The following is a 69,747-nucleotide window of genomic DNA, read 5'->3' as shown; positions in this document are numbered from 1 at the left end:
TGGGAGCAGGGGGAGAGCGGGGAGAGGTGGAGAGGGGAGGGGTGAAGGTGGGAGCAGGTGGCGGGGGAGAAGGGGGAGGTGTGAAGGTGGGAGCAGGGGGAGAGCGGGGAGAGGTGGAGAGGTGAAGGTGGGAGCAAGTGACGGGGAGATGGGGGAGGTGTGAAGGTGGGAGCAGGGGGAGAGCGGGGAGGGGTGAAGGTGGGAGCAGGGGATTAGTGGGGAGAGGTGGAGGGGGAGGGGTGAAGGTGGGAGCAGGTGGCGGGGGAGAAGGGGGAGGGGTGAAGGTGGGAGCAGGGGGAGAGCGGGGAGAGGTGGAGGTGGGAGCAAGTGACGGGGAGATGGGGGAGGTGTGAAGGTGGGAGCAGGGGATGAGCGGGGAGAGGGGAGGGGTGAAGGTGGGAGCAAGTGGCAGGGAGATGGGGGAGGTGTGAAGGTGGGAGCAGGGGGCGAGCGGGGAGAGGTGGAGAGGGGAGGGGTAAAGGTCTGAGTGGGGGGCAGAGGTGGCAGGGGGACCAGGAGGTGAGGGGGGAGAGATGGCAAGGGGGGAGAGAAGGCCCTTGCTAGTACTGCTTTGTTTAAAACAGTTGAGGGTGACATTGTTTCCCCTTAGTAGCTGTGCCTGACAGGGGCTCTGAAACCCCGTTATTAAAGCTGTAGCAGAGCTACAGCGCTTTAATGTATCTGTCACTGCTCGAGTTTCTGTTTCAGACTTTGGGATTTCTCCCATGCAGAGAGTTTTAAGAGTTCTCCAGTGGCCACCATTGTGATCTCTGCCACACGTCACTTCTGAGACATTTTTAATCTTCCTCAGATGTTCACTCAAATCCAGGTGTTTATTCCCCCTGAAATTGGTCCTTCCCCCAAAGCAACAACTTCATCCTCCAGCTACTAGATTTATTAGCTTGGTTTTCTTCAGGCTACGTCAAGCCCCGTTATTCTGGGGAGGTAGGAGCCCTCAGTGGGCCCATGAGATACTGGATGCTAAATCCCTTTGCACGCATGTGTTGATCTCTGTTTACGTGACAAGCTTGGATGCTAAAATAAACCCAAGGGGCCAGCCTTGGCCCTGATGTAACTGAGGTATCATGGATCAAAGGGAGTGCTATGTCTCCTTAAACTGGGGCAATAATTTAGCATCTATGCTCTCTGTGGAATTGGCATTCTGTGGTCTCCCCCTGCTTATCTTGCCATGGGGCTGCTTGTGCCTCAGTTTCCTGATCTTTGTGATGTGGTATGTACCCCACACAGGCTATGAAGGGGTTAATGTGGGTTTGAGGGGCCAGTTAGGTTACCTGGCTGCATCTGGAGGGTGAGCCACATCTAACTGAACAAGAAGCCCAGTTGGCCAGGAGTATAGAGCCAGGAAGTTTGCAGCAGAAAGAGGCTGCAGGGACAGAATCTGCAGTTGCTCGCTGGGAGCAGGGAGGAGAGAAGGAGAAATCCAAAGGAGAATAAGCCCTGGGGTTCTAGGCCTGGAAGAAGGGTCAACCCCAAAGGAGTTGTGGCGAAAGAAAGCTTGAGAAAGCTATGTAGGAAGAAGCCTAGGGAAACAGCAGCAAGGGGTAGGACTGTGCAGATCTTGTCTGTTTGTTATAGGATCCCTGGGCTGGAACCCAGTGTAGAGGGTGGGCCTGGGTTCCCCAACCAGCCGCTGGGAAGTGGCACAGAAGTGTTGGAGGTGCCCACCACACATCTGGTCCAGAGATATTTTATTACCCTGGAGGGGGAGGACTCTATTGACCTGACTAGCGGGCTGAGTCAGAACGAGAAAACACCCTCAGTCATGACTCGAGAGCGAGGGATCACAGCTTGAGTAGCTGACGGAAGAGGGTGTCAGACTGGACGAGAGCTGATTCCCCAGAGCAGCTTCAAGGAGTTGCCACCCATAGTGAAAGAACCCTTCATTGCAGTTGTCCTCCTTGGATTCTCCTGGCACTTCTGGGACATGCAGGCCTCCGGCTCCCCCGACAGACGTTGGTGAACTGGGCTGTCCTCCCACAACCTTGTCAGGATCTGGATTGAGTAGGGTTGCCAACTTTCTAATCGCACAAAACCGAACACCGTAGCCCCGCCCCCTGCCCCGCGGCCCCATCCCTTCCCCAAGACCCTGCCCCCCCGTTCATTACATTCCCCTTCCCTCAGTGGCTCGCTCTCCCCCACTCTCGCTCACTTTCACTGGACTGGGGCAGGGGGTTGGGGTGTGGGCTCTAACTCGAGGTGTGGGCTCCAGGATGGGGCCAGAAATGGGCGGTTCAGGGTGCAGGAGGGGGCTCCAGGCTGGGGCAGGGGGTTGGGGTGCGGGAGGGGGTGAGGGCACCAGCTGGGTGTGTGGGCTCTGGGGTGGGGCCAGGGATGAGGGGTGCAAGAGGGTGCTCCAGGCTGGGGGGTGGGGCACAGGGGTTCAGGGTGTGGGAGGGGGCTCTGGGCTGGGGGGTGGGGTGCAAGGGTGTAAGGGCTCTGTCTGAAGGTGCAGGCTCTGGGGTGGGGCCAGGGATGAGGGGGCTCTGGGTTTGGAGGGGGCTCAGGGCTGGGTCAGGGGGCTGGGGCTCGGGTCACGGGCTTACCTCCGTCAGCTCCCAGTAAGCAGATGGGCACTGCGCTGCACCCCAGAAGCAGCCAGCAGGTCCGGCTCCTAGTCGGAGGCATGGCAGGTGGCTCTACATGCTGCTCTTGCCTGCAGGTGTAACACCGACAGACCCCGGTTGTCGGCAGGCGGGATCGAACCTGGGAACTTTGGAGCTAAATGCATGAGCCTCTACTGCATGAGGTAAAAGCCATATGGCTCTTAGCTAAGGCGTAGAGCAGACTCATTAATCTCTAAGTGGTCTCAGTGCCACTAGATGGGACAGAGCACCACACCCAGCAGGTGTGTGGGTTACACAGGCACTGCCCCTGCAGCTCCCATTGGCCATGGTTCCCAGCCAATGGGAGTGCGGAGCCAGTGCTCGGGGTGGGGGCAGCGCACAGAGCCGCGTGCCCCCCCCACCCCCCAGGAGCCAGACCTGCTGGGCACTTCTGGCGTGCAGCACGGAGCCAGGACAGGTAGAGACTAGCCTGCCTTAGCTCCACAGCACTGCCGACCGGACTTTTAATGGCTCGATCGGTGGTGCTGACCGGAGCCGCCAGGGTCCCTTCTCGATTGGGTGTTCTTGTCGAAAACCAGACACCTGGTCACCCTAGGATCGAGGTTCTTTGACCAATTGTCCTCATGTAGCAGATCAGCCACTTGTGCTTTGGATAACTTCTTAAAGTTTAACTCTCTCTCTCTCTCTGCACAGCTGTATAATCTGTTTAGGGAGCGGATAATATCTCCTCTTCCTTGTCAGTCCTTTCCTTCTCTCTACCCCAAAGAATGTAAACCACTTTCCCCCGGCTGTTCCCTTAACTGCGTTTTAGATGTTTTTTGGAAAGCACTGCTGCAGCAGTTAGTATTCTACTGCTAACCCCAATTGTCACACATCCACGGGGCATGCTATACCTCTGACCTTCATACAGTCTCTCTGGGAGTGTCTCCTTCTTAGTGCTAGGCCCTGAGCCTCCACCTTTTACAAGGGGAAGCCCTGTAGCTCTGCTATTCCAAGACAGTGTCTCTGGCTTCAGCACCTCTGTTTCTCAGCATGGCTCCTTTAGCAGGTCCCAATGAGCTTGCATCCCTTTGGAGACTTACCCTTCTTAGAGCTCTGCAACCAGCAGATGTTTCCAGAGACACAGGACAGCCTTTGCAAAATGACATCATTTATTAGTCAAGTGGAAGACAGGGACACTACCTTAGAAGAGAAGAGCAAACCCAACACACGTTTCTCCCCTAATTTGCTAGCTTCTGCGTAGTCAGTTAGGTTGTCCCTGCTTTGCCCTAGTCTGGGAACTAAACTGCATGCTGGCAGCATCACCTCTGCCTTGTCTAAATGTCCTGGATTGCCCCCCAGCTCCCACAGAGCAGGATCCTATTGCAGTCCCCCAGCACCTTTGTCTCCGGTTCCAATCATGCTGTTTTAACATGTCCTGTCAAGTTAATGATCTAGTCTTTGGTCTTACATTGTATTTCCAAGGTCGCTCCATTCACATGTTGACAGTTCTCTGTAGACTTACACCCAGTCATTTCATCGCTTATTCTTAGACTTGGCAGAATTTGTTGTTGGGTTTTTTTATAATTTTGATGGCTGATAGCAATGTTTATTTTTAAGCAATTTTTTAGATTTTTAGTCATTTTAAATGTTCACAAAAGCAGGAAGTGATGGGGGAGGGGTCAGACCATTATTTAACGACAGTAGACACTGAGATTCAAAAACGTAATGCTTTATAAACCATTAACACAAATGGTCAACATCACATGTCAAACTATGCAAAGGTCATATCCATAAATCAACAAATCATACCGTATTCATTTCTTAGTCCATCTGGAAGTCTAATTCACTGGATTTTGACTAAGTTCTCAAGCAGCATTCTTCTTACTTTGCCTATCTTTAAATTTTAATTATTATTGATGGAAATATTTTTTTGTTGGTTTGTGTGTGTACAGTGAAATTTATCCTCTGTCCCAGGAAAGAAATTAATCCCTTCACACTCAATGGGCAACACTACAAAAGTGAGTGGGGAAACTGAGTCATACATATATTTCGTAATGATAAGACAGAAATTTCCCATGTTCTCCATGGGGGTGACCCCCTTTAAGCAGCAGGCATTGGGCTTGCTTGCATTGGGACAGGTCACTAGGTCTCCCTCTGCCAGAAGGAGTCTGGAATTAGTGCTCTCTGGTTTGATGCTGAGGTTGGCACTGAACAGAGCATCTTGCTGAGCCCTGGGGTGAGCGCCAGCAAAGTGCTTTCTCACCACCTTTACTGCCTCACTGCTCAGGGGGTCAATGAGAGAGGAAAGGAGGCTGCTATAGAGCCAAATTATAGGTTCTGCTCTAGGGGAGTCAGTCAGTGCTGGCCCTAACTTTCCTGAGGTCCTGCACAAAGTATGATATGTGGGGCCTTGGGCAGACATCTGTAACCTCCCCCAGAACATCAGGGGATGGGACTGTGATGTTTTGGGGACCACCAGAGCGATAAGGGATTCTGTCACTACCCCTGTAGCACTGGGGGCCTTTATGCTGTGCTGCTGTGGTTCAATTCCTTGACACCAGTAGACTGCTCACAAGCATACCGTCTCACCCTGGCTTTCACCAACCTAGTTCGTCTTTGGAGGGTGACACCAATAGCCCTTCCAGTCATGGGTCTCCCCAAGTCCTTAGTGCCCAGACATTCGGACTGTTCCCCTCTAGTACATCAACCCTGAAGGTGTGAAACCAGCCCCCCAGGTACTAGCTCACCTTGTGTACATACTCCACACAGTTTGCACGCCAGAGACCGGCTTGGTATAAAAATAAACAAAGTTTATTTAACAGAAAAAGCAGAGATTCAGAGATGAAATGGTAAGGGAAAGCAAATGTATACAAATTAGATAGAAAATAAACATAAAGATGCAACCTCAGGCTTTACACTCTCATATTACATCAAATCCCTTTTCTAATAAGTTATCTATCATCTTAAAACAATTTCCCAATGTAGCTACAGTGTTCACGGACAGCCTCCTGCCTTAAGGTTGTCCCCCAAGTTCTGGATAGTCTTCAATTCAAAGCCCTTCCACTTTAAAAGGGTTTACAGGTTTTTTTCTTTTGTCTCTTTCGATATTAAAAGTGGGGGAAATTCCTTCCCATCTTGGTTTCTGAACACCAGGGTTTTGTTTGCAGTTTCAAGCTATTCCCGCTTGTATTGATGTTCCTCGTCATTTTTTCCTGGGCTGGACAATGCCTAGGTGCTTGAAGCCAGTCTCCTCTGGTTGGTGAGGTATTCCTTCCCTGCCTGGTTGCTTCACTGACTCTTGTGAGGTGAGGCTGAAGTCACAACACACTTACAATTTTCCATATGTACAGATACACACACCTTCATAATCTGTATATATATCTGACCTTGGCTATTCAGTTTGGTGCATTACAAGCTTTCATAAATGATCTTACTTGATGTACTCTTACAGTAAAATAACACAGTGTGCAATCAGTTGGGTTAACTGCTTATTTTGCAGGGTTTAAACCTGGGACTGCCTGGACCGTGATTGTTGTAGGCCTGGCTTGACATGAGTAAGGTGAGGCCTCACTTCTTGGGCGACAGATTAGGGAGGTAAATGGATAGGCAGGCTGTAAACAGAATGTCTGTGCTAGCTATGATAATGGGGAATGCTCAAGGAGCCACTTACAGTGGACAAGATAACAATGGATAAGATAAGTTGGGAATGTAAAGGTGAGATAAAGAGAAAGTCATACATGGAGAGCATGTGGACAGCGCATGCTGTACTGGGATTGGTTCCTACAAAGTGTCTAAGCCAATTCCATAATGTGTAATGCAATGTATAGTAAATGTATATAAAGGAAGAGGTTTGCAGTGTAATTTTGGATGTGTGGTATGCCCTGTACTCACCCCATATGCTTAAGCCTGATCAACTCAAGTGTCGTTTGACTCTATGCCAACAAAGTAATGATTCGGAGGTGGGTTGAGTTCTTTGGAACCAAGTGGATAAGGTCTCAAAAGCCACCCCAACATACTCCGGAGTGGATACGGTCTCAGAGGCTACCGCAGCATATCAGTACTGTGACTCGGATCTGCTCATCTGTAGAAACCCCTTAGCGTGAGGGTCACAACCGAGCATTAAGGGAAATGGCATTGGAAGGATTTAAGGGTTTAAATATAATGAAGTTAGCGGAAGAGGTAGGTTAAATCTAAGGGAGGCCCCTATGGGAAGTATTAGGGGTAGACTGGGACTGGGTAAAAAAGGAACTCCAGAGAGTGGTCTGGGAGGGAAAAAAGAATGCTTGGCAGAAGATAGTAGAGGTCCATCAAATGCCATAAATAAAGTATTGGCTAAGTACAGCAAAGGTCTGTTAAATGCCACTACAATTAAAAATAATTAAAAATAGTATCTAGTTTATTTCTCCAAGGCAAAGAAAATCCAGATCTAGGCAGCAGTTTTATAAGGATTATTTCTGGTGGCTAAAACTTCACAAACAAAATATGCCACCTTAAGGAATGACCGTAAAAAACATAAAGAGCAAAGGAAAGTTGAAATGAAGAAAAATTAAATGGAAACCAAATCCTGAAAGGTCAGGGAGAAAACAATGTCTGTTACCTATTTGCATAAATCCAAACTAAAAAGGAGCTGTCCTTCAAGGACTGTATTTAGTGAGTACAGCTTTGCAGGCCAAGTGCACTGCATTAAATAAGTGTAAAAATAAATAAATTTGTAAAAAGCTTAAAGCTCCCAAAACAATTTGTTTAAAAATGTCACTTTGGGAAACAAGTGATTTTTTTTTATTAAAAGTAAGACGTTAAAAGAAGCTTTTGCACAAATAAACACTGCAAAGTTTGAAGGGAATTCAACAGCTGGGGGTTGTGTAACTGTTAAAAAGAATGGTTTCAGAGTAGCAGCTGTGTTAGTCTGTATCCGCAAAAAGAAAAGGAGGACTTGTGGCACCTTAGAGACTAACCAATTTATTTGAGCATAAGTTTTCGTGAGCTACAGCTCACTTCATCAGCTCACGAAAGCTTATGCTCAAATAAATTGCTTAGTCTCTAAGGTGCCACAAGTCCTCCTTTTCTTTTTGTTAAAAAGAATGTTAAGTGTTAAAGAAGAGAATGTTTGGTTTAATAATAAACCCGGTTATGGCAGTATTATTCTGTGCAGTCACACCTGGTGAAATCCTTAACAACAAAACAAATTACACAAAGGGGAGGTCACTATACGCTTTTTTTTTTTTTTCCTGAGAAGCCTTTACAGTTGTTCATTCTGAAGAACTTGGGCCTTTCCCAGTGAATGTGTCTGTAAATGATCAATTTGTCCTGGCCACTGCAGGCAAAGTAACAACCTAATTTAATTTATTGAAATATAAAAGATTTAGTCAAAATCACTAAAAAGGAAATAGGGTTTTCTAGATGAACTGACTGCTTCAAAATATACTAGTAGAAATAGAACCTGGGTACAGGTGAGATGTGGTTGGGGGGGCGACTTAAGAGCATGGCAAGGGATGTTAATTGGCTCAAATAACAAATTGGTTTCTCTCCCCCCCCCATTTTTTTTTTTTTTTTTTACAATTTAATTCTGCCTCACAAGAGTGGGCCAGAATTAGAGCCCATATAGGGGGTATGCCTCTGCCAGAAGCTGGGAATGCACGACAAGGCATGGATCACTTGATGATGACCTGTTCTGTTCATTCCCCTTGGGACACCTGGCATTGGCCACTGTCGAAAGACAGGATCCTGGGCTAGATGGACCTTTGGTCTGACCCAGTACGGCTGTTCTTATGTTCTTATGAACTCCTTGGGATCAGTGAGGTCCAATTTTTCAGGGATTCTTCATGTCCCTACACAACTGGGTACTGGGGGCAGGAGAGGACCAGAGGAGGTAATCAGGCAGGGATGGTGGATACACAGCTATTCAGATCACCCAAACATTGATCCCCTGATGGAGCCAATGATTTCCTGTGGCCCTCAGGACAACACAAAGGACAGAATCACTTGACCTCCCTGCCCCAAACTCTAGCACACAGGGTAGATTTAGCCCAGACTGGTTAACAAAGTGGTTTAGAATAAATCTCCTAAAGGTGAATAAAACAGTACCTAATCTCCCATAATACTTTAGAAGCAGCTGCAAGTTCCAAGGATCCTGCATCTCTGGCTGTAGCATTGCCCTGGGCCTAGGATGACTGAAAGCCAAATCTGCAGTGCACTGTACAGTACGGAATCTGTGAGTATGACCTGGCCATGGGCCATATTGTGGGTCCAATCCTGCTTCCGGTGACAGACCTCTCATTGACTTTAGTGGGATCAGGAGCAGGTTCTGTGTCTGTAAGGAAAGGGCTTGTCTCATTTGCTTCGCTGCAGATTGCCAATAATCTTTGGCATCCAGGGAAGTGTCCATGGACTTTGGGTTCTGGGTTTAAACTGGGCTAGGAGCACTTGGCTCTTATCAGCAGGAAACGAGAGCGCATGTCACAGTTGCACAGCAGATCTGCCAAGTTGCCCCATTTGGCATAAATTTGGAGGCAGATTTTAAGACTTGTGGCTTAGTTGGAGACAGTTAAAATCTTACTCAACCCTAGGCAAGATTTCACTCATTCATACTGTCACTGTTTTGACAGCCTTGACCATGTGCCCTCGTTTCGCCAGAGGGGTCAGTCACAGGGATTTCTGCATATTACCTAGATTAATGTGTAACTGCGATTCACCCACGTAGGCTGATAATCTGAATGTGGGGAGGTTAGACTGATGCCGAATTTGTTGTTATTAATTATCTTATTGCACTTATTGTAAGATCTTTGGGTCAGAGCCTGTGTTTTCCACTGTGGTTGTAACGTTTGAGATGCTGCCATATATAGCACTGACAATTGACATTATTAACTCAGATAAAAATACATTATTTTTGCCCTGAATACCTTACAGTAAATGCAATGGTCCAGGCATATAGCGAGGCTCACTGACAGTTGATGGACTGCAGCTGTCGCCGAGTGGTACCGACGGGAACTGAAATGACCCCTCAGCCGACCTCCCAAGAGATGGGAAGATTTTAAAGACATGGCTGCATGTGGAGAAGGAAGGCCAGGATATGAGAAGAATGGAAGGCGTGTTGTGATCAGCACAATCTATACGAGGGCTGAAGGACCGATTGACCAAGGTGACCTTATAGTCAAAGGCTCCAATACCACAAACACTTATGTATATGCATAAATTTACTCCTGTATTTACTTATTGATTTTAAAGGACTAACTCATATGAGTGAAGTAACATGTGAGTTAGTGTTTGCTGGATTGGCACCAAAATAAGAGACAAATAGGGCAGGACTACAGTCTAAGAGCAGGCGGATGGAAGGAATATCAGTGAGTGGAGGCAGGATTTGCTAAATGAAGCTGCACTATGGGCCAGATTCTCTGCTCTTTTACAATGGTGTAAATCAGGAGTAACTCCATTGAAGTCTGGGGCATTCCATGAGAGTGAGAGTAGAATCAGACCAGTGTGGCGTAGGGTGCTTCCATTTTTGGATGCCCAACTTGAGACACTCTCAAAGAGCCTGAATATCAGAAAGTGCTGGGCACTCACCCTCTGCCAATCAGGCCCGGTTAAGCTGCCTGTAGCTGAGCACCCAAAATCATTAGTCTCGGTTGTAAAATCTGGCTTCTGCATTTTAATTTTCCAGCTTTTAGTCACACTGTGCAGCAAAGAGGGAGGATGTAGCTTGTGGTAGGCTCTCCTCAAGGCTGAGATTGGGGCCCTGTTGTGCTAGGCACTGTACAGACACATCATAAGACACAGTCCCCCTCCCGAAGAGCTTGCATTCTGCCTATACAAGGTGGACAAAGGGTGGGCAGGAAACGGAAGCACAGTGAGGTGAAATGACTTGCCTGAGATCAATGATGGAGCCAGAAATGGAACCCAGGTCTCCTGAGTCACAGTCCAGTGCCCACTGGTGATGTTATTTAGTTACCGTTTGTATGGTACTTTAAAGATGTAAAATGGTCAGTTCCTAGCGCTGGCACCAGGATTAAATATTTATATAAGTGCTACGTGTTCTCTACTATTGCTGAGTGTGCTGAGGCTATCAGAAATGTAGGGAGGCTTGTACAGACAGCGTCTCTGCCACTTGCCCTCACATAGCTCTGTCCTACCTTATCAAAGGGTGTATTTAAGGTTTGCCATGTCTCTGCTTCAACGCATCTCCAGTTACATAAAGTGAAACTCAGGCCTACAGTTCAAGGGATCTGTGCCAGCAGATCACTGAGTTTGCTAAAGGAAAGTGAAGGCAGGGGCAGCCTCTCAGTCTGAGCAAGCCTGAGTGACTGAATCAGAAAGGTTTCAGAGTAACAGCTGTGTTAGTCTGTATTCGCAAAAAGAAAAGGAGGACTTGTGGCACCTTAGAGACTAACCAATTTATTTGAGCATAAGCTTTCGTGAGCTACAGCTCACTAATGCCAAACAGGCTGCTGCATATGAACTCCATACACCCCCTCAAAAACCTGGTGTGAAACCTATCCTAGCCATGGCTTAATGCTGCCTGGTGCCACAAGTCCTCCTGTTCTTTTTGCGGATACAGACTAATACGGCTGCTACTCTGAAACCTGGCAAGTTTTAGGTCCATATGGTGCTGGTTGACACTGAAATGCTAGTGCCCAGTGAGGGCAGTTGTCATTTTACAATCAGAGTAATTTTTGCAGCACCCTTTGTCCCTCAGGTTCAGTGCTGCTGTGATCAGCTCAGGGTTGCTTTCTCCCTGTGTCTGGGTGCTGCATAGAGCTGGGTACCTCTGTGTCCTGGGGCTGGGTGTCTGGATCTGCCTTGGTCCCTTAGGTGTGGTTTCTGGAATAGCTGTGCAGCTCCCAGCTGCTCTTCCTACCTGGTGAAGCAATGTGGGTAGGTGGGCTCCAAGGCACAGGTTCACTTGGGGGCAGGGAGATGCCTGATCGCCATGGCATGTTTGAAGCTAGCAGTTTGGGAGGTGGGAGCTGCACCTGTAAAGTGAATGGAGCTGGAGGGCATTTGACAAGTTATGTAAGGGGGCCAGGTGATTCTGGGAAACAGAGGCCAAGTTGGGGGCAGGCAATTTAAGGTTAGATGGAAGGAGGCAGATGTTCAGGGAGAGGCAGTTTGGAGAATAGGTAGGTAGGGGACAAATGTTAAAAAAGGGATAGTTTTGGGTTGGGGAGGGTGGATACAAGTGGGGCAGCTTGGGGAACCGGTAAGGGACGCAGATAACAAAGGAACAGATACCAGGGTGTGTATGGTGGGGTAGAATCCAGGGAAAAGGGACAGAGGCAGGACAGTTAATGAGCTTCAAAGTTCTCTGTCTCTGTATTCATCCCCCTTCAATTAATTTAAAATTGTCCTTGATCTCTGTGTGTGGAGGAGTGATGTGATGCCTGTATTTTATCAAGGGGCTCTGGCTCACGCAAACATTTCCCTCTTAGTTTGTGCAGTACTCCGTTTCCCAGGAGGACTGGGAAATCTGTATTTTGTTTAAATGGAAAAATGATGTTTTCTCACAACAGGAACCAAGCTGGGCAGCAGCACCACTCAGCTAACAAATTGAGAGAAAGCAGCCGCAAGTGTCCATGTGTTGCTTCCAAGAAATACTCAGAGTGTGTTGATTCAATCCAGGGTGTGTCACTGTACATGGGGAAGAAGGGATGGAGACTTTGCAGTAGGTTCAAATCTTCCCCCAGGACATTCCTCTCCTCCCCTCCCCCAATGACCTCCGCCTTGGTGCAGTCTGGCCCATTCTAAAGGCAAATCAGTAACTTGCCATTTCTGGCAGGATGATTGAGCAGCATCCTGAGAAGTGTGTGTATCCATCTGAGGCAGAGATATCCACCAACCCTTCAATTTTAACAAGGGTGGTGGAATCTGTATAGAAGTGCAGCTGGCTGGTGGGACAATTGGTAAGGCTCAAGCTAGTGGGAGAGAGTGGAGTTGTGAGAGGTCTGTGATCCGATGAAGTGAGCTATAGCTCATGAAAGCTTATGCTCAAATAAATTGGTAAATGCCACAAGTCCTCATTTTCTTTTTGCGAATACAGACTAACACGGCTGCTACTCTGAAACCTGAAGCTACTGTAGACACCCAAGCAGGCTGCTGCCTTGCTTGACCTTAGATGCAGCACCTCAGTGTGTGCTGGCTGCTTTTCAGGACATAAACCAAGACAGGCTCTTGTCCCAAAGAGTTTCTAACCTACACAGAATGGATAGAACAACACTTCTTATGTTCTTCCATCTGTTTTTCCACAGGCTCATTTGTCCATTTTCCTGGCCCAATTATTACCCTTAGGTAACAGATTTTCTTTTTGTTCTGCCTCGTCCCAACCTGCCTCACCCTTCCCCCACCTTCTTTACATCTAGAAGGTTTGGAGTTCATCTTCTCTGTGGACACTGCCTCTTAAAGAGTCTTTCCCCTGCCTTCCCCCTGGGAGTGGAGGCTGTGGGCAGCATATCTGTGGTGGGAAGAGATAGTGTACTGTGAACTGAAGAGTGCGGGTACCAGGTGTTATGTGGGTGGCTCGCCACTAACTGCCTTTCAAGCCTGGTGTGGGAGCTCACGAGGGAGGCACCCTGCCTGCAGAAGTGACTGGGGCAGTCTGGGGTGGGGTGGGAGCTCGCTGGGGCAATCAGGGAGCCAATGGGAGCTCACTGGGGAGGGACCCCGCCTGCAGAAGTAGCAGGGGCAGTTGGGGAGCTCACTGGGGAGGAAGTTGGAACCCTGCCTGCAGAAATGGCAGGTGAAGTTAAGGGCCCTGTGGGGAGCTGGCTGGGGAGAGACCCTGCCTCCAGAAATGGCTGGGGTGGTTTGGGACTGTGTTGGAGCTGGCTGGGGCGGGACTCTGCCTGCAAAAGTGGCTGGGGCAGACTGGGTTGGGGTGGAGTGGAGCCGTGTGGGAGCTCGCTGGGGAGGGACCCCGCCTGCAGAAGTGGCTGGGGCAATCTGGGGTGGTGTGGGAGCTCGCTGGGAGGGACGTGCCTTCAGAAGTGGCTGGGGTCGTGTGGAAGCTCGCTGGGGAGGGGCCCTGCTTGCAGAAGTGGCTGGGGCAGTCTGGGGCTGTGTGGGAATTCGCTGGGGCTGTGTGGGAGCTCTTGGGGAGGGACCCCGCTTGCAGAAGTGGCTGGGGCAGTCTGGGAGCTCTCTGGGGAGGGACCCCGCCTGCAGAAGTGGCTGGGGCAGCCTGGAGCGGTGTGGGAGCTCGCTGGGGAGGGGCCCCACCTGCAGAAGTGGCTGAGGCAGCCTGGCGACCTGTGGGAGCTCGCTGGGGAGGGACCCCGCCTGCAGAAGTGGCTGGGGCAGCCTGGGGCGCTGTGGGAGCTCGCTGGGGAGGGACCCCGCCTGCAGAAGTGGCTGGGGCAGCGTGGGGCGCTGTGGGAGCTCGCTGGGGAGGGACCCCGCCTGCAGAAGTGGCTGGGGCAGCCTGGGGCGCTGTGGGAGCTCGCTGGGGAGGGACCCCGCCTGCAGAAGTGGCTGGGGCAGCCTGGGGCGCTGTGGGAGCTCGCTGGGGAGGGGCCCCGCCTGCAGAAGTGGCTGGGGCAGCCTGGGGCGCTGTGGGAGCTCGCTGGGGAGGGACCCCGCCTGCAGAAGTGGCTGGGGCAGCCTGGGGCGCTGTGGGAGCTCGCTGGGGAGGGACCCCGCCTGCAGAAGTGGCTGGGGCAGCCTGGGGCGCTGTGGGAGCTCGCTGGGGAGGGGCCCCGCCTGCAGAAGTGGCTGGGGCAGCCTGGGGCGCTGTGGGAGCTCGCTGGGGAGGGACCCCGCCTGCAGAAGTGGCTGGGGCAGCGTGGGGCGCTGTGGGAGCTCGCTGGGGAGGGACCCCGCCTGCAGAAGTGGCTGGGGCAGCCTGGGGCGCTGTGGGAGCTCGCTGGGGAGGGACCCCGCCTGCAGAAGTGGCTGGGGCAGCCTGGGGCGCTGTGGGAGCTCGCTGGGGAGGGACCCCGCCTGCAGAAGTGGCTGGGGCAGCCTGGGGCGCTGTGGGAGCTCGCTGGGGAGGGACCCCGCCTGCAGAAGTGGCTGGGGCAGCCTGGGGCGGAGTGGGAGCTCGCTGGGGAGGGACCCCGCCTGCAGAAGTGGCTGGGGCAGCCTGGGGCGCTGTGGGAGCTCGCTGGGGCGGGACCCCGCCTGCAGAAGTGGCTGGGGCAGCCTGGGGCGGAGTGGGAGCTCGCTGGGGAGGGATCCTGCCTGCAGAAGTGGCTGGGGCAGCCTGGGGCAGTCTGGGAGCTCGCTGGGGAGGGACCCCGCCTGCAGAAGTGGCTGGGGCAGCCTGGGGCGCTGTGGGAGGTCGCTGGGGCGAGACCCCGCCTGCAGAAGTTCCTTTAACACGGATCTTTCTTGCGCGCACCGCGGCGCCTGCTCCGCCCCTCGCTCGGCAAAGCTCTTGGCTGTTCTGCACTCGCAGCGTTACCCGCCTCCTCCGTCCTCGCTCCCTAAACTCACTCTCGGGCTGCAGCCCTGCCAGTAGCCGCCGCTTGGCTGCCATCCCCGCTTGCGTGGGGCTGGGCTCTGGGGCGCAGCGCCCTACCCCGCCATGGCGAGCGCAGCCGGGCTGAAGCTGGTGGCTCAGGAGGTGCTGGCTGCCCTTGGGAAGCCCCCGGGGCTCCGGGGCGCTCAGCGGGTCAGGTAAAGCCGGGGGGGGGCAGAGGCCCAGGGATGGAGGGAGGGGAGTTGCCAAAGGAGTGGGGGAGGGAAGGAGTCGTTCAGGGCTAGCGGGGGAGGCAGGTGCCTGAGGGGGGCTCATGGGGGACAGGAGAGGTGGCAGTTGGGGGTGTTCTGGGCAGTGACGGGGACCCCGGCAGCTTGGGCAGAGAGAGCGGTGAAGAAGATGCCCACGGTTTGGGAAGGGTAGCGGGCAGGTGCAGGGGGGTGATGTAGTTGGGCAGGTTGCCTGGAGAAGGGCAGTTTGGAGGTAGGTGGGGGGCATGCGCTAATTGGGGTAGGAAGAAGATGGTGCAGATGCCAGGGGAGGGGTGCGAAGAACAGCTAATTTGCTGCCCAAGTTCTCCTGCTCTGTATTTCAGCCCTCAGCCCTCTTTGATTCTTCTAACTCAGTGGTTCTCAACCTGTTTGATACCAGGGACCAGCTTGCTGCCTTCCTAAACTGTCAGGGAGAGCTCAGGGACCGGCACCCTGAGAAACGCGGCTCCAGCTCACCCTGTGTCCCCAGAGCAGTGTGTGGTGGTCAGTCCCTTGAACAGTTCCCTACAACTTGGGAGCCCCATGGCGGGGCTGGAGGCCATGCGTACAGTGGGGAAGGGGCGCTTGTAAGGAGTCACAGACCTGGCTTTTTTTTTTTTTTTTTTCTAAATTGAGTTGGGTCTGTGAGGGGCCCACTTCACGTTCTGCTTTACCAAACTTGCATGCATCCGATGAAGTGAGCTGTAGCTCATGAAAGCTGATGCTCAAATACATTTGTTAGTCTCTACGGTACCACAAGTCCTCCTTTTCTTTTTACCAAACTTGCTACCCTCTGTTTATGCTAGACCCTGTCCCCCACCCACACTTTTTTCAGATCCCTTTAAGCACTGGCTGGAGGCTGTGACTTTGGGCGCAGGGGAATTCACAGGGAGCAAGAGCATCTCAGGGCAATCTCCTGCCCCAGATCCAATCTTTCCTTCCCCATCGTGTATTCTTGGTGACGATCAAGTGAAAACCTCTCAAGTGGCTCCTCCAGCTCCTTCTGTGTTACTGATCCCAGCACTTGATTTTGCTTGACTCTGTTGCTGCTCCTTGCTATTCAACAGGAGCCCCCTGGGGTGCAGCATGGGACCTAGATGGAAGTGACCTTACAATGTGTGGATCCCCAAGCTATATGGGGTGTTGGGTGGTGAGTTGGTCCTGTACAGTTGCCTGGGAGATGAAGCTACTGTATTACGGATCTGGAAATGGTTCTTTGTCTTGCTTGGTCTTAAAGCTGGCTCTAGGGTAGGTGGTGGGAAAGGGCAGGTAGCTACGGTCATGGAGCTTTCAAATCCCACCTGCCCTACAGGAAGGGAGTGGCTTTTTCATGAACTCAGTTGAATTCCTGGCAGTGCAGTTGAAATTAAGGTTCATCCCAGCAGCAAATGGGAAGAAATACCCCTTTTCTTTTTCACTGTATCATTTCTACCTGTTCTTTTATAACAAGAGATAGGGGCCAGGAGGGAAGTGTTCGTCTGTGGCTCAGAGACCAGGCTGGGGTTGGGAGTGCCTTCAATGGCAACAAAACCTGACAAACTGTTCTCATGAAATTACAGCTGCCTCTGCATGGGGAGATAGGTCCCCTTGTGGTCTGGAATCCAACCCAGGACTGTAATTATAAGGGCAGGTTTGGGTTCAAGGGCGGCTTTGGGTGTCTTACTGAAACCCTTCAGAGCAGATTTGTTGTGGGGAAGGGAGGGGGCAATGGAAACTTTAAGCCAAAATTCTACCAGAATTTAGAATGTGAAGGCTCCATTAAAGCTCAGGAAACTTCCAAGTCCTAGATGCGTAGATTACTTCTTCCATCTCTACAATATGTTTCACCCTCGAGGTGGCTGCAAGAGGTTGTAGAGAGTTTAGATTATGAGTGTTTTGGGGGGAGAGGAATACTGAAAATACCGGAGAGGGAGAGGAATTATTTAAGCTCAGTACCAATGTGGACACACAAACAAATGGATATAAACTGGCCACCAGGAAGTTTAGACTTGAAATTAGACAAAGGTTTCTAACTACCAGAGAAGTGAAGTTCTGGAACAGCCTTCCAAGGGAAGCAGTGGGGGCAAAAGATCTATCTGGCTTTAAGATTAAACTCGATAAGTTTATGGAGGAGATGGTATGATGGGATAACATGATTTTGGTAATTAATTGATCTTTAAATATTCATGGTAAATAGGCCTGTGATGGGATGTTAGGTGGGGTGGGATCTGAGTTACCCAGGAAAGAATTTTCTGTAGTATCCGGCAGGTGAATCTTGCCCATATGCTTGGGGTTTACCTGATCACCATATTTGGGGTCGGGAAGGAATTTTCCTCCAGTGCAGATTGGAAGAGGCCTTGGAGGTTTTTCACCTTCCTCTGTAGCATGGGGCACGGGTCACGTGCTGGAGGATTCTCTACTCCTTGAAGTCTTTAAACCACAATTTGAGGACTTCAATAGCTCAGACATAGGTGAAGTTTTTCGCAGGAGTGGGTGGGTGAGATTCTGTGGCCTGCGTTGTGCAGGAGGTCAGACTAGATGATCATAATGGTCCCTTCTGACCTTAGTATCTATGTCTATGTCTATAAAGCCAGAAGGGACCACTAGGATCCCAGAGTCTGATCTCTTGTATAACACAGGCCATAGGATTGCCCTAAATTAATTCCTGTTTGCACTGGAGAATATCTTTAAGAAGAATATCCATTCTTGGTTTAAAAATCCTCTAGTTCAAAACTAGTTTCTGGGAAGTAAAACTCAAGATGAGTTTGTCTGAAATGTCTGACTTTAAGAGTGGGGAAGATATGAGGAAACAGCAGAACGGGGCGAATTTTCCTGCCCATCCCCACCCTGCGAAAAATTGCAATTTAGGTACATTAGAGCCTCAGTCATGAGCTGCTATGACGGGGGGGGGGAAGGAGTCTCCCCACAGCAGGTGGAAACTGGGTTGGGGAGGAGTTCATGAGCTTTCCCCATTGTGCGCTTGGCCTTCAGGAGGTACCCAGACAGGCAGAGGGGAGGATGCCAGACAGGGGAATAATGACCTTTGTGGTTGTGTAGCCAGAGCCCTCTCATGTGCTCACATGGGGGGGCCGAGGGTGACGTAAATGCATTGCTTCCCCAGGGCCCATGCACACTGCATCAAGTCCGTTTCCCTTTCTGTGGTAATTTCTCCAGGGGACAATATTAGAGGTCAAGAGAGAAGGCTACTTATCTTGAATCAACAGGTGTAGAGAGGTGGCTGAGGCTGTGCAGAGATAAATATATGCAGCTCCTCCTCATCTCCGAGAGTGCCTCTGTATGCACCATGCTTTTCACCTGTTCCCACCAGGGCGGAGAACTTTCAGATTTAGCTGCCCTGCTCCTGCAGGAGGAAAAGTGGGGCCTTTTCTTTACTTGATGCAGACATCGAACAAACATCCCTAAGTCTCTGATACATCTGTGCTCTGTGCTGACAGCAGAGTCTGTTCTGACCATCCTCTTTGCCGGATCCGCTGTTGAGTTTGGCTCCTTATCTGACACCAGAAACTGTTCTGGTACCAGAATTTGTTGCTTAGGCAACGTATGTGCTTTCAGGGAGAGTGCTTTCATTTGGCAGCCCACTCTGCTCTCCTGGCTCTCAGATTCCTTTGCTCCGCTAGGGAACAGCCATAGCGGATCAGATCTGCAGTCTGTCCATTCGCGTCTCCTGCCCTGACAGAAGCCAGGGGAAGGTGATAGGAACACTTCCTGCCAAAACTTATGCCTTTCTTTTCACCTCTTCCCTGTGGAAATGTTCTTTCAGAGTGCATGGTGCACTCACCATTGGCCAGAGGGCATAGAGACTGAATGTGTAATTTCCGTGTGGCATTAGTGATGATTAATACTTTGCATGTCGGTTCCCTCCATCCTATAATCTCAAAGCATTTCCTAAGCTCTATGTGATCCATACAGCTCCCTGAGAGATAGGCAACTAGTACTGTTCCCATTTTACAGATGTGAAAATGACACTTCCGGGATCACAAAGCAATTTGTGGGCCTGGGCAATGCTGGGAACAGAACCCCGACTTTCTGGCTGTCAATCTTCAGCCCCGAGGTTGTCCTTCCTATTCAATACACTTATAGTGTTTTTACATCTTCAGATGTCAAACAGTCCATCCCCAAACATGCCGATGAGGTAGGTGACTAAGTACTGTCTCAATTTCACAGATGGAAAAACTAGACTGTCTAGTTCAGGGCCACACAGTAACTTGGTATCAGAGCCAGGATTAGGTCTCGGGAGTTGCTAGTCCTCAGTCCCATACTCAGTCCTTGTACCAGTGGTGCCCAACCTTCTTCGGTCCAGAATTGTGGAAAAGATCAATCAGTGACCCAAATGCATGCTGCCTCCTTGGCAATCAACATTTTTATAGAGTGGCCCAAGCTCAAGAGTGATTGTTCTCTTTATTGATTTTTTCATTGCTTAAACAAGGTTGTTTACTCTCCGAGACGTATTTACCTCCTCCACGCCCTTTCAGTTTCCTAACTCTATACCCATAATGTTATAAAAGTTGCCATGACTTTCTGAGGATCGTTGCCTGTCCTTAACATCCAAGCTCTATGCAACAATTAAAAAAGAGAGGGCCAAATTCAGCCTACACTGAAATCTGTGGTGTTACAGTTGCTTGCACAGGTCTGTATTTGGACTAGAGGGTTTCCTGTCCAGTCTTATGGGGAGAGCTGGGGGAGAAGGAATGAACATGCTACAATGATAAGATAACAAACTTTATCACCTTGGGTTCCTCTGTTCTCTAGTGGAGTCCTTGTGCTGTGAGGAAAGTTCCATTCTTTGTAGAAAGACGGATGCTTAGAAGGACTCCAGATACATGAGCTGGGTATAAATCCCTTTTGTGTCTCTCTAATGGGCAGATTGGTAACTCTTTCCCTCCTTGGCCGCAAGCTGTTGGGGAAGATCTATATGTATAATCCTTGGTCATTTTTAGGGAGGCTGGGAGCTACCAGGAATACAGTCTACTAACTTACCACGTTTGTTTTGTCTCTTTCAATGTCAGCATCCCATGCAATATGAGAGCTACCAGGATTCTATGTTATACAGAGGATTCTGTATCAGCTTCATAAGGCATGAAAACAAATGGGGTCTTCTTCCCCCCCCTCCCTTTCCTTTCCTACTGCTTTCATTTCAGCTTTAGCCAGGCACAGAGAGGCTAAAACATGCAGTGCTTGTGGGCAGCTGGATTAAGATAGATGTGTCCTCTATTTAGTGGTAAGCAAAGATTCAGGAAGTCCTGGTTTCTGATCCCAGGTGCGACTCTGACACCTTGAGCAAGTCATGTGGGCCAATGTTGGAAAAGTGATAGTGATTTGGAGTGCTTCAGTTTTTGGGTGCCCAACACATGATAACTTGGCCTTAATTTCAGGGCTGCTGAGTTTAAATTTGAGATGTGGGTGCTCAGCCCTTCTGCAAATCGAACTTGAGGTGTCTCGAGTTGGGCACCTAAAATAAGTAGCCTCTTTTGAAAATGTTGGGCATACCCCCTCTGCATCCTCAGTTTCCTTCTCTGCAGAATGGGGCTAATCCCTCCGAAGGTTGTTGACAGGACGCATGAATGTTTGTGAAGCACTTGGAAGATGAAATGAGCTACATGGATATGAGCCAGGAGAACAGTGTGCTCAGTTGTTAGACACTTGGAGGAAGTGGAGACAGAATTTGATCCTGCATCTAGCTCTTCAAAATACAAAATTATTGCAACTGCCCTATGTTCTCAGGCTCTGGGCATACCTGACAGACTGTCTTTTAGCAAGTGCAACATTCCAGGAGGATTTCCTTGTGATAATCTGGTCATCTTTCACCACTCCTGTTTGGTAGGGGAAAGTTGCTGCCATAAAGACTTGGGGCCAGATCCTCTTGTGGTTTAAATTATCTATGGTGGCTTTCACCAAGTGAGGGTCTGGCCCTTAAACGCCCCATGAGAGAGTTTATCAAGCCAACAAGAGGGGCTCTTGTAGATTCCCAAACCGATTAATGCCATGGAGAAAATTCTCAAGCACGCAGGGTGACGTTCTGGACATTCTGGTGGGACCAAGGTTTGCCTTGCAGAACTGGAGAAACGGCGAAAGTGGATAGAAGGGTAAGAACATAAAGCCCGAACTTTTTAACCCCTCCTGAAGGAGGCAGTGTGCCAAATGATGGGGCAGGGCCAGCACATCGCCCTTTAATAGGCAACGGGGCAGCCAGTACGAACAGTATTTAAAAGAAGATAGACTAACCACTTACAGGCAGGGGAACGCTTTTGTGGGGTGTGACTTGGCAGGAGGGACTGGATTGGGCGGGTTTCCTCACCACCTCTCCTTTCTTCAGCTTCTCTTTGTTTCTTTTGAGCCACATGATGCTGGAGTATGTGCCAGGCCGTTCTCCCTCCCCAGTTAAGAGCTCTTCCCTCAGGCCCAGTCCCCGTGGGGAAACTGCAAAGGAGATGGAATGCTTGGTGGCGTCACACGCTTTTCAGACCTGATCCTGGGAGGTGCTGAGCCTCAATTCCCGGTGTCTTCAACAGAGTTGCGGGCGCTCGGCAGGGGACTCTTGTATAACCTGTCCAGCAGTGGCTGCCTGATCATGCCAGTCTCTCCTTTCCATCTAAATCTCTGCAAGTGAATGCTGTGCGTAGGCAAGAAGCGGGCACTCCCAGAACAACAGAAGTCAAGAAGAAAATGAAGCCATTAGGATCAAGTTCTGCTCCCACTAAAGCCCATGATCACTTTGCCCTTTACCGCAGTGGGTGGGACTAAGGTTTGGTTTTCAAAACTAAAGTCCTGTATCAACCGAACACCTCAGTGCAAGCTTCTCTACATTGCCTCCCTGTGTTCCTCGAGCCTGGCCTGGAGGGACCTCTGCTAAAGTGAGAGTGGGCCATAAAAGTGCCTAGATGGATGGAGTTCAGCCCAGTCAGTCCTTTGTCAGTCTAATAACAGTGCTGATGCTAGGATCGCTTTGCTCCTAGCAGCTGGATTATTTACTTGAGGCTGCTGAGCTGCGATCCGGTGATAAAGACTTTTGAGCAGCCAGTGACCTGCTCTTTAGTTGAAGCAGTGGTCTAGCCGTGAAATACTGTAGCAGTTTCTCCTGTTTATCTGAAGAGGGGCACCCTGGCTTCCTTGACTGAGGGAGAATTTTTCTAGGAAATAAAAGCTCCCTATAAAACCACCTCTCTCCTGCAGCTCACTCTGTTTTTCTCTCACTCCTAGTTTATTTACATGCCCTGCCTCCCCGTTTCCAAACAATAAAAGTTAATACTAATGTTGGCCTATCTTTATCCCCTTCCATTTGCTCCCTTCTCTCTCACACTCCCTCACACCTTCCATGCTCCTCTCGTTATGTCCCGGGTATAAAAGTCAGCTGTATGGAGTAGTGTGAGCATATCAGAGGCCCGAACTTGCCCCTCAATGTTTTAGGTTAGAAATGGGCTGGGGGGAGGTGGTTTTCTTTTTTTCCCAGAGGCAGGAGAATACCTCTATACCAGTGAAAGACAAATACTGGGCAGAATATTGCTTTTGCGATGCCCCATGATTCAAACAATGGAAATCTGAGCTCTGTCTGATCTATTTTCCTCCCCAAGAAGAAGTCTCATTAAAGACATTGGTCTCCTTAAGTTTTACAAGGAATCTGTATGCATGCCTCACAGTCCCATAAGCTGATGAACCCATTGACTATTAACCCCTTCTCTCCTGATTTTTCTTTCATTCAGGAAGGGGGTGGGCTGGGATTGGGGGGGTGGGGCGGAAGATGGGAAAGGAGGAACGGAGGAATCAGGCTAGCTGGAGTGGCCAAGTGAAGATTGCAAGCCCTGTGGAGCTGGGTTGGCCAGCCCAGAAGAATTGTTGTGGCTGAGTGCTGGTCAGTGGTGGGGTGGGGAGAAGGGCTGCGGAGTTGGCTCAAAGGATCTGTAAGGGTTACAGCTTGATGGTGGTGTTACAACCCTTTGATCAAGAAAGGTGTTCTGGTTGTCAGTGGTGTACTGCACGGGAAGGGTTAAAATCATCACAAGTACTTCTTGTTTCACTGCTCTGGCCCTGTTGCCCTCCCACTCTCCAAGAACCATTTCCTCTCTTCTTCAGTATCAAGTTCAAGCTCCTCATTCTCCCTTTCAGTGTTCTCCACAGCCCACTACTGCTTAGGTTTTGTTTCCTCCTACAGCTGGGCATCCCATCCTATATTCCTCCTCCAGGCCCTCCTGTTCCCCTGCTTTCGTGCTACCCTATGCTTGCAGCAGCATTCCTCTCTGTCTTTACAGCCAGCTGCTTTGGCTCTGCCTTCCCTCCTGATCTCTCTGCTGAGAAGATCAGCAACTCCTGCTCTTTGTTGTTGCTAGCTACAAGACTATATATGTCCTTTGGGGCCTGTCACTCCTCTCCCTGAGCTTGTTGACATCTGTGGTGTTATAAACACAGATCATAATGTGAGGTTGCCACTTTTTTGTGGCCTCCCTTTGTTTGATTCCCCGCACAAAGTTTTTAATCTGCCTAATTAAAACCTTCTGTCCTTTTAATCCTCTTGAGAGAGAGATGCTATGTCTTTATCTGGCTTTATTTTAGCCCTCTTTGTCTCTCTTTTATCAGTTTTTACCTCTTATAATTAATCCAACATAAGGGGATTCTCCTACAAACTCTTGGTTTTTGTTCCAGAACTTCAGGGCAATTTCTACCTTTTCATTTCCCAGGCAACTCAGTAGTGATAGATCTTCCCTCTGCTTTGCACAGGAAAAGGCAGAGGGCATTAACTGTCCAAAGTGAACAGCAGCGTTTTGAGAGAGGTTGCGTATCAGATGAAATATCTGCAGCGCAAAGAACATTGGGGCTGGTCCAATGGCTTAGGATTAGCACAGTGTCCTGCCCTGGGGGAAACCACCGTTTAGATTTCAAGCTCTAAGCAAGCAGGGCTAGGCATGCCATGGCTAGAAGTGGATCATCCTGTGGAGTTGGGATGGGTTATGTAAGGGAGTCTCGCTGCCGGGAGGTCCCTCCCAGGCCTATCTCTACATTTTCAAGAGTATCCTCTTAATTTTTGGACACTTCTGTCTTGAGACACCAAGGACCTGATTTTCAGTGGTGCTGAGTGCCCCAGCTCCCGTTGGTTTTGGCTGGAGCTGTGCATGCGTGCTGGTGGGTGTACCCAGCCTAGCTTTGCTCTAGCTCACTCCAATAACAGAAGCAGTGAAGCTGTGGGAGCAGGGGCTGCACAAGCCTGCCTGGGACCCTGGCTATGTATTAACAGCAGCAAGAGCTAGCTGCTTGGTTTGAGCTAGTGAAGTCGGAGCTAGCTTGCATACATCTAGGCGTGCTGCGGTCACACCTCTGATGGCAGTGTAGGTATCCCCCAACTCTGAAAATCACGCATATAGAGATGGGCAGTCAGACATGGAGGCGACATAAAACCCATGAAAGAAGAACAGGAGGACTCGTGGCACCTTAGAGACTAACAAATTTATTTGAGCCTAAGCTTTCGTGAGCTACAGCCCACTTCATCGGATGCATTCAGTGTCATAAAACCCATGGTTGCTTTTGGCTGAAGGAGCTCCATTGATTGGCTCTGGGGGAAACTGGGTCCAGGGGTTTTTACTAGAGGGAAGTTTACTGTGACAGGGACCTAGCAAGTAAGTTGGAAACTGAGGGTAGGGTATGTGTCCATCTTAGACGCTTTTATAGCTCCAATTGCTGTAATATCCAGGTACATTTTAATGACTAGGGAGGACACAACCTACTGTGATGTTTACTTGTAAGGGGATGGGGAGAAGGACCTTTCCCTGTAACTCTGACCCATCCCTCTCCCCTCTGTCTCTGGAGGGTGGAAAGTATCTTTATTGCCTCAAAAGCTATCCAGAGTCTGGTTCCAGGTCAGCTGGGAGGAATGCATTAAACAAGCTCCGGCTGTTGTATCAGAGCAATAAAAACTGTGGCCCACCTGGGCACCCGCACGCCTTCTGTACGGACAGTGCACAGCTGGCCTTCGGAACTCTTGTTCTGCGTTGACTGTGACAGATTGCAGGGGCCCGGCCTGCTCCCTGGTGAACATGCCCTCCTCTTCCACAGGTGCTCAGAGGAAGCTGCTTGAGAGACAGATGGTGGAGCTTGCCTACCCTGCCTGGAGCCCAGGAGGAGGCATTTCCTGTTACTTTAGCCTAGGTTAATTTGCGTTAATTCTGGCTATAAACATTGAGTCAGACCCTCAGCTGGTGTAAATCAGTACAGCTCTGTTCACTGGAATGGAACTGCTCCCATGTGCACCAGCTGAGGGCTTGGTGAGTTATCTGTTGAGGATACCTGCTTGTACCTGAATTATGCTGGGGCTGCGTCAGCCTGCCAACTGACACGGGTGTCTTGGTTTCAAATGACTGGGGAATTTAAGCTCTCAGACTGCTTGTTTTAAGGGATTCCGTCTTTGCCATGAAAGATTGAAAATGTAACTTTGTTCTGATGCTTTCTCTCCCCCCACCCCCTTTCTTGCACGCACAGTTAGCAGCCTCTCTATCTTCTCTTTCCTTCTGCTCACTCAGGTACTTCATTCTTTCAGGTAGAATTGAGAGCAAACATACTTGTCTGCACTCTGGTAAATCAGACTGAGTTCAGATCTTTGCTATGCCACAGACTTCTTGTGTGATCTTGGGCAAGTCACTTAGCCTCCCTGGGCCTCGGTTTCCCATCTGTAAAATGGGAACAGTGTCACAATTCAGGGCAACTGCACCTATATTCCCCCTCTATGGTCCACCCAGGGCACTCATGCTCAGGTTTCTGACTCTCTGCCATCACTTCTCTTGGGCAGAAACACGTGCCTCTCTCCCTCCAGATCAGGGTTTTTCCAGGCTGAACAGTCCACTGTCTACCCTGTGAATTCCCCATCAAGTCAGACTGCCTCAGCAGGCCTGCTTTGCCTTCTCCTTGGAGGCTATAAACAGCATCATTGCCCACCATATAAGTTACACAAAGCCCTTTCTAAGCAAGTACATTGGTTGTTAAGGTGAAAACAGCAAATAGAAAACATTACAAACAATGAAAGAACCCGCACATGTTCTGATAAGCTGAGCAGAGATCACCCCAGCCCCAACAAGGGCTCTGGCAGGTGACCAGACCTTCAGACCCCACCAGGGTTTTTTCCCTGTGGTCACAAGTTCATAACAGCTGTTAGCTCAGAACAAGCGCCCCCAGGAATAGGTCAAGTCCTTCCAACCTGTCTCAGAAAGGATTGGGGATTGCCTCCCTTGGATAGAAGGTGCTGTCTGTTTGCTGGATCCAGAAGCGGGCCCGGAGTCAGTTTAAACGTTGCTTATTGTTCGAAAAGTCCTTTTGTTGTCCGGTGGTCTCAAAAGAATCCTGTTTGAATCAGTATATGTGAACCTCTCTGGGTGGTGGGACCTCTTGCAAAGTGTTACAGCCTGAGTGAATTTGCTTAATCACCCCCACAACTGCACACACTGTTCTTAGTTTCTGGATGGGCTATGGTCACCCTCTCTCAGGGAAATACATACAATCCCTGGCCCACAATGATACATACACTTAATTCGATAAAGTTTGCCCAGGAAGTCTGTCACATACAGCACTTCCCTACCTCACAAAGATGTTGGGAGGACAAATACATTAGAGTGTGAGGTTCTCAGAAAGGATGTTAATGAGGGCGATAGAAGTACCATAGATAGATAGTTGTGGTCCAGTGCTCTAGTAGCCCTGTTGTACTATATGTAACACCGACAGACCCCGGTTGTCAGTGGGCGGGATAGAACCTCTGGAGCTTAGTGCATGAGCCTGTGCTTCATGAGCTAAAAGCCATAAGGCCGTTAGCTAAGGCTGTAGACCATACTCATTCATCTCTCTCTAAGTAGTCTCGGTGCCACTAGATGGGACAGAGCACCACACCCAGCAGGTGTGTGGGTTACATATATCCAAAACCACTCTAGTGACTAGACCTCTGTCTTGTTGGGATTGAGAGCCACATGACCTGTAAATCTTTTGTAGCTACATTATAGTGCAGTGAAGCCAATGTGAGTATAAGATGAATCCAAAAGAAGGAAAGGTAGTAGCCTAGGGAGTGCTGTGTGAGTTGAGTATCGCAAGGGAGACCTTACTGGTGACTGTCTGTCTCCCAGCCGTTGTTGATCTTCGTCTTTTCTTTTACAGTGCCCTGCACATAAATACGAACCCTGTCACACCAATAGCAACCAACAGCTACATCCAAGGGACCACAACCGTTCCACTGCTCACCAAAACTGTGGGTCAGTGCCTGGAGGAGACAGCCCATCGGTTTCCAGACCGCGAGGCCCTGGTGTTCTGTCGAGATGCGGTTCGGAAGACATTTGCCCAATTCATACAAGAAGTGAGTGGCCAACTTGTCTGTTACAGAGTCCAGTCCTTCAGCTCACCACCCTTGAGAATTTGCAATCCAGCCAAATCGCAGTATGAGCGGGTGGCTTGATCAACCCATCGGAGAAATGAAAAAAAGTGATTTCGTCCCGGGATTGAAAACAGAGCTTGGGCTGGTTTGGTTTGGATTCTGATCCTGGCTCTGAATACATAGCAAAGCTACGTGTTGATTTACCATCTGATGTGCGTGATAAGGTGTGTGTGTGTGCGTGCTTACCCTATCTTCATGAGCTGCTCTGTAAGGCATGAGAGCAAAGGGAGAGGGCAGTGCACAGAGGAAGTACTCATGCGTAATGCAGTAAATGCACGTTCTAGATTGCATTACTGCATTTAGGAAGTGGTTCTCTCTCTATCTGATTTTATCTTGGGCCAAGTCCTGAAGTCTAATTCAAATCCCATTGAAATCAGTGTGACTTGATTTTCAAAGGTACTGAGCATCTGTAGCTTCCTAGTTGTTACGCAAGTAAAATTCTCATTAAAATCAGTCAGAGTTTTGCCTGAGTAAAGACTACAGGACTTGGCCCTGTTTATAATAATATGTATGAATGGGCATTCTGAATATGCATACAATATTACATCTGTAAATGGGAAGGGAATTTCCACTAGATTTGCTGTATGATCCTAGATGTGATGGATGGTCTTGATAATCCAAGGTGTTCACGTGTTGCTTTTTATAGATTTGCTAGAGTTTTGTTAATTTACAAGAATAAACCCTGTTCGCAGAACTCACTAATTTTTAAAATATTTACTGACTCATCTGGAAAATACCCATTTCTTAAACAAAGAACCCTACAAAGAGATTTTATAAGCAGTTGTGTGGACTGAAATCCAGCTCATCTGGAAACACTAGAAGGAGAGAATGTCAGAAAGTTAATGAAACATTACTGAGGATGTTGGACAGTGTATGTCCAACCCCACCTGAAACGCATTTGCCATTATGCAAGATAAATGATGATCTTAATATAATGCCTGGGTTTTGACTCATGTGGATAGGGTTCAAACATGAGACGGGTCAGACTTCTCATTAAATTGCATTCTTAATCCAAATTATTTCAGAAGTAAGCAATAAGGCCCTTGTGATTAAAATTCACCCTGTACATGGATCCAGCAGCACTATATAAGTCCTATTTTGAGGGCCTATGTAGGAGTTACAGGGTGCATAGGCCTTGGCTGCACATGTCCAATATACCAGATTCCCAGCTGCCTTTGTACAGCTGAGTTTGTGCCTCACGTGCCATCAGTCACCGGATAAGTGTGGGTGATCTGTTCTTTGTAAGTCCACTAGGCATGGCTGTTTATAAAACGAACAGCGCCAAGCAATAAGCTGCCAGACTGTGCAGTAGTGCTTAATAACGCTTGATTTCAGTTTCCTAAACTGGGGCTAAAATGAAGCTCAGCTGCCTTCAAGTTAGCACGCAAGAGATTGAAATGCCCTGATGCACCCTGCGAGGTGGCCTCTCTCCTGATCTGGTGTCGTATGTGTTTTGCAGGTGGACCAGGCAGCAGCTGGACTTCTGGCTATTGGCTTGAAGAAGGGAGATCGGCTGGGCATGTGGGGTCCCAACAAGTATGAGTGGGTTCTAATGCAATTTGCAACAGCCCAGGCAGGAATCATCCTGGTAAGGAGACTTGTCTGTCTAGGTGCCTGGATCTTTTAGGGTGAGGGGGAGACAAAGGGGAAGCCTGGAGATCTTGGAGAAATTGAATAATGTGCTGGGTAAGGGAACTGAGGTGAAGAATGGGAGCAGATGTCATGCAAGGTCCATTCAGTCCTCGTTAGTCTGACCCTCCATTACCCAGAAAAGCAAAACATCAAGCTGGTGAGACCAGCTTCCCTGGGACATAATTTACAAGTGTTGATGGCATGAGGGAATGTATAGGGAGGCTATGCATTTTTATATCTATTCCTGGTGCCCCCAAATAACCAACCAGTATTAAAATCCCCCCTTAATACTTTCTGTGGTGCCTCTGGATGAAAATCCTTTGCAGAAAGTGACCATTTAAAAATATATATGCTAAGATGTCTGCCCCACCCACCCTTGAGATTCAGCTATCACTGATAGCACCATTAGGGCTTTGTCTTGTTTACATCATAAGACATGATGGGGCAAGGCCTGCAGTGTGTCTTCCTGGAAGTTTTGTACAGCATCACCCGCTGTGGTGGCACGCAAAAGATATAATGTTAGACAGGGTAGATAGATGGGTTTAACTTAGTGGGCTACCAAAAGTCTAAATTTGATGGCTCAGCTCAGCATTGGGGGCCAAAACTTCTTCTATGGTGTGCTATATGCGATAGTGAAGTTTTCACTCTTTGTGTTATCCAGAAAGGATTTTGGTTGTCCCTAGAAATGTGAATTACTATGGTGTAGTGGGCTGAGCATGAGCTAGGAGTCAGGGGGCCTGGATTTTATTTCCAGATTTGCTATTGACTTGTCATTTGACCTTGTGCGAGTCATTTTACTTCCAGGCCCTATATGTAAAAATGGGGATAAATGGGCTTCCCTGGTTAACATGAAATTTGGGTTGTTATCCTAATCCTGGTTGTCCTATACAAGGAAGAAGCTGCAAGTGTGTTTTCATTGAGGTTTTTTTTCCTCCAAAGCAAAGACGGGGTCTTTGAGGCGTTTTCAGAGCCTTGAATAATTCTCCTGTCTCTTCCCCATTCTAGGTGTCTGTGAACCCTGCATATCAGGCCCAGGAGCTGGAGTTTGTGATCAAGAAGGTACTGTAGGCCACTTACGGGTAACACCACTTGATTCTGTCCGCAAATGCTTTGAAACAGGGAGATGTTAAAGGCAGAGGGTAACCATGGGAACTGCACCGGCAACAGAACTTCTGATCAGGGAGGGCACTTGGGAAATGCAGGCAGCAGAAAAACATCTTTCTGGGGCAGCCTGTGTGAACAGGGCTGGTGTGGGCCATGTGGCCACGTATACAGGGGGCCCCACGGTGCAGCAGTTGGCCCTATTGAGTGTGAATGCCTAGAAGTAAATCTCCTCCATTATTGTTCCCTGTGTTACCCTCCCACCTGTTCCACAAAGAGATTCCTGCATCCCGTCCCATCCCCTCTGTCTCCAGCCGCCGGTTCTAGACTGGTGCTGAGGAAACCACGCAGGTGCCGAGGGTCCAGCATAGGGTTGGTTCTACTCACCTTGGACAATAAAGCATTGGGAGTGACAGATCCATTCAGAAGCTGTGTGCTGGGGTGACTGCAGGGTGAGAGCCAGTTCTGCTTCAGCCGGCCCTCGGGAGCTAACACCTGTCTGCACTCTTGGGCTTCTGCCAATGTGAAAACACAAAGCAGCTGCTGATCCCACTGACTCTGCCCCTGTCAGTAGGCCCCTGTCAATAACTGCAGGAGCCCCGCCGACTCTGGAATCCCCTGTGAACTTCCCTTGTTTGAGCCTTGCTGGGCTGTTAGTTCTGTGTGTACGGTGGCAGTGGTTAGGCATGGTAGAATCATAGGGTGAAATCCTGGCTCCATTGAAGTCAATGGCAGAACTCCCATTGACTGCAATGGGGCCAGGATTTAATCCCTTGAAACCAGAGAGGGGAAAATCTTCTGGAGGTGCCAGCCTCCTCCATCACTGCAGGTTTGCTCCCAACCGTGTATTTTCCAGGGCTATGCTCAGTCTGGCTTGGCTCTTATACATCTGTCCACACGTTTTATGTTCTGTTCCCATGCTGCTATGCTTCAAGTCCCCACATGCCTGCCTTGGTTCCAGAGCTGCATGGGACTCTTCCTTAGCTCTGCATGATAGCATGCAAGGGAACGATTAGTGGCTAAGATGTTCTGGTTTCTAATCCCCAATAATGAGGGATTAAAGCTATTGAATATTTTATGAATAAAATTAATCCTTCCTGGATCAAGGGGCCACTTGCGCTTCTGTTCTAACTTGTTCAGTTTGGGAATCTAAAACCCAAGTACAATAGGAGGTGGAACCAAAATGCCAGTCTGGATTTTCCCAGTCCATCCCCTATGCCATCAGAAGATTGAAATGGAGAATTTACAGCAGCACTGGGCGATCTTTCTTCCACCTCAGTGCCGTGGACGGTCAGCTCCTGTGCTGCAGTTTGGTCGCTCAAGTTGTCATCCTGTTAAATCTGGTGTGTAAAGTCACCAACGTGGCTTCCCCTTTTCAGAGTCAGACAGAACTTTTCCAAACGGTTGTCTGTTCCTGCCCCAAAGTTTCCTTAGTGCCCACCCTGAGCAGAGGGTGGGAACAGATAGCTGCATTTAGAGAGGAATGAAAGGTGGTCTCTAGAGCTTGGATTCTGGGGCCTGTGTTAGCTTTGAGTGTTGGCACCGGAGGGTTTTCATAGCCTCTCTGCAGCTGTTATTTGTATCATCTGTCTGTGCCACTCCTGGCTTTGTTTGTGCTTTCCATTCTGATTAGCTCTGTAGGGACAACAGTAGCTTCTCTTTCCTCCTCCAGGATTTGGCTTTTGTTTTTATCTTGGTCTCCTTGGGTCAGACTCTGCTCTCATTTACACTGGTGTAAATTCAGAACGACTCCATTAAGGTCAGTGGAATCCATCTGGATTTACAAAGGGGTGGCCAGGAGCAGAAAATGCCCTCTTGACTTCAGTGGGAGTCGCTTGTATCCTGTGGCAGGAGAAACGGTTCCCTGGTATTCATGGCTGTTCTTTGTAGCTTTGACATTAAGGCTGTCTGCCTGTCCTCATCTCCTGCCAGTGCCTTGTCTCTCCTTAGATTGCTGCTGTTTGTTAATGGAAATCTGCAAAACAAAAATCCTTCCCTCACGGGCTTGGACTATCCTAATAGATTCATCACAGAACCCATCAGTAGCCTCATCCTTTTCCTGCCACTGCAGAATAATTCCCTCCAGCATACAATAATAAATAGCCAATTTTCCAAACTGCTCCTCCCTTCGATCATTTCCCTGCACCAGATTTCCAGAACTTTGTAAATACAAACAGATCATGGCTTTCCCAGTGCAGATCCTTTACAGAAAGATCTACTGCTGACCGTTGCCGTGTCTGTTAAGAGGGGCCCTCCTGCAGCATCTCCTCTCCTCACATAGCTACCTTTACAGACAAGGTGCTTTGGAGTTTTCAGAATAGTATTGTGGCTTGAATTGTCTATCCCTGACAAATGGACCCTGATCATGGTGTCCCTGGAGTTAAAGGCTATGTCTACACAGCAACTAGACACTAGACACCCATGGCTGGCCTGCTCAGGCTGTGGGGATGTTTCATTGCTTTGTAGACTTCCAGGCTTAGGCTGGGGCAAGGGCTCTAGGACCCTGTGGAGAGGGAGCATCGCAGAGCTCAAGCAGTCTACCTACACCACCAGCCTGAGTCAGCTGGCGTGGGCCAGCCATGGGTTTTTCTTTACTGTGTAGACATACCCCGAGTTACAAAGCCCCAGACTTCCTTGTATAGATGAGGTCTCTGGTGGATTCCTGTCTGAAAGTGAAAGCAATTGTTGCTCTCTCCCATTGCAAATCACAGAGTACATGCAAATAATTTCTTGGTTAAAACTGGCATGTCTTGGCCTCCTCTTAACGTGGTGAGGTTGGGGTGACAGGTAACATTTGTCCTGTTTTCAAGCGAATCGGAATAGGAACTGCAGAGTTTCAGCACAATGCAAAGGGCCCAGGAAGCAACAGAAACCCACAGCTGCACATGCAGATCAGCATGTGACAGCAGTGCAGCTGTATGCTCCTGGGCACATCCGCTGCTCCCTGCTTTGACAATGTGGCTGTACGGGTTTGAGCCTCCTCTCACACATACATCTGTCTCAGTCAGGAGCAGCACCGCTGAAGTCAGTGGGGCGACAGGAGAGTGTAAGCCGTGGAAGTGAGGGGGGAATCTAGTCCTGGCTGGGGAAACAGGACCATTTTTAAGCTCTGTCAACCCAACACTAAAATCGGATGTAAACTGGCTTTCAATCTGACGCTGGCTCCCTCACTGGCAGGGTCGCCTTCAGGAAGGCTGTTCCTGCCAGCATCAGATTCAGAAATGGTATGTTAAATGGAACATACAATTTAGGAACTCTGGGCCAAATTCAGGCCTGGTGTAAGCAGGTGTAGCCCTGCTGAAGTCTGTGGAATTGCACCTGCCTACACCAGGGATGTCCGCTCTGGGCAAAATGTTAGAATGCTGAACATTAAACCCAACACTGCAGGTGGATGTGAGCCTGGGATCTCGGGGTCACTGTTCTGCTGGGAAACAGGGTTGCTCATGGTCGCAGCAAGGCACGAGGAGGGTTGGACTCCTTAAATGTCTCCTGGTGTGGTATAGGAGCTGTCCCCAGCCCCAGCTTCTAAGCCATCTTACAGGATGGTTCCTTCTAGGAAGGGGCTAACATGGTTTGAAAGCTCAGTCTAGACAGAGGCTGTTGTAAGCCACACTCATAGCCAAACAAGTCCTGGGAAGAGCCCCAGGTAGTGTTAAGGTTTAACTCCTGCCTTTTGGTTTCTCAGGGTGTGTGTGGTGGTTTTCCATTAGCAGTGAATGCAAGTGCCCTGCTGTCAGGTTTCCAGGGACTGTTCATTACTCCCTGGGCAGCAGGTGTCACTGCAGCCTGACTTCCCTCTTTCTCCCCACACAGGTTGGTTGTAAGGCCCTGGTGTTCCCCACTCAGTTTAAAACCCAGAGATACTATGAGATCCTGAAGCAAACTTGTCCTGAGCTAGAGAAATCCAGTCCAGGGGGAATAAAGAGCAAGAGGTGAGTGAGAAACACCAGAGATCCTCTTGCAGTCCCCCAGGGCTGTGCCCTGCACTGGGTCCTCACACTTGCAGGGTGACAAACCTACTATTGAGCCTGGTGGATAATCCCAGGGGAAAAGAGGTCCTACACAAATATCTCTGTCTAGGCTTTTATACCCTGTTGCACCCATCACCCTGTTATCTGAGCACCAAATAGACCCCAGATCAGTGGCTGATAACATCTGGGACCCGCATCCTGTCCCAGTTGGGAATCAGCCATTATCCTTCCCCAGCAAACAGGAGATCTCGCTTAGACCCACCTGGGCTGGAGCTGAGTGCCCTGTGTTACACACAGCTCCTCCCACGTAACCTGCATTCCAAAGAGGAGAAAGGAAGAAGAGTCCAGTATGGCATTACCCCTGTGAGCTACCTTAATCAGCTCCTGCTTCCTGTGTCCAGGCGATACAGGGGCCTTTGGACCCATCCCAGGGGTTAATCCCTAGCAGAACACAAGCACCAAGGCAGTCTGTCCTCCTGACTCTGCTGTTGCTGACTGTATTTTTCTTTTTCTCAGGCTGCCAGACCTATCAGTTGTAATCACCTTAGACTCCAAGCTGCCTGGCACGTTCCAGATGAGCGAGGTGATGCAGGCTGGGGACAGCAGCCATATGAAGCAGTTACGAGATGTCCAGCAGACTCTGTCCTGCAACGAGCCCGTCAATATCCAGTTCACTTCTGTAGGTACCGCACGCTGCTCTGCCCTGCAATGGACACCAGATCCAGTGACCCCTGTGGCCAGTGCTAAGCAGGCTGCTCCCTTTGACACCTGGCCACTTGGGGTGGATACCGTCCCATCTTCCCTGGCCCTTTCAGAATAGGCTTTAGGAGGTCATCTGGGATTTTTCCCGTTTTCTCCACCACTCCCATGGCTTGCCACTATCCCAGGAGCTGACAGCAGGGATGAGATGGGGGGCCTGGGTGCCACGGAGCTCTGATCCCAGCTGCAGTTGCTCTGTGTCATATCATTTGTTGGGCTGTCGGATCAGAGGCCTCCGTGTCTGGAGGGAGACTAAAGGACAAGAGCAGAACAGAAATCTGCGGAGCGGGGAGGGGAGGGATCACCACAGAGAATCTCTGCACCTGTCCCTCTGAACGGACGGTCATACAAGAGGATCTCGTAATGCTCTCTGTCTTTCAGGGCACAACTGGAAGCCCCAAAGGGGCCACCCTCTCTCATAGAAATATTGTGAATAATGCAAACCTGATTGGGTTGAGGCTGGGAGTCAATCAGCAGGTGAGTCTCCTCGGTCGGCCGGGGATGGGCTATGCTCCGGCCGTAGGGGGACTGAGCACGTGGAGAAGGCAGATGACTCCCCAGCAAGACGCAGCGAAAGGCCCCCCCCCAAGTTGTGGGTGCGGGGCGCTGAGAGCACTGTTAGTGAGGAGCCCTAAGGACAGAGTATGGAGAAATGTAGTGCTGCCGGGGTGCCAGCAGAGGGCACTCCCACAGGGCTGGGTTGGAGGCACAATGGCAATTCAGGCAGTTCCTTCCCCCTGCTATCCAGCCCCCATATCTCGTGGGTGTAAGTGGCTCTGGGAGAGCCCTGTGTTAGGCCCATGTACTCCAGGCATCAGAATGGTTCAGACAGACCAGAAGGGTTATCTCCTCATTGCTGCCTTTGTTTGGCTTGATCCTAGGAATCCCGTACTGCCCTCCCTGTACCCCTCTACCACTGCCTGGGCTCCGTTGGAGGTGGTATGGTGATGGCTGTGCATGGCGCCCCTGCTATCTTCTCATCCCTGAGCTTTGAGGGGAAAGCTGTGCTGGAAGCAGTGGCTCAAGAGAAGTGAGAATCAAGGGCCCTTGAGTGTCACCTGGAGGGGTCACTTAGCTCAGCTCCGCTGGCAGGCAGCTCCTGCCCCTGGCCTCCCCACTGCGGCAGAGGCATAGTGTCTTGTTTGTCTGAGTCCTGGCCCTGTTGCGCCCAGGAACCTGTGAAATGCCCCACTGCCCTGGTCCCAACTTGCCCTGGTCACTGCTGACTCTTGGCTGGAAGGCCTGGCCTCTCCTTGTTTGGATTAGTGACTGGTGTGTGTGTCTATACATAACCAGCCGCCTTCTCCCGCCACCATCCCCTCCACCCCAGCGGTGGCTGCATTTCCGAGGTGCTGTCCGGGTGTAGTCTGTAAAGCAAAGGTGCTGCTGCATGATAAACCCATCATTCCTGGGCCTGCCCGGCGGGCTCAAAGGCCTGACCCAGGCGCAGTGGGGAGCGGGGTACATAGGCCTTACTGCCACCGGCTCTGATTCTGCAGCTTGGCTTTTTCTCTCCTGTCCCTTCAAGATGCTCCCTTTTACACGGCACTCCGACCATGTTCATAGACATGCTGTCCCAGCCCGAGTTCGACAGCTATGACCTCTCGTCTCTCCAGGGAGGTAAGTACATCAGCACCCAGGGTAACTGGCCTCTGCTGGTTCTCCTCAAGGAAGCCAGCTGGACAGGCAGACGCTTATGGGCTTGGCTATGCAAGCAAATCACTAGTGAGGAAGAAGAATTTGTGTTGCAAGCTCTTTCCTTTGCCCTGTTAATTCAATGGTGTGCTTTCCTACCTTGACAATCTTCTGCTCATGATTACCTTATTTCTAGCACCCTTCTCCTCTCTTCAGAGCAATGGCCTGATGACTTGAACATTTAGGGGGGAGTTATCCAGCTGTTGTGTCTTATGGAAACAGAGAGGGGATGGGGTATGCTGGAAGGATTGTACTTGTTGGACTTCCATACCTCCATCCACCAACATGTGGCAGCAGACGCCTGGTGTACTGTACTTTGTACACGTTCCCCAGGGTGACAACGGGCAATGCTGCAGTGGGTAGTGAATTTCCTACACGTAAAATTCCCTGCTTGTTTAGAATTGCTCCCCAAGTTTTTAGGTAGCTGATGTGCAGATCGTTTGTATTGGAGCTTTCCTTTCCCTCCCAAATGATCAATAATAGAAATTTCCTATAGCAACAGCTGAAGCAAGTGATGTAGAGTTTATGGGCAGCGTTAGCACCCAGAGACTACTGTGATGGGTGAATGAGAAGTACCTGGGTAGCGCATCTGAAACTCCCTGTAATCTGAGGAAGGGGCCTGACCCTGTCAAGTCTGTTGATTACACTGAAAGTTGACATTGTAATCTCTCATCTTGTGCAATATCAGTCTCATCCGGAAGGTTGTGTTCTACCCTTCGCTGTCCCACCATTGAAATAGGTTCTATTGACCAGGTCAGGAGGGAGGCATGCTGACAGGGCTGGGGTTGCCGGATGCCTCCCAAAGGCTTTGTCAGCTGTTAGATCTAACTGTACCGACCCCTCTCAGTGGGATTTCCAGGGGAAGAGTCTCCAACGTAGTCCTCTTGCCTTCTCTCTTCCAGGAATCATTGCAGGGTCCCCTGTGCCCCCGGAGATCATGAAAAAGATTATGACCAAGATGAATATGAGGGATATTGTGGTGAGTCGATTTCCATGCTTGGGCCTGGGCTGCCTGGGTCGGGTTCCCCCCCCCACACACACACACCCTCCCAGTGGGACCCGGGAACCTGAGCATGTGTGACTTGTGTACAGAGCGATAGAACTGGAGGGTCCCTGAATGAATGTGTCCATGTGTGATGGGATGCAGAGGCCTCGTGCCTTCTGGCCTTTCAAGGGGGTACAGGGTAGAGTAACTGGGCTGGGGATCAGAGGCCCAACCCATCGGGGGAGGGACACAGGAAACTACAAGGACTGCTACTGTGAGAAGGGAGAGCATTGCACCCAGCGTGATCGCATTGGGTCGTACCCCAGGCTGGGACATGTCTCTGTTTATTTTCTGGTTGCAGTGGACAATTCTCTTTTCCTATTGCGCATGCTGTCTCTGAATCCTCAAGTATAAACACTGAGGAAGACACCTGGCTGACCAGCATGGATGGCACTCACATGTTCAGTCTCCTGCATGATTCGCACACACGCCCTGAACCTGAGCGTGCGGAGGGTCAGATCCAGTGCCATGTACATTGTAGCCCTTCTTGTGTATTCTCACACACACACACACACACACCCACACAGTGCCTGAGCAGGACTTGCACTCCGTCACTAAGCATGCATGTGTACCCTCATTCCTGTGCATGAACAACGGGGTGTTCTGAATGTCCAGCCCGGTCCCATCCATCATTCAGTGGGGTTTACTGCAAAATGCATCAGCTATGTTTAACATAGTGGGGCATTGTCTCTTTCTGTGTAATCGGCCCCAGATCTCACCCTCATTATCCATTTGAGAAACGGATCTGGGAGTCCTTGAAGGCAAGTGAGCGCGCACAGCCTGGTTGTTTTGCTTTAAAGGAAGTAACAAGCTGCCTGTGAAGGCCGAGGAAACAGTGATGTGATGGGTTAACCACACGAGACTAGGCGTCAGATTTCTGCTCTTATTGCTGGCAGCTTCAGAACGTGCTGATACCAAGAGTTTTGTCAGCCCTGCTGTGTGCTCTGGGAGGAGGGAGCAGCACGAAGGGAGTGTGGGGCAACTGTTCTGGAACGGGGTGATGTCTCAAGGGAGCTCTGCGGCTTTGCTTCTTGTGTGAAGCTGTCAGGGCTGAGTTTAAAACACCAGGGGCCAAACTCAGCTGTGGCCTAACTCCATGAACTTCAATGGGGTGGCAGGCATTTACTTTACAGCAGGCCTATACGTGGCCTCCCACGATGTTCCCCACCATTATTACAAGGTGGCCAATACTTGGAACATGTGAGTCACCGCTTCCTGCACAGTAGTAGGGCTGCTAATAAAACCATTTTCTTTAAAACGACTTTGTTCTGAACCTGCAGGCAGGATAAAGGGGGACTAGGGTCTGGATTGAGCTGTGTAGCTGGACTCACACCCAGTTTGCAGCATGAGTCACCAGTCCTCAGGCAGAAACTTGGAAACCTGCTGAGTGCATCTTTGCAGCGAGAGCTTTATACAGAAGATGTACATAAGAAAATATACAATTTGTTTTCTATATAAGAGTAAGAGGAGTTTTCATCCTCCTAAGAGTCATTTACACTCAGTTACAGAGGAATAAATATATATATATTTATATATATTTATATAAATCTTTAGATAAAAAAATGCAGTTAAGTTGAAATTGTGGTATTGTAAAATCCATGACGATAAACCATAGTCATCTTGTTCTCCTGCTAGGCTTTCTGGATTAGGGGTGGGGAGAAGAGGAGGAGGACTGGAGAGCAAGATCGCTTCCCAGATATAGGCTGATACGGTGCAAACCTCTCCCCTTACATATGTAGGTACTTTGTGAGACCGCCTTCCTGTGGGGTGAGAAGAGAATCCAATCTCTAAGCTATTTCAATGTTGAGGTTCCCCAACACTAGCAGACCTCAGCCTGACCTAGAGAGATCACCCCCTGCTGGACTGTAAGGGAAACTCACTCTCCAGGTTCACTGAACCCTGAACATTGCTTCACCTGTGGTCCTCTGCCCTGACCTGCAGGGATCACCTCCTCAGGTTGGAGGAGGTTTCTGTCTGCATGAGTTGAGTGGGATGGCTTTCCTTCTGGAGCAGTCAGGGGCCGGGGGAGGGAGGAACCTTTATGGCTTTCTATTCACTTGCATCCCACTGGAAGGAGAAAGATGGAGACAAACAGGATAATCAGGGACATGGGTTTAGGTTGCCTCTGGGAAGATGACTGTGTTTTACGGGCAGGATCTAGGTTAGCTTGTGTTAGCATTGTCATGCATAGTTTAGTTTAAAAAATGCCTCTTTTAAAATACATAGATGTTGGAAAAGATTGAAAAGTTGGATTCCATCCTCCAGTCAGCAGATAGGCGAGGATTGTGAGGAGGCTAGAGGTGATCAGATACATCAGAAATGTCTCTTGACAGATGGTAGAAGCTTATGGGTGGACTTGGATGGAGTCAGTAGTTTTCTGATTGGTTGAAGCGGCCAGTCACCTGGACAAGCCATACCAGGGCCTGTTAGGGCAGAGGAGGGAGAAAATGAATCTATGTTTAAAGGTTTTTTAAGCAGATCCAGGGACTTGAGGCTTTTTCATGGTCTCATGAATGGCTTACACAACTGTGAGTCAGGAGACACCTGACCTCCTTTTCAGAGGTGCCAAACAACCCCAGTTTCCACTGGACACCAGGCCGATGGGTTCTGTGATCCTGGCTCTTCCACTGTTTTGCTGTGTGACTCTTAAGTAACTTACCTAAAATTTCAAACTTGGCTGCCTGAACACACACACCTGAGGCCTAGATTTTCAAAAGTAACAAGTGATTTGGGGTGCCTGGGCTGAGACACTGCAAAAAAGCCTGATTCTCAGAGCACCTTCCCTCTGAAAATCAGACCCTCTTAAAATGTTTCAAGCTGGGCACCTAAAAGGCACAAGTCATTCATAGAGATTACACCTTAAATCAGTATATATGGGCATCTCAATAAGTGACTTGCCTCTCAGAGGTGCTGAGCACAACTCTCAGTGCAAGCAGGGGAAACTGTAGGTATTTGACCCTTGTAAAGATCAGGACACTTAATTAGGTGCCTTAGGATGGATCTGTGTGCCTAGCTTGAAGGTATTTCGTTTTCACATCTGTACAACAGGGATAAATTCTCTGACTCACGAGTTGTGAGAATCAGTTCACTGATGTTGGGAAATTGCTTTTGTAGAGCACCCTGTATGTGAGGATCTCAAGGCAAAGTATTATTATCATCGTCGTTTTGTTATTCCACCCTTCTGGAGGAGGGCTCTGGAATGGGGGTTTGGCTTTCTCCTCTTCCTGCCCGAGAAGGGAGAGTCTCCTACATACACTAAGTTAAGCACTGTGGTTTAGAAAAGTAAAGTTTCCACTTCCAGTGCGGAAGTCTACCAGCCCTGCCTGGAATGGCTGGTATTTGCATCTGTAATCAATAACATCTGCCAGCCGTCCAGGAGAAATGGCATCGCTCCGGGAAGGGGTAGAAGAGCTGGTATCTCCTCTGGCACTCAGGACATATAGCTTTGTTTTCACCATCTCTTTAGCCATGGATGTAGAAAACAAAGTTTGGGCCTGGTGAACTGGGAATCGGAGAGCCACAAGTGGCTGCTCCCTACCTCTTCTGTTAGAGCAGTAAAAGTGGTTGTCACTGTTACTTAAACAGTGCCGTAAAGGTGCCCAGCATGTTACAAATCAAAAAAGAAAAGGTCCCTGTCCACACAGCTTACAAACTTAGAGCCTGATCCAAAGCCCCGTAGAAATCAATGGGAGTTCTTCCAGTGACTTCAGTGGGCTTTGGATCAGGCCGTCAGACAAACAAAACGCTGAGCAGCAGCTGAGGTGCAAGAGGGCACAGTAAAACGTTGGTGAGGTTCTTGGTTTTCTGAATCCTTAAGATAATACACTCAGCAGCTTTCGACAGAGGGAGATTGGTCTGTGATGTATTTGCATATTCAGTGTCCAGACTGAGGATCAACAAGATCTTTGCTTATGGCCCAGGCAACCCTATCTCCTGTGTCACCTTCTCCCTTTCTCCTCCCTGCTCTTACCTTCCTACCTCCTGCACCAACCTTCTGATTCAAAACCCGTTTGCTGTCTCCGCTCTCCCTTCTCTGGGGCACAGCTCTGGGCTCAGCAGGACACCATGTTCCAGGGCACAAGGCCTTGTTTTTAAATCAGTGCTTTAAATAAATAAACGAGGTGCTGAGCTGACCCCAGGAGAGCCAAGTCTTCTGCTTAGATACTGAACCAGGTACAAGATGGGTGGCCTTGGTGCCACCTTTCCCCACTGTGCCCTGCCAATGGGTTTCCAAGCTGAACTGGAGAGACCTTTGCTAGGATATGAGAGTAGCTCGGGCTCTGCAGCCCAAGCAGTCACTGGCTTCTTTACTGAGAGTGCCAGCAAGAATGCAGGTGGGGTCGTGGATGATGTTCCACTGAAAACTACACTGTAGCCACCAGCGTATTGCATAGAGCCCACTGCCCAGCTGTCTGATGGCAGTGATTTTTGGTCATTACCCACCTTGCCCACATTTGACAGAGGCTAATGGTTGAGTGTCCCATCCCCAATCCCCTGACCCATCCACTTCCCCCAGAAAGGCCTTTTGGGAAGAAAACTGGGAAACTTTAGAAAAATAAAAGGCTTATGATCCCTAGTCAAGACAAGACTGTGGGCTAAATCCATCCCTAGTTTGACTCCATTGATTTCACTGGGTCTACACCAGGGATGAATTTGGCCTAACGTTTAAGGGTATGTGTACACAGCAAAGAAAAACCTGCACTGGCCTGTGCCAGCCGATGCGGGGCTTGGACTGTGGGGCTGTTTCATTGCTGTGTAGCCTTCTGGGCTTGGGTCCTAGAGCTTGGGCTCTAGCCCAAGCCCAGAAGTCTACACAGCAATGAAATAGCCCTACAGCCCAAGCCCTGTGAGACCGAGTTGGCTGGCAGAGGCCAGCCACAGGTTTTTCTTTGCTGTGTAGACATACCCTAAATAGATATTTCACCTTTACTTGCCCTCCGAGGCCTGTATTTGAGAGTCTGCTTTTGCTTTGTGGAGCTGACACCATCACAGCCGCTCAGGAAAGAATTCCCATCACGGCTCTAGAAGGCTGCGGTCTCAGAGACTGTGGTGTCATCCACTGTTGCCAGGGCAATGAAGACTCTTGAAGGGGAGCCAGCCTGATGGGAGGGGAGGGCGTTAAACTACAAGAGAAGGGTGAAAAGAGGGAACAAATGAGCACTCATCTAGCAGAAAATCAAGCTGTTGAGAACAAAATTAATCAAGTCACCAAAGGACGTGAAGAGAAGAAATTGCTAAATTATTCTACACCAAGGCTGGAGCTAGGTATTAAACTAGAGGAATTGGAATTGCTCAGTTGTGAGCATAAATTTGACGTAGTTGGTATTACTGTAACCTGAGGGGAGGAGTCACATTATTAGAACGTAAAAATCAGTGGTCATAACCTACTAAGAAAGGCTTGAGTGGGCGAAACGGGAAGGGGAGCAGCATTCTGTCAAAAATGGCATTACCTGTCTCTGAGTCACTGACAGCTTGGAAGATAATGGTCTTGAATGCTAATAAATCAGTGTCCTAACAGATAATGCATAGGAAGGGGTACTAGTTGGTGTCTGCTGTAAATCACACTAGAGAAAAGGATGGCAGGCTCCTTAAGCACTTATCTGTATTGTATATGGTGGGGAAACTGCATTATCGATGGGGTCCTCAATCTGATGACCTGTTGCAGATCTGACAGAACTAAAATGTCCTCCGAATTTCTAAATATTACAGATGACAGTTTTCTGCCTCAAAAAGTGTTGCATCCTACCAGGGGGAGTTCTATATTCGACCTCGTCTTGACAGACAAAGAGAAATGGATCATGTAACTAAAAATTAATGGTATCTTAGGCACAAATTATCATGATTTGTTCACATTTGTTATGTGCAAATAGAATAAAGTCCAAACCCATATACTTGGTTCTTCAAAAGGACCAGTTTCATAAAACAATTATGAGCCAAATCAGCTGACAGAGAGAATTTGAACAGAAAAATGTGAATGATGATTAGGAATTGTTTGAGACCATTTTACAAGATACCCCAAAAGCCACATTCAATAAAGAAGTCTACACTGGTTAAAAAACTAGCCTGGCTTAGAGGGGAAGTGAAAGCAGCTATAAAAATAATTATGTACGCCCAAGCCAAATGGAAGAAAAGGGAAGTTGATAGTTATGAATATAAATCAAAAGGTAGGAATTGTAGAAAATTGATAAGGCAAGCAAAAGGACAGAAGGCGAACTCTATGGCCAGCAGAGTTAAGGAATGTAAGTATATTAGGAGCAAAAGAATCCTAGCAGTGATATTGGCCTGTTACTAAATGGAAATGGTAAATTGTCAATGATAATGCAGAAAAGACAGAAGTGTTCAACAAATATTCATTCCATATTTGGGGAAAAGCTAGATGATATAGATGATGAAACAGTTCCCATTCCAACAGTAATTTGGGAGAAAGTTAAAAAGCAGCTACTAAAGCTAGACATTTTGGAATCAGCTGGTCCAGATAACTTTCATCCAGGAGTTCTCAGACAGCTGGTTGTGGTGCTCTCTAGACCATGTATGCTGATTAACAGTAAGTCTTGGAAAACAGGGGAAGTTCCAGAGGACTGGAAGAAAGCTAAAGTTGTGCCAATATTTCAAAAGGGTAAATAGGATGACCCAGGTAATTCTAGGCCTGTCAGCTTGACATCAATCCAAAGCAAAGTAATGGAATGGCAGATATGGGACTTGATCAATAACGAATTAAAGGAAGGTAATTAATGCCAGTCAATGGAATTATGGATTTATGGAAAATAGATCCCATCAAACTAACTTGATATCTCTTTTTGACATCACAAGTTTGGTTGATAGAAGTCATGGTATTGATGAAATAGACTTAAAACTTTTGTAAGGCGTGTGAATTGGTGTACCACGTGACATTTTGTTTAAAAAAACCCTAGAAGGATACAAAATTAATATGGCACACAATAGATTAAAAACTGGCCAAATAATAGATCTCAAAATGTAAGTGTAAATGGGGAAATCATTTTCAAGTGAGTGTGTTTCTAGTGGGATCCTGCAGGGATCAGTTCTTGGCCCTATGCTAATGTTTTTATCAATGAGCTGGAAGAAAACTTCATCAGCAATAATTTTATGTTTGCAGATGTGTGCACACAAATTGGGGGAGTGGTAAATAATGAAGGACAGGTCACTGATACAGAGCAATCTGCATTGGTTGATAAGTGGGGTGCAAGCAAACAATACGTGCTTTAATGTGGCCAAACCTAAGGTCATACATTTAGGAACAAAGAATGTAGGCCACACTTTCAGGATGGGGGACTCTATCCTGGAAAGCAGTGTCTTTGAAAAGGACTTGGGGGTCATGGTGGATAATCAGTTGAACATGAGCTCCTAGTCTGATGCTGTAGCCAAAAGAGCTACAGTGATCTTTGTGTGTATAAAAGGAATCTGGAGCAGGAGTAGGGAGGTTATGGTAAGTCTGTGTTTGGCACTGATGCAATTGCTGCGAGAATACTGTGTCCAGTTCTGCTGTCCACAGTTCTAGAAGGATGCAGATAAATTTGAGAAGGTTCAGAGAAGAGCCACAAGAATGATTAAAGGATTGGAAAACATGCCTTATACAGTAGAATCTCAGAGTTATGAACACCAGAGTTATGAACTGACCGGTCAACCGCACACCTCATTTGGAACCGGAAGCACGTAATCAGGTAGCATCAGAGACCAAAAAAAAAAAAAAAAGCACATACTGTACAGTACTGCGTTAAACGTAAACTAGTAAAACAATAAAGGGAAAGTTTAAAAAAAGATTTGACAAGGTAAGGAAACTGTTTCTGTTCTTGTTTCATTTAAATTAAAATGGTTAAAAGCAGCATTTTTCTTCTGCATCGTAAAGTTTCAAAGCTGTATGAAGTCAATGTTCAGTTGTAAACTTTTGAAGGAACAACCAGAACGTTTTGTTCAGAGTTAAAAACATTTCAGGGTTACGAACAATCTCCATTCCTGAGGTGTTCGTAACTCTGAGGCTCTACCGTAGTGAGAGACTAAGGCGTGTATTCTATTTATCTTACCAGAGGGAAGATTAAGGGGTGACTTGATCTGTCTGTAAGTACGTATGTGGTGAACAAAACTTTGGCAGTAAAGGGCTCTTCAATCTAGCTCACAAAGGTACAACAAGATCCTATGGCTGGAAGTTGAAGCTAGACAAATTCAGACTAGAAATGAGGCACAATTTGTCAACAATGATGGTAATTAACCATTGGAACAACATACTAAGAGTTGTGGGAGATTCTCCATCACTGGAAATGTTTTAAATCAAGGTTGGATGTTTTTCTAAAAGATTTTCTCTAATTCCAACAGGAATTAGCCCAGGAGAGTTCTCTGGCCTATTATACAGGAGGTCAGACTAGATGATTAAAATGATCCCTTCTGGCTTTATAACCTATACATTTAGGTCATGGCAGGTAAATGGATTAACTGTTTTGGAGGTGATCCTTCATCTCAGTGAAGTCCAGGGTAAAACTCCCATTGACTTCAGGGGGACCAGGACTTGGTTTAAGTCTGTGTGAGATGGAAGGAGAAGGAAGAAGAACAGGGTGTGGTTGTGAAAAGCTTCTTACCTGTTTAATGGCGGTTTCCTTTCCTGGGCCTCCTGGTGGGGAGTTTGCAGCTGCGGAGTGCGGCAGTGTCTCTTATCTGCTGCCCTCGGTACTGAGATGGTGAGGCACAAACCGCATCAGGGCGGGAGCGGCTGGACTCCAACCACCTGGGGAAGGACAAACAGAAAACCCCTAAGCTTCAGAAGGGGACAGACTACTGCTCACGTGGGCTGCCAGAGGAGACCGGAAACTGCATTACTGACCAAGTGTCAAGTTATTGGTATTTCCTCTTCCTCCTCACCGGGCACAACTAACCGGGACCTTCCCCCTGGATCTGGTCAGTGGGCACCAGATTGGGTAGGGGAGAGAGAGAAGTGAGTGTCTCTTACTTGCGCAGAGCTGCTAGCTGACAGGAGCAGTGCCAAGGATTATTGGACAGGGTGAAGTTCTCCAGGCTGCTGAACGGGAAGTTCCCAGGTAGCTGGTTAAGTCTGTTGTTCTCGATGTGAACAGTCTTCAGTGTGGTCACTCCAGCAAATGCTTTATCTGAAAACTAAAGCACAAGGGGAGATGCGGATTGCTGTGACTCGGGCGAGTGGGGGATGTTCTCCATTCCCTTCTCTTCCAGGCCGCCTGTGTTCATGGCTTTTAGTGACAGCAGCGGGGCTGGAGAGAGTGGGAGAGGGTAAGGAGCAAGGAATTTCCTCCATGGCCCTCTGGAAGGATTCAGGAGGCAGAAGCATGGAAGATGTTTTTCTTTTTCAGTGATGGATTTTAGTTCCTCCCACCACAGGGTGGCTAAAGCCCAAGCCCCTCCCCATTTGCTCCTTGCCTTCCACAGGCCCCTCCATATAGCCCAAAGAAAAGCTGAGGTCAGGCCAGTCCCATTTGTTTCTAAAGCATGCTCCTCCTCTCTAAATGGGCCGCGACATTTCCTGGGTACAAACCTTTCCAGGGCTGGAATTCCTCCCAGTCCCTGTTGCGTTCCCGCTCATGGAACTGTTGATGGAGGGAGTGTTTGTGGAGTCTGAAGGGCCTGTAGGCTTTGGCAGTGCCCCGTGGGCTCTGAGTGGAAAGTTACACTTGGCTTCAGAGTGCTGTAGATGCAGCAGGGCAGGCGTCCAGTGCCTTGGTCTCCTCACCTCTCTCTCTCTCCCTCCCCTCCCTAATGGGTTGTTTGCAAGTCTGTGTGTTCGTGGCCTATGGGCAGGCTTTAAAATATAGCCCCCTTCACGCACTGAGAGTAAAATGCAGTGTGCCAGAGAGAGAAAACTGGCAATTGTGCACCTCCTGTTAGCCATCTCCCCTTCTCCCCATCCCAATCCTACTTGTCCATAGGCACTTAGTTTGGAAGAATTTGTGTAAAATGCAAACCCATCAGCGCAAACTTTCCTGCAGCCCATTGGTTACAGAGGAAACTGTTGACTGCATGGGTGCTTCTCTTAGCAATAACAAACTTGTTTTCTTCCCCCCTTTCCTGTTCTTTTCAGAACCGTGGGAAGGGGAGAAAACAGATTTGTTATCTCCAGAGATGCATCCATCGGTCCACCAGAAAGCTCTGTGTCAAATACCCATCTGTGTATTTTCATGTCTCACTGATCACTCCTCAGACATGTCCTCTCAGTGTGCGTCCCAGCTCCTGCAGCTATGCCATCTCAGGCTGCAAACCTGGGAGATCTTACAAACCAAGCAGCGTCGGGTTGGATTAGTGCTTGTATAAGAGACCTCCGAAGTCCTGCAGCGAGTAGTCTTGGGAAGTCAGCAGGTGACAGCCCCCTATGGTTCAGCACAGAATAAATCCCAGCGGGTTCTACTATGCTGCTGCCAGTGCTGTCTCTCTGATGAGATGTGAAACCAAGGTCCTGACCACTTCTGGTGCTTTGTGCAGCATGGGTGTTTGACGCCAGTGTCCTGGCCAAATTCCAGTTTGAGTAATTCCGTTCTGACCACCTAAATTCCCCCTGCGGTTTTAATCTAATATGGCATTCTACTTCACTTCCTGTTCCAATTGTTTTGTAATGCTGCCATGTGTTGTTAAACAGCTGCTGTGCTTTATCTCCGAGCTTCAGGCACTTTGGGATCCTTCAAGATGAAGGTCCTTTTGTAGATGCAAGATGATTATTGTTCACTTTTGGGGGGGCACATAGCTAATATGGTACTGAGCCCTGTTAGAAATGGGTGTCATAATATCTTTGTTTAAAGCTTCGGAGAAGAGTCAGGTCTCTTTGTTTCCGTGCGTGTGAGAGGACTTCCCAGTACTAGAGTTGCAAAATTGTTTAAGATCTCTTTCTTTTCTGGTGTGACAATGGTGATGTTAATTGCAACAGTGACAGGGATTCTCATCTGGAACAATTTCGCACATCCGAGTGGCTATAGAATTTTGAAACCACACAGAAGAATCCAACCCTATCAGAGAAGAGGAGCTGAGAATGGTATTTCTGGGGGGTGGGGTGGGGAAATGGCTGCAACACAGATATTATCACCATTGCATACTTTAAATACCACCATCACCTGGCCACTGTGTCCAGGGAGACTCACATACATACATATGGATCACATGGGTCATATGGATACAAGGCCTTTGGCAAGCGTGAGGAGAAAACTAATTTGTGTGTGTCTAGGCTGCAGTCAGAGGTGTGGCTGCAGCACGTGTAGAGGTACCCAAGCTAGCTTTGATCTAGCTAGCTCAAAAACCAATAGCAAAGCCACAGCAGCATGGGCTAGCTGCTCAAATAATTACCCAGGGTCCCAGGTGGGCTTATACAACATGCCTTGCCACGACTTCACTGCTACTGTTATTCAAGTTAGCTAGATCAAAGCTAGCTCGGGTGTGTCTACACATGGGTGCAGTTGCTCCTCTGACTGCAGTGTAGACATACCTTTAGAGTGAAAAAATGAAAACCGTGGAGCAACCATGGCTGACCGTGTTCATAGTGAAATGGGAATGATCATCTGGTGGCATGCCTCTCTCGGTTGTACTAATCAAATGGTCCAGACTTTGTTATGAGGGCACTTGGCTGCAGGAAGTGCCATATTTCATATGAGACCTCAAACAAAGTTCCTGTCGATTACTGACCACTAGTAGGTCCTTAAAGCATCAAGAGCACTTTTTTGCAAAGCTAGCGGTGTTAACCCTCGTGTCTTGGCTAATTTGTATAATTCTGTTCTGCCTAGCTAAACTCCTTCTGCAGTTTAGGTTGGATCTGGCATTCTTTTCCACTTTTGCATACAAAGGAAGTGGTGTGTGCACTGTGAAACAGCTGCTGTGTTCCACCCCAGAAGGGACTGCATTGGTGGATGAAATGGTTCCTCTATGCACCTTGTCGACCAGTTACATGTGGTTGGATCTCTCCAATCTGAAAGAAGCTACAGGAGATGTGAGATGATATCAGAGGTAGTTTTTTATATTGGAATGTTGTTAAAATGATGGCAAAAAGTATGAAAGATGAGGGACAGTCAATGTGCAGAATTATACCGAGACAACCCCGTTAAAACAGCAATGCAGCACGAGATAATACACATAACAAAGAACTACCATCGATCCACTGAGCAAGTTCACCACTGGTGAGAGTGAATATAACTCTATGGACTTCGGGCAATGCATGCCTGTAAGTCAGCAATGACTAAACCCTTCATCTCTAGCTAGCAACGTATTGATCAAACAGATGGAAGAACTGAATCGACATCTGTTTGCTGTAAAATTCCATTCTCATGCCCAAGGTACTGTTCTCCAGATTAACAAGGTCACTGCATAGCTAGACTGAATTCATAGACTTCCAGTTTGTTAAGCTAATTCCTTGACGGTATAAAGAGCGCTTGCATCTGTTGAGCATCCCAACATCTTGGACTCATTAAATCTCATCTTGTCTCTGGTGTCTCTGCATCTAGTTTCACATTTAATCTGTATCTTCTGATTTATGCGTGATGAGACCAGATAGAATCTGAGTTGATGCCCCCAGTAGTGACATGGCAGCGTCACTGAAGGATGACATGCTCGTCATCTGTGGAGTCCTTCTATAGATGTGTCAGCAGATAATTTCCAGGTGAATGAGTTTGATTACACCAATCCATATGGGGACTGTAATCTCGAGAATAGGAAAGAGATGAAATGTCGACGAAGGGACACTGTGCTGCTATAGATACTGTCCTCCTCAACCTGGATAAATTCCAGCTTCCTAGCTTGGCATTCTGGGATGCTGTATTGCCTTTGTAACGTGGATGTTCTCTAACTCCCAACACCGTTGGGCAGCTCTCTGCTGCTGTTGGGTTGTGTCCTTCTGAATGCAGATGCTCTGCACACCCCAGCACAGTATGATGCTGGCTCCATGTTGCTAGAAGGCGCTCATCTTTTTCACTGGGATGTTCTCCATCCCTCTGCACCACATGATGGGGTACTGCCTTGCTGTGAGGTGCTATCCTATTTCCCCTGGATACTCTCCATCCCTGTGCTTCTTGGCACGGCATCTTGGGATGTTGTGAGCTGCTCTTTCATCATCCTGTTGCATCCCAACAGAGCAGTGTGGGACATTGCTGCTTTGAGGTGCTGTCCTTCCTGAGCTGGATATGTGCCTTTACTGCCTGGTATTCCAGGGGTCCTGTTGCAAGTAGCTCCTTCAGCGTGATGCTCCTACCCGTGGCCCTGACTTTTTCCATGAGAAAAAGAGGGGTATTTTGCTGGGTTACCTGAATGTCCCTCCTGCTCTCTGGGTAGAAACAGGGCTTCTTTGTAAAAGGCTGCAAGAGTTTCTCTTGAGAGCTCATCAATAGACAAACCTTTCTTTATAGAGTGTAAAGTTGGAGGTTTTTTAAAAAAAAGGTAGAAGATGGACATGTGTGCACTGGGTACCTGTCTGCACTGCACTAGGAAGAAACTGCTGCTATTCATAATGCTTCTGGAGGAATCTCCTCCCCCCCACACTTCGAACCGACAGCAGGTACAGGCTGCAGCTCAGGAGACAGGGCAGTTCAGCTCTACCAGTCCACTGTGTCCTGCCAGTTTGAGCACGGGGCAGCCCCTTGCCTCTCATTTCCCCAACCCCACCTCCCAAGGCTGGGAGGTCTTTGCTCATTTATTTCAGAGCACCAGAATACATTTCCCATTGGAGCTGGGCCCCACCGCCCTTCCGCTGGGCTCAGTGAGCCCAGGAGAGCTTAGCATCCCATAGCACAAGAGGAGGGGGTCCTCTCGTTTTTATTCATCACGTGGATGTTCAAAGGTTCAGGTGCCTTTTTTAATTGCTAGTGAACCCTTCACCCTTCTGCCGAAACTGTGACCCTGAGTCTCCTTTTCCTCAGACCCATGCAGATCAGGACAGAAGCGTGACAGCATTGTAAGTGAGAAGAGAACCAGGCCCTAAGTTTCGATTTGAAAGGGGAGGGAGGGTGGAAAGGAACCTACCTTTTCCAGGCCCATGTTGTCCAGACTGAGGGTCTCCATGTAGCGCCCGAAGGACTGGAAGGCATAGTCGGGAATGATCTTCATGGGGTTGTGAGAAAGTTTCAGGTCCTCCACTACCCTCAGCTTGCTCATTGCAGCCACTGGGTAAGTGCTCAGCTGGTTCTTATCCAGATGGAAGACAGCTAGGTTTTCCACGTCGTCCAGGGCCCCAGGCTGGACGGAGGAGAGGGAGTTGTCAGAGAGGTAGAGCCAGCGCAGGTCCTTAGCACCGCTGAAGGCCCCCGATCTCAGCTCTCGGATCTTGTTGCTGCCCAGCTGCAGGATGAAGAGGTTCATGAGTGGGGAGAGGAGCCCCTTGGGCAGGTCCGAGATCTTATTGTGGTCCATGTACAGGTACGTGAGCTCCGACAGGTCGTCGAAGGCACCCATCTTGATGACGCTGATATCGTTATTGGACAGGTAAAGGTAGACAAGCTGCTTCAGCCCCCGGAAGGCGCTGCTGGAGATCTCCTTGATCTGGGAATGCTGGAGGTGGAGGGACACGAGCCCTTTCATCTCCCTGAAGGCGTTGGTCGGCAGGACGGGGAAGTTGTTCCTCTGCAGATTGAGGAGCCGCGTTTGCTCGGACACCTTGGGGATCTTCTTCAGCCCGACGTTGTCGCAGATGACGTGCTGGAGCTCTCCTCCATGGCAGTGGCAGCTCGAGGGGCATGCCTGGAGAATAGGGAGGAGGCACACCAGCAAGCTGAGGAGGCTGAGGAAGAAGGCTGACCGGTCCATGGCCAGCACAGGGATCCGTGTAGGAGGGAAGAGCAGCGGCAGGAGGAGGGAGACGAGCGAGTGAGAGTCTGCAGCAAGCTGAACACAGCCCTATTTATAATGCTGTTATTAAAAAACGAAATCCCTTCCCACAAACCGCAGGCAGCAGCCAGACTCTGACTTGGAAGCGACTGACTTTGGGAGTTCAGTGTGACTTTAACCCCTTTGGGCTTCTTCAAATCTCCACTGCTGTGCTGCAGACAGCAGGCTGGAGCAGTTTTCCCCATGGGACAGGGAGGTAAATGGGCAGAGAAAACAGCGTGTGTATCTGCCTTTTGGGGGGGATCTCTTCGCTCCCCACTGAAGCAGGTGGTGATAAAACCCTCGGTGACTCAGAGATGGAGAACCAAGTCCAGGGATAGGGGACACAGAACCTGTCCCCCTTCAGTGCCAGACTCAGGGGGTATGGCAGGGATCATAACTGGTACAGGGCCCACCCCTCCTGTACTGAAGTTTTCCAAGTGTTTACTGGTGACATTTTAACATGGGTGGAATCTTGAACTATTTTCAGAGGCTTTAAAGATAGGGAGGAACCCTGTTGTTATATAGGGACAAACCCTGGCATCCTTATTCTGTCCATCTCCCACTTATTTCCTGTGCGAGGATTGAGTGAGATTGGGAGCAATTGGGGGTAGGTTCAGTGTGTGGACAGCTCCGGGTGTATTGTGGGTGCCACTGTAGTGCTAATAATGGATGAGGACTTCAGGATCTGTCATGGTCAGAGAAAGATGAGGTGGGGAGAAGCCTAGTTCCTGCTGAGCTAGTCACAGTCTGACCAGCCTGGGACTGAAGGGCAGCTAGCCCCATGGTGATATGGTAGTGGGGAAAGACTCTGGCGGTGTGAGCTATGGGGGACAGACACCCTGCCGTTTGGTGATGGGGCAGCAGTTGAGACCTCCATGATGTGGTGGGGACAGAGACTGGCTGATGTCCCGTTAGGGAGAACTGTAGCCAGAATGGAATAATGGGGTTGTGACCCCGATGTTGTGATACCCTGGGGAGCAGTAGCTAAGGTGCAGTGTGGTTTTCAGGTAGCACCTGGGGCTTCTGAGACAGAGGTAGGGGAGAGGGGAAGACATGATGGCTTTGGTGAAGGGGCTCATGTCACATCAGGCTAATGGCATCACAGGAAGTGGGGCTGGGTTCTTTGGTCAGGTTAAGGGATTACAAAGAATAGCAACAAGGAGGTGGATTAAAGATCTGGAGGGTGCCCCTTGCTCTCCCCTTGGAGGGGAATTAAGGGAAGGAGGTAGGATCTCTAGGTCTCTCTCCCTGTCTGAGTGTGAGAGGGGAGAGATCAGGGGAGGAATTGTGGTGTGGAGGTGCTAAATGGAACATTTTGAGCTGGTTTCTAGCCAGTTCCTGGCAGTAGCAAACAACTGAGAGCCGAGCACATAACTGGGAGCTTGTTGAGGCTTCCACCTCTGAAGCTGGCTACAAAGCCCCGACGGAGTGTTTATGGAGGCGAGACAGTCTCAAGAAAGGGAGGAAATCCAAGGGCTGACTTAGGACACAGAGACTGACTTATTCACAGGGATCTCTGGGTTTTTCCATTGTTGAGATGTGGAATTAGCCATCCCTCCTGAGCATGCTCCAGAGGGTGTTATGCAAACTGGCTGACAGCATCCAAGCCTCTGTTTTGCAGATGAACATTTTAATGGGGCTATTTACTTTATTTTTTCATTTTGGGGGTGAACTTTGTTTCTCTTGAACCTTAGAGACAGCTAACATTGGCTGACTGGAGATGTAATGTAGACAATCTGGTGCAAACCTTGCCATGCAGCTCTTCCCGTACTCCTCAGTCCGGCCAGGCAGCATGCTGCCAATCAAAGCCTGGATCCTCTTCTCCATCCTCGGTATGTGAGGAGTTCTCACTGGTTTGCGTCCTGAGATGGAACAATAGAGGAAGCCTGGGTTTTCGAGCTAGCTGTTCTGTGGTCAGACATCTGTTAAACAGATGGCACAAAACGTGTGTGTTTGTGGCCTAATAAGAACTCGAAACGGGGTCTCCAGAACTGAAAGGCGAGTGCATTGACTACTCTGACACCTAGTTTAATGCAGTATTGTTGTAGCCACGTTGGTCCCAGGATATTACAGAGACAAGACGGGTGAGGCAACAGAAGTTGGTCCAATAAAAGATATTGCCTCACTCACCTTGTCCACGTAATTTAACGTCTCTTTGAGATTCCTGATCAGGACTTTGGAGCAACTAAAGAAGTGGCACCCCAGAAATTCTTTCCCAGGCTTTCCACTGGGAGCTCCGTCGTGCGGTGAGAACTCCCCTACATCATGGGAATAATTAGTAAAGCAATTCCCAAAATTTCATCTTTCTCTTTCTATCTGTGAACAGACTGCGGCTTTCTCAGACTTACTCCAAGTTATTTTCTGAATAATTTCTATTAATAATACCTGAGCTGTATCTTGTATGTGAACAGTTCATTGGCAGCATTTGAAATGCAGCTGTTTTGTTTGGACACCTAGGTCACATGGTATATCTCTGTTCCTTGGTTGGATAAATGTAACTCTCAGAGTTAGGTTTCCTGTGTAAATAGTTGGCCTTATACCTTTCAATGTTTACTTTCCCCCTCTTCCTCACAATGTTAACTAACAGTTTGGTTTCCATGGACATGCCTGCCAGCAGGGGTCAGACTGAGAATAAAGATAGTGGTACTTTTCCAAACTCCACCCATAAAATAAGCTCCTCCCATATGTGTCACCTTTGGGTTGCCAAGTGGTTTAAATTAAGGGACTCTTGGGTTTGCCCTTTAAAGATGGGGTGGGGTGTTTTACCCACTTGTGGCTGGTGGCTTTTCCGCTTAACTCTGGGGCTGCTATTTTTCCTGTGCATTTTTTTGGGTGGGCACCACGCGTGACGATGCAAAGATGCAAACCCTGCCCCCATGCCCAATGTGATGATGCAAACCGTGCCCCCACACTGCTCTCTAACCCGGCCCCCCCACTTTTTTGGGTGGCTTTGTTAGACCACTCAGGCTTATTTCTTTGAAATGTTCTGGCTCCAGCAGCTCTGTGGGCTCCAGTGGGCTCATTGAGCATGACTCCCCCTCAGTGGGGCTTGAGCATATCCCTGGGCTCTGTTAGGCTCCTGGGGCCTGACTGCTCCCTAGCTGGGAAGGAAATAAAGGGGTGCTACCTCCCAAATGGTGCTATCTGCACCAAAATGAGACATTGCCTACAGTTAAATCATGCAGCTGTCACCTGCCCTCTCCTTTCTTACACCAGCAATAAAATAGTTAATAGTGGTGACACTTAAACGATCATCACTGGACCTCTGGGTTAACCCCTCACTGAGATGAACGGGGCAGCTCACACCTTTCAGAGCTGTTGTTCCAGGCTCCCTGCAGCCTTATCCCTGCATCCCTGATATTTTGGAGGTTCTCTTCACAACCACAACAGCTAGAGACATTTTCAGATGAAAGCTGAGGGTTTATAGAATGAGACGGTAGGCTCAGAGAGGTGCCAGCTTGGCATATGGGTGTGGACTGGCTGCTTTTGAGCTTTTCTTGCCAGTGAGCCTGACTGTTCACGAGGATAGTCATCAAAAGCAAACACAAAAGGGGCACAGCCGCCATCTAAGAGAGTTTGCTTCAGAATTCAAAGGATTTTTCATGGTTATTTCACTGTTCTTACCCAGCTCTCCTCTGGGATTTGTTCCCTGCTGTCCTGTGTCAATGCTTGGATTTAAGGAGCTCCCAGTAAACAGGGACACAGCCTTTACTTTGACCCCGCCCCCATCACAAACCCCCATTGAAATGATGCACGTGTTGCATGAGTCTGACCCAGCCCTATACGATGGTGTGAAGAAACAGGAAGAAATTCCAAAATTCGCTGCACGTGCTGATGGGAATCTTTGTCCCCAGATGAAGGCCAGTGGGTACCCATTGGCCAGACATCTGTCTGACACCACTAGGCAAGGAATTAGTTAACTGGGAGCATAAAAGTGCACAGGCTGAGAAGCTAGAGCCAAGAGCGTATATATGCCCCTTGGGCAAAGAGTGCTCATCTCAGGTTTGCCAGCTGGAATTGGATCAGACCTCCAGCTGCTGTTAGATGATTAGATAGCAGCAGCTGCCAGAATAGCTTTTTTCCATTTCCATCTGGCCAAGAGATTGCAGCTGTTTTTGGGATGCTCACCCCACTACCCTCATCCAGGCCTTTGTTGCTGCAAGATTAGATTCCCACAGTGCATGGAGCTGCACGTTCAGTCCTTTCAGAAGTGGATGCTAGTGCGGAGTGCAGCCGCCTGCTTGCTGAGAGCATGTATCTCGTCATGCGCACGACTGCAGGAGCTGTGCTACCTGCCCTTTGCCTTCGGGGTGAGTTTGAGGTGCTGGTTTTGAGCCGCTGGGAGGGTGTTCTTCATGGGGGGGGCCCTGCTTTGGAATGTGCTCACATCCCTGTCCCAGTGAGCCTGAATCCCTGTTCCTCAGTCTAGGGGACACTGCAGAGCGCCATCTGTTTCCACTGTCTTCTGGGAGGGGATGTGCGGTGACAGTGTTTGCAGGGGAATGGGGTACTTTGGATGGGATGAAGATAGCCTGCTGGATTTGCAGCTATTTATGTACTCTGTATTTGTTAATGTCTCGTGAGAGATGCCCAGAGCATAGGTTGAATGCATAGATGGAAATAAATAACTATGGGGTCAGGCACTGGACTGGGACTCAGGAGACCTGGTTTCAGTTCCTGGCTCTGCCACAGACTCCCTGTGTGACCTCGGGCAAGACACTCGTTTTCCCTGTGCCTCAGTTCCCCATCTGTACTATTTGGCTAGTCCAGGGGTCTCAACCCCGTGGGCCACATGTTTATTTTCTGCGGCCTCCCTGCAGCCCCAGCGTTTACCTAGAGTGGCTCCGGCCAGGCTCCCTCCCTCCCTGCCCTGCCCCCGCTCTGCTCCGGGAAGCAGCAGGGACCTGGGGGGGTGGGGCATAGGGGTCGGTGTGTTGCCCTGGCTGTGCCTCCAGGCACCGCCCCCCCCCCAGCTCCCATTGGCCGCAGTTCCTTGTTCCCGGCCAATGGGAGCTGCGGGGAGTGGTGCCTGGAGGCGCAGCCAGGCTAGACGTGGCCTGGAGGAGCCTGCCCTGGCCCCAGTGCACGCCGGGCTGGAGCCCGCCCCCCGAACCCCTCCTGCAGCCGAACCCCCTGCTGCACCCCGACCCCCTGCCCTGAGCCCCCTGCCGTACCCCTCCTGCACCAGACCCCATGCTGCACCCTGCACCCCTCCTGCACCCCAACCCCCTGCCCTGAGCCCCCTGCCGCACCCTGCACGCCTCCTGCACCCCCTGGGGCAGGGAGAAGGTGGAGTTGGGGTGGGGATTTCGGGGAAGGGGTTGGAATGGGGGCAGGGAAGAGGTGGGGCAGGGCAGGGTCTCATGGAAGGGGTGGATTGGGGGCGGGGCAGGGCAGCGGGGGTTGGGTCAGCGATGCAGCCCTTGGGCCAATGTACTAGTTCTCATGTGGCCCTCGTGGTCATTTGACTTTGAGACCCCTGGGCTAGTCCTTCCTTTCTCTCACCCCGTGGGTGTGTCTGCACTGCAAACGAAGGTGTGTTCTTAACTCAGGTTAGTTAACTCGGGTTAAAATAGCAGCAAAGACCTGGCAGCTTGCATTTAATTCAGGTTAGTAGCTCTATTGGTTTGAACTCAAGCTGCTGATCTGAGTTCGGGGCCGAGTCACTGTGTCTTTATGTCTGTTTTAACCCGAGTTAAGAACACCCACTTCTCTTTGCAATGTAGACATACCCAGTGTCTGTCTTGTCTCTTTAGATTGTACGCCCTTTGAGGCAGGGACTGCCTCTCCCTCTGTCTGTGTACAGCGCCTAGTACAATGGGGCCCTGAACACAATGGGCCGGGCAGTAATGCAGATGCAAGGGGCTGGGTGATCGGGTTTATTCCATGAAGGGTCTCGCCATGCTGGGCACACCTCATACAGCCCATTTGACCCAGCAGAGGTTAAATGGCTGCTGTGTGCCTTCCAGTTGGAACACACCTACTGGGGGACGGAGCCTGGACACTGCCGTCAGGGGAACGGAGTCTGGTCTCACGTTCCACTTTAATGCATATAAAAGTTTAATAAAAGGTAAATTCTTTCTGCTAATGTTTTTGACTCCCCTGCTTCAGTGAGCAGATTCCTGCAGGAGACTGGGAGCAGGTTGGTGTCCTGCACAAGCTGGCACCACACACAGCTGCTGGGTGGGGCCCATGGGCTCCCAGCTGTTTGTATTTGAGTGTCTTGCTGCCAGGCAGGCAGGAGCTGGTATTTACTCATTGAATTTCACAGCCCTTGACTGGGGATGAGTAAGGACTGGGCAGCAAACGGGCAATGAGCCACAGAAGTTCACAGCTTGCCTGGTGTATGCCAGTGTCTCATGGGTGGCATGTGGTGTGGTGGTGACAACGGGTCTAGTGTGAGTGTTTCTTTTGCTGGGGCCCCTGTTCAGCCCTGGCCCTTGGAGATCCCCCAGGACTGGCGCTGCTGAGACATCTCAGAAGAGGAGGGATTATCCCACACTCCCCTCTTTCTTAATTGATTAACAGTTCTGCAAACATTTGCTGTTCTACAAAGAGGTGAATCCGCTTCCTAGTAATTTACAAATGTGTGACTCTCCTCTGCTTCTCCGCAGAGGCCTTTGTGGGCTAAGCCAATAAATACACAGCTTTTAAAAACAGGGTAAATATAGATTGAGGGTATTTCTCTGGCGTCTCAGGGAAGGGCTGTTCTGGTGTCTTGTTTTAGCTCAAAGAGGCAGTCCCTTCCCTTTCCTCCATGCTTCATTTTTATTAGCATGTCCTCCCGTGTAGAACTTGATACACTTGAAACACCCCACACTAAAAAGCTCATTGTCCCATAAGCCAGTGTCCCCTGTGTGAATTCGGCTCTGAGTCTGCAGTCACGCTGGTGTAAATCAGGAATAACTCTGCTGACACCAGTAGGATTACTCTGGTGTAAGAGGGATGTGAGGCAAGGCCCTCTGTCTCTAGCTGGAGGGAATAGCATAGGGCCAGATTCTTGCCAGCCTATGTGTTGATGCACAGGGAGTTCCTCCCCAACTTTACACCCCTGCACAGTGGTGAGAGAGAGCAGGGTTATGGCCTCCCCTACTCTCTGCAAAGGCCAGGAGAATGGACAAGGGATGGAGCAGGACGTATGCTGCACCTGCTGCAGAGCAGTACAGTGTGGGCTATCTGGGAGCTCCTTGGGGCAGTTCTGGCTCCATCAGCCAGAATTCTGCTTAGGGACCCAGGTGCTGCAGAGCCCCCAACCAGCCTGAGGCAGAATCTCGCCCTTAGTGATGGTTGAGTTTCAGCTCCAGGGGCCCTCAGCACTCACATTTTCAGAATCCAGCAGGGTGTTTGTCTGGGGTGTTTGTGGGCGCCCGCCACCACCGCATCTAGAACCCAAAGCCTGTGTCGGGCACCCCTCACTGCAGTGCCTAGGGCTCAGGGCCTGCGTCAGGCACCCCTCAGTGCAGTGCCTAGGGCTCGGGCCCCACACCGAGCACCCCTCACTGCAGTGCCTAGAGCTCGGGGCCTGTGTCAGGAACCCTCAAATGCCTGCTTCCCATCGGAGAGCTCCCTGCCCCGCAGTTAGTGGCCAGCCAACACGAGGCTGCTGCTTTTTGGGAGCTGTAGGCAAGGCAGCTTCCTTCCCACACCCCATCCACCCACACTCTGCCAGCTCAGCTTTCTGCTGTTATCTTTCACCCGCCCAGCTGCCTTCCTCTCTGATCCCCAGCCGCCTCTCCGGCTTCTCTTCTCCACAGCTCCCTGATGCTCCCTGCCTCGCCCACTGAAGCCCCCCACCCAGCTCTCGCTCCATCCTTCACCACACCATGCACCTGCGTGCTAGTCAGCCTGGACCTCAGGATTGTTGGCGGGAGGGCGGTGTCTCCCACTCCTGAATAGAGTGTCCTCTGCTGTGCTGCTTTCCCCTTCCCCTACCCTCAGTGCCCCATTGTCCCCTTGCCACAACCCTCACCCCCCCTCCATCCTTCAGTGGCCAAAATCCTCCCCTTTCCATTCCTGAATGTAACCCACAAGCCTCCAGGAATGGGAGTGGGGTTGAAGCTCTCGAGAGCAGGGATCTAACCAGGTGTCCTGGATCTAAGTCTCCTCTTCCCCTCCCCGGCCCTCAGCCCTCTTCGCTGAGCTGTGCAGAACGGGGAAGGAGAGCTCGACCTGAATGGTGGGTGGCCTTCAGGCCATACAGGCTGCTTTGTTCCTGAGGTCCCAGGGGCCGAGTACTTTCAGAACAGTGATTATTAATAGAGCGTCTAATCATCAAGGTAGTGGACTAATAAAATGACGCCTGCAGTAGGTGAAGTCCTAACCCCATGGAAGTCCATGGGAATGCTGCCATGGACTTCAGCAGGGGCAGGATTTTGCCCAGTTTGTCCTCAGTTTTACTTCTTCATGGGATGCCAGCAGCTGGGAGCCTTCAGATACCCTCCAAGCCAAGGGGTTTCTCTTGGTTTTTCTGTCCTCCTCGGTCTCTCTGTGCTTTCTCTCTCTCAATGTGCATTGTATTCCCCCCACCCCGGGTTGTCCTCTCCCTGTGTCAGGTCAATGGGTGAGTTGTATAGTGAAGGCATTTTTCAAGGTGTTGATAAAATACCAAGTAACTGTCACATGCCTCATTGCTCGCCAGTGAGTGGAGTTTCTGAAACTCTAGCCAGGCTGGGGAAATACTTACGAGCCTCAAGAATGCAACTTGGCCTGGAAAGAAGAGAAACAGCTTGAACTCCAAACCACCAGGAGCAGTTTGTCCTGACAGTAAAATAACAGGAGGTTGATTTTCAGCAATGCAGGAAAGCAGCAATCGCCTGTGTTGTGTCTGCCAGGCTGGTTTGGTTGCTGGTTTTGAAACGGCTGCTCTGGGGCAAAGCCATTATGACACAGCGAGGACATTGCATTGGCTATTTGGGGGATTCTTTAAGCCGGTTCAGACTGGGACTGTCTTGTGACTATCTGGGTGGGTGGGATCTGCAGGAATATGGCCACCTTTGGAGAATTGTCCTACAAGGCAAACTTGTTTGCTGCCCGATTTTGCGGCAGAGAGATCACATTGTTGCTCTGGAAGCTAATGACATCACATTGTAATCCAAGTTGGAACATATCCAGAAGTCGTTGTGGGGCAGTAAAATCGACCTGGAAAATCCAGGTCAGTCCCATAAAATTTGGAATGGAGGGGCAACTCCGGAGAGCTCAGGTATACCCAGTGCTGAGGCCAGCAGAGCTAGGCCTCATCGCCCCAGTGAACATTCGAATGAGACAAGAAGGGTGATGAGTTAAGGACTGTTTGGAGCTAGATGCCAAGGGAGGGTCTGGAATCGACTTCAGTTGAGATCTTCAAGGCTAGACAAAACATCCGGCATAGGATAATGAGATCCATCCTCTCGGTCACTGGGGGCTGGACTGGCGGAGCCAGCGTGAGAGCCCTCAGTACTTTCTTTGGTTTGTTATTTGACTTTCTGTTGTTTGTTACACCCTTTTTGACGCCTGAAAAGCACTTTACTTTTCCCAACCACTTCCTCCCTTCCCTCTGGGGCCAAGATGCTGGTTTCTCCCTGTGTTGTTAAGGGAACTGAAACAAGCATGTCTTTGGAGTTTTGTTGGTGTCCCAGTATCATTGTGCACCCCCAGCGCTATTGTGTAACAACTGCTGCAGAGCCAGCAGGGGGAGCACAATGGTTTTGTCCCTCCGCTTGCCCCCAGCCAATAGAATAATAGGGTGCAATGACCCCTCTGGTGCTCTAGGGCCCTGATCTCTACTCCAGTCCTACCCCAACGGAATTCCATTTTGAGTAACACAATGATGAATCAGGCCCTTGCAACCTATCAGCATCATTTGAGGGCAAAAGGGAGTGAGCGTTTTTATCCCCATTGTACCAATGGGCAAACTGAGGCACAGAAAGGTGACTAGATGTGCCCAATGTTGCCCAGCTGGGAAAAGAACCCAGGCATCCTGACTCCCAGTTCTATGCACTGGACCCTCTGCCTCTCAGATGTTCACTGCTGAGACTGGAGCAGAGTTTGTTTTTTTTTAAACAGTGTTGCCTGATCCACACTGGTCAATATTTATACAGTGGTAGCTGGAAATGTTTGTAAACCGTGTTTAAAACAAAACACTGCACCATTCTGCTAAGGTAGTTTTCATTCCCAGTTTAGACGAAGACTCAGAATTCACAGAGAAAGCAGCATTTGTCACCAAACAAACTGCGATGCTGTAATTTTAAAATGACACTTAGCATTTCTGAGCTAATCCAGGGGGTGATCAGGTTGCTGAAGACTGATGGGTCCCATACATCCCTAGCAGGGTTTACCATCAGCTATATTATTGTATTTGCTATAGCTCCCTTCAAGGCAAAGGATCCTAGGGACCTGGTGACTTCTCTATCGCTTGAAGTCTTTCAAGATTAGATAGGCTCCAGCTCAAACAGAAGTTATGGGCTTGATGCAAACATTACAGGGTGAGGTTCTCTGGCCTGGGTTATGCAGGAGGTCAGACTAGATTATCCTAGGAGTCTCTTCTAGCATTGAAAAATCTATAAATCCCCAAGGATGTCTTCAAACCTAAATTGACATATGTCTTTTATACAAGCATCATTTCATCCACCAACAACATGCAGCCACCTCTGGGGTGGAATACAGCAACTGGGAAAGAAAGTAAAGGATATTGCAATGAACCTACTTGGTCTGCAGCAGAAGGCTCCATAATCCCCAGAGTACAGGCAAGGAAAGAGCTACCTGAGGTCAGAGGGGACCAGGCTCCGAGGCAAGCTGGAAGCTGGGTGAGAACAGAAGCAGCAGGCCCTGAACACCAGCCTGGTAGCACCTCAGGCAGCTGGGCAGGTGGGATGGGAAGGCTGAGAGCTGACAGAAACTCCCCTGTACCTGGCCAGCAGCCAGAGCAGGAGGTTAGAGTTAGAGGGCAGCAGCCTAAAGGCAGAGGGACAGTGTGAGGGGTCTCAGAGACTCCTAGTACCCTCACACTTGATTGCCCCTAGGGGCTGAGTTGAGAACTGCTGGTTTATCTTTGGTAGCTTTGAGCTCTCTGCCCAGGGGATTTCCACCTTGGGTTTCTAGCAAAGTGACCTCTGTGGCTCACTGGGAGCATCCACACAGTGAGCAGTAACCCACAGCAGTGAGTCTACAGACTCCAGCCTTGGGGGCTCTGCAACAGTGCTGAAAACAGCAGTGTATACATTCAGGCAGGCTCTGAAGCCTCGGGATGGGGGGTATGCTAGAGCAGTGGTTCTCTTTTGTACTGGTGACCCCTTTCATATAGCAAGCCCCTGAGTCCAACCCCCCTTATAAATTAAAAAACACCTTTTAATATATTTAACATCATTATAAATCCTGGAGGCAAAGCAGGGTTTTGGGTGGAAGCTGACAGCTCGCAACCCCCCCATGTAATAACCTCCTGACCCCCTGAGGGGTCTCGACCCCTAGTTTGAGAACCCCTGGGCTAGAACCTGGCGAGCCGAGCACTTGGAATGCGCACGTCTCTGAGCTTGAACACAGAGCGGGTTCCCAGACATGTAGAGGGGAATGGGGCAGCACACCACTCCCGACGACACCTGGCACTGCGGCCAGGTGCTCTGTTGTATCCAATTGAAATTGCAGGGGGGTTAGGGAGGCAGAAAGTAGTGTCCCAGAATTTGGCCGGGACTCCTGGACTAATACCCCAGCCCTCACCACAGAGTGCAGTGAGGCTTTCAATAAGTGTTGAAGACCTTTGTTTTATGTCTCAGTTGTAAAATGCGGTGCAGGTCCAGCCAGAGAGCTCTCGCATCTAGTGGGTGGGAGAGAAGTCCTTCTTAACCATTCAGCATTGCAGGTTTCCTCCTGGCTGTTAAACCATTGTTAGGCCTGGCAGGAAAGGGATGTTCACAGTTGCTCCTGTTGGGTTTCTGGGCTGCAGTGATATCACTTTTCAACAGGATGGCCACTGCAATGTCCAGGAGACAATCCCCTCCATGTTAGAATTATAGAATCACATTGCACTTGAAGAAGAGGCTTCCCCTAGAGAATCCATCCTAGATATTACACTGAGCTCTGCACACGGTGTTCAAAAGCAACTCGTGGTTGGGTGCCCAACCTGAGTCACCTTAAAGCCTCTTGAGTTTCTGAAAGGGCTGAGTGCTTACCTTCCAAAACACAGGCCCATTTAAGGCATCTCCAGTTGGACCTCCCCAAAAACAAGGCACCTCAAATACCTTGTGCAAATGGTGGCCTGGAAGTAGAGCAAGTGCTGCATGGTGACCCATGCAGTGCAGAAGCTACACCGTGCCCTTGGGAGTCAACAGCGGCGATGTCAACAGCGGCGATCAAACCTGGGACCGCTGGATCTAATGCCAAGATCCTCCACTGCCAGAGCTGGGTCTGTTCGCAAAGGCTGTAGCAGGCTTATCAATCGCTATCTGTAGCCCACCCACCATTAGAGGAGGACAGGACCAAAGGAAATCAGTAAAGCTCCAATACGGAGCTCATTGCTGCATCTCAGTGCTATCATTTAAGGGGGTCTCCGTAGCTGCAGACACAATATCTGAAATGCCAAATGTTATTCAAAGCCTCACAGACGTCCCTTTCACAGCTTATTCCTGGTGACAGGAGCTTCTGACCTTGCCAATGTACAGATTGTTGAGATGAACAATAGAGCTGGAGTTTTTCTTGATGGAAGGAGTAACCTATCAACAAGGGTGTCTCAGAACCCACAGCTAGGTTAGCATTCCAGGGGCCCTTGTCATGGCGAGGTCGGTCTGCCCCACTGGGATGCTTTATGTTTGCAAATGCAGCTGCACTGAGTGCTCTGGGCTGTCTCTTGATGCCTTGATTAGGGGACCAGAGATGCTGATGCCCGCGCACAAAAGGATCAAAGTAAACCTTTGTGCTGACAGATTGAGAGTGTGGTTGTCACCAACAGGGGCCTGGCCTGAGACTCTTTCAGGGCACACTCTTTCCAGGTGCCAAGGGGTGGTGTCCAAAGTGTACTATTTTGCATGGCAGATCCAAGGTGAATCCTGCACAATGAGAGTGTATGGTCATGGGGACACAACCAGAGAGAGAAGCTTGGGGACAGGAGTCTCGAATCAGACAGGGATAGCAGGGAGCAAACAGAACAGGGCTTTGTGAGAAGTAGCAGAGGCAGGAAAGACCATGTGAGACCAGAGGGTGGGGAGACAGCATCTGCGATCCTCCATGAAAGGCAGGTGAGTTGTGAGCATCACTATCATTCCAGCAGGTCTTGGAAGATAGGGAGGTTTTGAACATTGGTAGGCTTGCCGTGGTGGAGCAGAGGCAGGACCATGGCCAGGGGGTCCAGTCTCATTGTTCTTTATCCTCCTGTCTCCTGGGGCGAGTTTTTCAGTAGTGGCTTCGGAGGTAGTAACATCTGGAGCTGCCCTGATGTACACCTGAAGATGGGAGCATTTGCCTGGTGACCCATGACTTGTGAAGAACTCCTGCATCCCCAATGTCCTCTCCTGTACTGACAGTTAGTTTCCTCCACCTTCAAAGTAGAACTTGGCTGTTTCTGTTTCCCAGCAGAGTCCCTGATGAATATCCCCCACACCTTTGTGTTTGCAGGTTGCCTATGGGACCACAGAGAATAGCCCTGTCACCTTCATGGGATTCCCACAGGACAACATCTCCCAGAGAACTGAGACGGTGGGGTGCATCTTCCCCCACACAGAGGTGAACTTGATCTTCCCCACCTACCCTGCTGCCCCAGCTTTACAGTCCACAGCAGAGCACGGCTGCTGTTGCCGTTCCTCATTCCTTGAGCTGCAGCCAGCATGGGACTTGCACTGTGCTTGAAGAGCCTGTCTCTCTTGTGTTGCAGGCAAAGATTGAGGATCCTGAAACCGGGGAGATTGCCGCTCTGAACAGCCCTGGGGAACTCCAGATTCGAGGCTACTGCGTCATGCTGGGGTACTGGGAAGACCCCGTCAAAACCAATGAAGTGATCGCTGATGACAGATGGTACAAGACTGGGTGAGTTTGGGAACTACCTAGAATCCACTCTTTCCCCTTTTACTTCTGTTCTGGAGGGAGGGCGCAGGTGTCTGGCATTGGATGGGAATGGATGTGTCCGAGTGGGAAGCATTAACTTCTAGTAACAGGCCAGAATCAGCTCTACTGGCAGCATGGCCAAATCCATGAACTTCAGTGGAGTCGGACCAGTTTACACCTGGGCAGAATTTGGTCCATAGCATTTAGTACAAACCACTACTGGAGACAGGACACTGCGCTAGATGTGTCTTTGCGCTGTTCCCATGAAATAACCAGATGCAGATGCATATGTGGGTGGGGAACATAGAGAAAGGGAGGGGAATGGAAGCAATTCTAGTTTAGATTGAATTCTGATGCAGGTTACTGGACGTTAGAGTTATTGGGAATCCTTTGATCCCTGCATGAGAGTCTCCTCTTGGGGTTGCAGAAACAGTGATGCATCTTCTATGGACTGGATAGTGGAAAGTCTAACCTCCTGGTGGTCAGGATTAAGAGCTCTAGGCTCTGAATATGCCAGTGGGAAGACTTCCTCTGGGCTGATTGGATGGATGAGCCATTCTCCAGTCAGCTGGGAGATCTGGACTAAGGGCTATGAAGTTGACTCAGGTGTTGTTTCAGGGACATTGCTGTCCTGGACAAGTATGGCTACTGCAAAATTGTAGGTCGTTGCAAGGACATGATTATCCGTGGAGGGGAAAACATTTACCCAGCAGAACTCGAGCAGTTTCTACACACCCACCCCAAGATTGAGGAGGTGCAGGTGAGTAGGATGGATAGGCATGGTGGGGTGGGGGTAACGGGCATGCTGCCATCCAGGACATATGTCAGGAGGAGCCTGTTTGCTTTCATCCATGCTCAGCTTTTCACCTAGCTGGCGATCTGATATACAGAGGAAGGATGACTTTGGGCTTAAAATCCAAGAGTGAGAGTAGAACTCCTGGGTTTTGTTCCTCTCTTTGTCACAGACTCATTGGAAGCTTGGGCAAAATCCCTGCGCTCCAATTTCCTGTCTGCCAAGCAGGAGATAACTCTTCCTTTCCTCATTTCTAAACTCACAGCCACCTGGAAAGTGCTGTGAAATCCACCAAGGGAAGGCCTTATGGAAGGGCACATTATCATTAACCACAAATTATGAACCAAGAAATCAGAATGAACTCTCTCCCTGTGCTGAGTCTTTGCGGAGAGGAGTTGCACTGAGGGTTCCATTGTCCATCCAGTAAGAAGCTGTGGCCAGCTGCTCCAGATCTGCTGGGAACATCCTCCAGTTCCCATGACAAACCACACCTGGGTGTGCTGGCTGCACGACCAGCTGTTGTTTAACCCATAAATAATCCAGTTCTTTAATTACAGCTGTGTTTGCTCCAGCATCTCAGTGCAATAACCCCAGTATGGAAGAGCTTCACTTTCCGGGGCTTTGGGTCACTGCCTTGGGAGTCAGCACGATCTCTGTGTGTCTGGAATTTCAGGATGTTGGCTTGGGATGGTGAACGGTGGGAGAGGAGACAGGGAAATTGTGCAGCCAAACTCGAGGGGAATCGCTTAGGGGAAATCCAGCTCCTACGTGGAATGATCTGACCTTCCTAGCTCGGTACAGAGTAGGCCTGTAAGCTCAGCCATGATAGGGTTTTGCTGGGGATTGTGTACGGGGATGGGGAACCGAGCTTACAATATTAATAAGCTTTGCCCTTCTGTAACCCCTTTTATCTGCGGCTCTCAAAGCACTCCAGTTAATTAAGCCTCACAGCTCTCCCTCTGAAGCAGGGACTCCATTTTACACATGGGGAAATGGAGGTACAGAGAAGGTTGCCCAAGGCCTGGGAATAGAACCCAGGAGGCCTTGCTCTCAGTCCGCTATTCTAATGACTGGAGCACAGTGCCTCAGCCAGGAAAACAAAGTGAGGGCCGAGGGTGGGGACAGAGCACTGACCCGAGGAAGGGATAAGGAGCTTCCATTAGGGAAGGGAAGGGGCCAGATGACTCTTGGGAGAAGATCACTTCCTAGGACTGATGTCCTCCCTCCCTCCCTCCCTCCCAACAAGGTGATTGGCGTGAAGGACCAGCGAATGGGAGAAGAGATTTGTGCCTGCATCAGAGTGAAGGCTGGGCAGGAGTGCACGGCGGAGGAAATTAAAGCCTTCTGCAAAGGGAAGGTAGGAACTCCCCATCCATTCCCATGCCGTGCCCACGTTTGCTTTGCTTTTCTCAGGAACTCAGCGTATTAAGGGTCCGATCCCCAGTTGGAGTAAATCGCCACAGCTCCTTGGAAGTCAGCGAAGTCCTCTACACCCACTGGGCATCAGGCCTGAAACTGGTCCCACGTATTCCTGACAGGAGCAGTGACTGCCATAACGCTGCCCTTTGTAACCAGGGGTGACAGACGATGCCCTGTCCGTTATTACTTGCAGGCTGTAGCTGTCGGCTCTCTCTTTTCAGATCTCTCACTTCAAGATCCCTCGGTACATAGTGTTCATGGAGAAATATCCACTCACCGTCTCAGGGAAGGTAAGGGATAGCCCATGGACTGGGGTTCTGGTGCGCCGGAGACTAGATCCCCCTGGCTGTCTCTCCTCTGACTCTGTCCTCTGTGCTCTAACTCCAGATTCAGAAATACAAGTTGAGAGAGCAGATGGAGAAGCAACTTCTGTTCTGAACACAAAGGTGGAGGATCCAAAGAGAAGCACGAATGGACCTGCCTCAGCCAGTCTGGTGTGTCTCCATCCACACCAAGCCAAGAACAGCAGCTGGGAGCTGGTTCCCTGCCCCCACCACCACGTTATACCGCTGGCTACCTGAAGTCAGCCTGGTGATGCTGTCAATTAAAACAAAGAAAACCTTTCTTTTTCCAACTGAGATCTTTTCATAAAGACTAAGAACAGTGGGGGGAAGAAGGATGGAGGGTAGACCAAAGGAGGGGGCATCCAGACGACCAGGTTCTACTTCTGACTGCCAATCCTTTGGTACGGCCTCTGCAGGTCTCTCTAATCTGTGTATGTCTCATGATGAGACTTCCCTACCTTCCAGGGGGCTGCAAAGTGTTTTGAGATCCTGTGGTGGGCGGGGCTAGAGAAATACAAATGATTCATGTTTAAATATTTAAAAGATTCTGCCCCATAAGGG

At 49.5% G+C, this 69,747-nt stretch overlaps 2 protein-coding genes across 2 annotated transcripts; one reads left to right on the top strand and one right to left on the bottom strand.

The window, feature by feature from the left end:
• Window positions 1-14,972: 14,972 nt before the first annotated feature.
• Window positions 14,973-69,465, top strand: ACSF2 (acyl-CoA synthetase family member 2). Its single transcript, XM_077833216.1, has 16 exons — window positions 14,973-15,170; window positions 27,342-27,537; window positions 29,075-29,203; window positions 30,253-30,306; window positions 34,162-34,280; window positions 34,836-34,998; window positions 35,460-35,555; window positions 35,960-36,108; window positions 36,607-36,698; window positions 37,676-37,752; window positions 66,205-66,312; window positions 66,461-66,612; window positions 67,249-67,390; window positions 68,670-68,780; window positions 69,064-69,132; window positions 69,230-69,465. Exons 1-16 carry the CDS (start codon window positions 15,079-15,081, stop codon window positions 69,278-69,280), a joined length of 1,800 nt encoding a protein of 599 aa, XP_077689342.1. The 5' UTR covers window positions 14,973-15,078; the 3' UTR covers window positions 69,281-69,465.
• On the bottom strand, window positions 46,411-52,563 carry CHAD (chondroadherin). Its single transcript, XM_077834351.1, has 3 exons — window positions 51,784-52,563; window positions 46,775-46,938; window positions 46,411-46,552 (listed from the first exon to the last, which is right to left on the bottom strand). Exons 1-3 carry the CDS (start codon window positions 52,561-52,563, stop codon window positions 46,411-46,413), a joined length of 1,086 nt encoding a protein of 361 aa, XP_077690477.1.
• Window positions 69,466-69,747: the final 282 nt, after the last annotated feature.

Source organism: Eretmochelys imbricata, chromosome 14 (genome assembly GCF_965152235.1).
Source record: "Eretmochelys imbricata isolate rEreImb1 chromosome 14, rEreImb1.hap1, whole genome shotgun sequence".
NCBI lineage: Eukaryota > Metazoa > Chordata > Testudines > Cheloniidae > Eretmochelys > Eretmochelys imbricata.
This window is presented reverse-complemented; position numbering and strand designations above follow the sequence as displayed.

What these genes read in the sequence shown, in the direction of transcription:
- ACSF2 (XM_077833216.1), top strand. Translation starts at nt 15,079, where the DNA reads ATGGCGAGCGCAGCCGGGCTGAAGCTGGTGGCTCAGGAGGTGCTGGCT. An exon ending in GGGGGAATAAAGAGCAAGAG is followed by an intron (nt 34,281 to 34,835) that starts GTGAGTGAGAAA and finishes TCTTTTTCTCAG; the next exon opens with GCTGCCAGACCTATCAGTTG. An exon ending in GGCTGGGAGTCAATCAGCAG is followed by an intron (nt 35,556 to 35,959) that starts GTGAGTCTCCTC and finishes GCTTGATCCTAG; the next exon opens with GAATCCCGTACTGCCCTCCC.
- CHAD (XM_077834351.1), bottom strand. Translation starts at nt 52,563, where the DNA reads ATGGACCGGTCAGCCTTCTTCCTCAGCCTCCTCAGCTTGCTGGTGTGC. An exon ending in ACAACATGGGCCTGGAAAAG is followed by an intron (nt 46,939 to 51,783) that starts GTAGGTTCCTTT and finishes CTTGTGCTTTAG; the next exon opens with TTTTCAGATAAAGCATTTGC. An exon ending in CAGCTAGCAGCTCTGCGCAA is followed by an intron (nt 46,553 to 46,774) that starts GTAAGAGACACT and finishes GTCCTTCCCCAG; the next exon opens with GTGGTTGGAGTCCAGCCGCT.